The sequence below is a fragment of the Mustela erminea genome, chromosome 9, assembly GCF_009829155.1.
Source record: "Mustela erminea isolate mMusErm1 chromosome 9, mMusErm1.Pri, whole genome shotgun sequence".
Lineage (NCBI taxonomy): Eukaryota > Metazoa > Chordata > Mammalia > Carnivora > Mustelidae > Mustela > Mustela erminea.
Window position 1 is genome coordinate 75,637,230 of NC_045622.1, and position 72,089 is coordinate 75,709,318.

Sequence of the window (72,089 nt, forward strand, 5' to 3'; positions counted from 1 at the left end):
GATGTCCCTCTTCTACTTTAATATGTCAGTCGACAGGAAGAGTCATAATCCAGAAGTCAAATGCATGGCTCTGATCTATTTCCACTGGCCCAAACCTAATCACATGGCCATGCCTATCTGTAAAGGAGGCTGGGAAATGTAGTCTTTATCTGGGTGACCACATATGCAGCTAAAATTTCTCTTATTAAAAAAGGGGGAAGAATGGGTAGTAGTCGTTAAATAGCATTAAACAAAATATGGAAAATATACTGAGCAATTAGGGAAAAGAAAGAAACAGGAAGAATCAGGATCAGATCTAACAGTACTGGAAAAAGAAGAAATTTTAAAATTAAATCCAGACTGTGTATTATTTTTAGTTCATTGGATACAGTTATGTTAAAATTGCCTTTCTTGATTAAAAAAATTCATGATGTGGATTTGATGACTTTGAAAGTCCTGAGTGAGTGAAAGAACCCTTCAGAAGAGTGCTCTCCTTTGATAAGCGAAGTTGGTTGGACCAAATTCATTCTTGTTATGAATTTTAGACATGTTACTTTCTAGGCAAAAAGAGCTTTGCAGGAGCTGACTTGCCTATGGTCAAAGTGTCTGAGAGAAAAAGTCCCTAGCTATCAGATTCAGGGAAACAAAGAATGGTACAAATGGTAGACAGGAAAGGGAATGATCCCTATGCCAAGACTGCTGCTTGTCAGCTTTCTTACTCAAAGCCCCACATCCTGGTAAGACGCAGTCCCTCCCAGGCAAGACCTTGTCTGGCAAGGGACAGATAGGACTTAATTCAGACTCTTTTCAGGCAGAATCTTTTCTTAGATTCTAAGAGAGCCTTCTTTGGAGGGACTGTGCTTTGGACCTGCCCTTTTTATAGGGCATTTATAGGAATTAGATCACGTTCCTCCTTACATTCATCAACCCTGACTATCCCCCACTGATCCAAATGTCTTCCCGCAGGGTCTGCTCTTTCCCTTTGCTACAAATCCCCACTCCTCTCCCTTATCATTTCTCCCCTTTTCCACTTATAATTTATCTTAGTGTGACCTTTTGATAAGCTTAAAAACCACAGCAATATGTGCTCTTCAAATGCTAGAGAGGAGCATATATTTAAAAGAAAGCTTTGATTAAGACAGACAGTCTAAAGTTCAACCATTATTCAAACTCACTCGACGTGACTGGTATCACCTGTAAAATCATGATCAAGAGGTATTTCACAATTACTCTTATGGCTCTTTTTTGCAAAAACAACTGGAATAAAGAAGAGAAATCCAGGCTCCATTGGAAAAGAGAATATTTCTTGGCTAAGAGTTTCCGCATATTTTTCATTAGGATGAGCTGGTAATTGATATTAGAATGTATGTCTTAAACATGCATTCACTGGACACCTTCAAAGAACCACACACAATGCAGAACTTAAAGTGCATCATCTCTCATGTTAAGTAAACCTGTGCTCCTTTCCCAACTCAGCGACTTCAAAGCTATGTCTCCTGAGCAGAAACCCTCTTCAGTGTCTCAGAAACCTCATTCATCAAACAGGGATAATCAGGTAGCCACATGACAGGAAAACTGAATGTGACAGAATGCATGAAGGATATAGAGCAGGGCCTGGTATAAAGTAAGTACTCAATAAACAAAGTACTAGCCAACATAGAATTCTGTTGTCTATGTTTTATAAAAACATTCTTATCACTACAACACATTACATTATGAATTACTTATTTATTTTCTATCTCCCTTTACGGACCACAGCTGCATGTGGGCAAGCTATATTCTGTTTAGTTTACTGATGTATCTCTAGTGTTTAGAACAATACCTAAAACACAGTTGGTGTTCAATTAGCATTTAACGAATGATGGATCTGTCTCTCTTTACTAATATGACCACTTTTTGCTTATTTATGATCTCATCCAACCAACAATCAATCAGTTATCTAAGAGCTTAATTTGTACAGCATACCATGCTGTGTTCTGAATGATCATGCCCTTAGTTGACCATGTCTCTATTTTTCCATCTTCTGTGATCAATATTCATAGGACGCTCATCCAATTTGATCTCACAATGCAGTTTTGGTGTTGACTTAGTCATTAAAGATGCCATAATCATCTCCCAGTCAGCACTTCTTTTATTAGAATTTACCTCAACCACTGGACCTTTAGAAAGAGGGCAATTTAGTAGCCATATTTGGACCATACGACTTTACCCCACTGGACAGAATTAAATGGACGAGGGTAGATATTTTGTGTTGGGGAAATCCAAAGAGAGAATTCATTTTCTCCATTTTTTATTCTTTATTGCCTGGTCTCCCTTTTTTATCTCTCACTCCTGAATTTAGATAAAGAGATTTTGTCATTTATATGGTGATAGGCACTAACATAAAGAGGTCACTGAGACTTATGGCTACAGTTTTTGCCATTGCTAATCGAGCCCCAAAAGACACACAGAAAATGAGAGCCTGACAGAGGGAGCAGTTCCTTAAAGAAGATAAAGCAGCAGATGTGCAGAGAGAATCTGAGACCAAAAAGTATGGGGTCCAATAGGAGATGGAGAGTGTATTAAATGATCTGACTGCATTTTTAATGTGTGGTTGCTGGCAGCTTTCAAGCACCCTCCTTTCTCTTCTGCTCCATGTCTCAGCAAACTGCTAAGAAAGCCCAGGTACTCACCTCCATTGGCACTGGTGGCAAGTCCAAACCATCCTCACTCCGGCCCCTCCCCTTAACTATAATAAATCCCAAAGCCAATTGCTCATAATGTCACTGGGGCTGAAATGGTGCAGGCCTCCTGGGGAAACATGGTAGAGTCATTCCTTTTGGTTGTCAGAGTTGCTGTTAATTTTGTCTGCAATTGCCAGCAAAGTACAGGAAGATGTATGAGAATGAATTATTGATTTTCACTTGCATTCTGGTTGGAACAGGTTTGCAGCTTATTTCCAAGTAACTCTTTTCATCTTCATGGCAATAAATACAAACATCAATTTAATTTATCTCTTTGAGTTAGCACCTTTTGTGATAAATTGTATTTGTAAAACAACTAACCCTTTCCTTATTATAATCAGCAAGTGAAGAGGTACAGCTGAACAGATTGTTCCATCACACCAAAATTCAGAAATAGCAACTTTCAGTTAAAAAAAAAAAAAATCATGGACGGTAAACATAGTTCATAGAGGGTTTTAAATACAATGAAACTTACAGACTTGAGAACCAGAAAGCTTCCTATGGAAAACAGTTTCGACAGTGATTGAGGAATATAGTCCTTTACTCAAACTCAATTCCTCACATTATAAGAGCTTTGGTCTAATTGTGTTAACCCTCTGTGCTTCTGTGATTTCTTCTCTTCCCCCATCCCCCATCCTGCACGAAGAAAGTCAAAGTCTCCGTGTTCTGGAGCCAAGCTGCACTACCCTGAAAGCACTTACACTGCATATCTTTTTGTTTGCAGTGTCCCCTGCAGTGTCCCCTGCGGTGCTGAAGAGCTCTTGTCCCCTTCCTTCCATTTGCTTAGGAGACAATGCTTTTAAGGAACAACTTGGATGGCTATTGGCCACAAAGTAGACCCCTCACTGCTCAACAGCTGTTTGAAAGCTTCTGGTCCAAACACGCATGAGGATTTGATCTCTCAGAATTTTGTTTAATGAGGATGGTGACAGACTCACAGCTTCAGCACAGCTCACCTATCCAAAAGAGGCATAATTTCCCAGAAGTCCTAATAATTCAAAACCATTTCAGTATGGTCTCTACAAAAAGGCATGCTGTCTTCTCTATCAAGCTGAGAGATGAGGCTCACCAAGTGAAGTACCAAAAAAAAAAAAAAAAAAGAAAGAAAAATCTCATATTTGATAGCTCATTTTAGCTTCCATTCCAATTGGTCTTCCTTTACTTGAGATCATTTCTGGGGAGAAAAGTTTAATTAGGTGCAGGTGGTACTCATCAAAAATTTATCTCTGCAAATATTATTCTTTCTACTTTCTTCATTATGATTGATTCGACTTTGAAGAATCTTTGATAATATTGTAATTATTTTAGATTGAATTATTAGATTCAACATTAGATTAATGATTAGATTTAATTATTTCATTTAAAACTTACATTCTCTTTCTGTGTGTGTATGTGTATGCATGCATGTTATTTTTATGCACATACTTCCTTGGATGTCAAGAAAAAAAATACGAAAACCAGATACTGGTTGACAGTCTGAAGTAAAACTTAATGAAAACCCATAGCTTCTATTTCTGGAGATTACGAGGACAGCATTTAAAACCAGAAATGTTATGAACATTATCAGCCCAAGACACATTTTTCCATTCTGTATAACTGCCATATGATAGCTCAGAGTGTTTAAATTGCCTTTATTTTTTATTTCCACTCTCACCTCCCAATTAGAGCAGAGCTGCAAAGCTGCAGGGAAATGGATAGGGGGTTTTAGAAGAGGAGGCTGTTAAGCACAAAGATGATTTATATGATTTTATAAGATAGGAGAATGTAGCCCAGGAAGAGAAGGTTCTGACTGCTGGGCTAGGGGATCTTCCACATGAGAAAGTTGGCAATTTCCTCAGTTGTGTGATTTTGGAGATATAAGGATCTCCCTTTCTTTCTCCTGTAAATATATCCTTTACCCATTCAAATCCAAGTGCATGTATAGAGGATCTATTTTATGCCAGGGGCTATGACGGGCATGAAATTCAAAGGTGGAAAAGAGATCCCCTCCTCCATTTAGACAGTTTATAGTACAGTGGAGCATACAGAAAAGAAGAGAGGCATTCAGGATACAGGCTGATAAATACTACCATAAGGGGAAGCATAGACACTACGGAGTGTAGGATGAAAACCTTGACCTGGTCCTTAGAGTCAAGAAGAACTTCTTAAAGGAAAGGTAGGCTGGTACCTAAAGGACAAGAGAAGTTAGGTGAAGGGAGAGAAGACAACAGAAAGAAAAGGCAAGAACATGAGCGAGGGAAGGGACAAGCAGGAATAAAGACTTGGAGGCAGAAGGATATTGCAACTGGGTTCAACTTTTCATCAGTGGTTTGACCTTGGGCAACGACTCATTGAAAATTGATTTCCTTATCTGTAAAATGTGGATGATATATTTACCTTTCAGCATTACTGAAAAGTAAATGAGATTATGTATCTTTTTAAAAAAAGATTTTATTTATTTATTTGACAGACAGAGATCACAAGTAAGCAGAGAGGCAGGCAGAGGCAGGAGTGGGGGGGTGGGAAGCGGGCTCCCCGCTGAGCAGAGAGCCCGATGCAGGGCTCAATCCCAGGACCCTGGGATCATGACCTGAGCTGAAGGCAGAGGCTTTAACCCACTGAGCCTCCCAGGTGCCCCAAGATCATGTATTTTTAATTGCTGCTGTTGTTAGCAAGAAATAGAAATTCAGCTTTGACTAATTTAAGTATAAAGGAGATTTATTGAGATATGATTATATATGATGTAAGTATCAAGTATAATGGATAAACTATATATGTATTGGAAGTTTATTGAGACATGCTGTAGAACATGCAGACCTTACTGAATGCAGGGATTTGGCTGCATCTCAGGACCAACTGCAATTAGAGATTCAGATGCTGTTAAGACACTACTGCTTTTCATATCTATTTCCTTTACATGTGGATGTTATCCTTCCCTTCCACCAAAAACCAGCTTTTTATTCATAATAGATGATCATGGCTGCCTTAGAAGTCAACTTCTGAGTTTTATTTCTTTGGCAGAACCCACTCAAAGAGAGTCTGCTTCTCAGTTCTAGTTCCAAAATTATCGGGAAAGGACTCATCAGATGCCCACACCAAAACCATCACCTGTGGTCAGAGAGTAAGGTCATAATGTAAGCACTTGGTGGCTCCTGAAGTGACTTTGGGAGATATAGAGGTCCCAGTTCAGGTCCTGGTTTTTAAAAATATTAACCAGGTGCTTGGGCGGCTCAGTTGGTTAAGTGTCTGATTCTAGATTTTGACTTAGGTCATGATCTCAGGGTCATGATCTCAGTCCTGAGTCAGGTTCCATGTTGGGCATGGAGCCTGCTTAAGATACTCTCTCTCCTTCTCCTTCTGTCCCTCTCCCACTCTCTCTCAAAAAAAAAGAATATTAATTAAAGTAACATACCTTTGGAGCACATCAACTCTATGTTGTGCACAATACAACAAACTTAGATGAAATATCTAATTAAATGTTAACCTAGTGAAGGAGTTACTGTTATTATTTCCATATCATAGATGAAGAAACTAAGTTAGAGCAAAGGGATCATTTGTTCAGGCTTTATACAATGAGTAAAGTGAAAAGCCAGGATACTAAATCAAGCTTGTCTGGCTCAGAGTTTGAGTTACTGACTGTTTGGACATTCAATTTAATAAATGTCTCTTTTCAGCTATAGAGCAGACTTCTACTTCCCTTCAGTGAGAAGAAGAATTCTGAACCCTGGTGTGGTTGGGGAACGGCTCGTTCCTCTCAACCCAGTGGTGAAGGCCAGCCAGAGATTACAAGCCATGAACAAGAAAGCCAGAGAAGAACTCAAAGACAGGAATTCTTTAGATGTTATAGATCACACAACTTTGAAGTGATTCTCTTACCTATGTCTATATCATTTTTCTCTTTCCAACAGAGTATAAAATATCACACCTTTCATGCTAAAAGTGACTTTCACATATGGATGCTGATTTTTCATAAACTTTGGTGGCATTAGTCCTTGCCTAAAGCTATAGATCTCACTAGAAATTAAAGAAAAGTGATTCTATGATTCTAAAAATGGACAGAGGGAGATTCTGAAAGGAATTTTTAAAAGACAGATGTATCAAGTGCCTATATGTTGATTAAAGATTAAGGAATGGACTAATTCTTAGTTGTTTCAGGGTTTTCCATTCCAACTGAGTGTATTGCCCAATGACATTATTAACATTTTGGGTGGATCAGAACATCCATTTCCAGTCTCTTCACTCAAATCTATATGGTATTTGCTAGTGTTTATTGGAGTAGAGGTTGGAAGCACTTATGACTTTGCTGAGAAGGAAAGGAGAGAAAGTATTATTGCAACTGGATTTGTTCATTAGTTCAATTATTTATTTATTCTACCGGTAAACATTGAGGTAGAAAGAAATATGATTGAGGAGGGACTACAATGGTGGCTTAACTTTTATCTATAATATTTTGTTTTTAAAAATCTGGAGCAAGGGCGCCTGGGTGGCTCAGTGGGTTAAGCTGCTGCCTTCGGCTCAGGTCATGATCTCAGAGTCCTGGGATCGAGTCCCGCATCCGGCTCTCTGCTCGGCAGGGAGCCTGCTTCCTCCTCTCTCTCTCTCTGCCTGCCTCTCTGCCTACTTGTGATCTCTCTCTGTCAAATAAATAAAGTCTTAAAAAAAAAATCTGGAGCAAATATGGCAAAATATTAAAATTTGTTTAAAGCTTGTTCTAGGTCCCATGGGTGCCTGGATGGCTCAGTAAGTTAAGCACCTGATCCTTGATTTCAACTCAGGTCATGATCTCAGAATTGTGAGATCCAGCCCCAAGTCAGGTTCCATGTGGAGCCTGCTTAAGATTCTCTCCCAACCTCTTCCTCTGTCCCTCCTCTCTCTGTCTTTCTCTCTCTCATTAAAACAAACAAACAAACAAACAAAAAACAACAGCTCTTTGCAAGTCCAATAATATTTGTTTTATAAAGCCAAGTATCTTGAATATAATATATGACATTTGGTTGAGAATAAAGAATAAGAAAAAAGGAAATATATTTTAAAATACTTTAGTATTAAAATCACTCCATTTTGCTCCAGTTTTTTTTTAAAGCTTTATTTATTATATATTTTAGAGAGAGACTGTGTGTGCAGGGGCAAGGGGAAGAGGGAGAGGTAGAGAGAGTTTCAGACAGATTCTGCATGGAACCTAGACCCCGACACAGGCTTGATCCTACAACCCTGAGATCAGGACTTCAAGAGCCAGTCACCCAATCGACTGCACCATCCAGGCGCCCCCAGTTTCTTTTCTTTTTTTTTTAATGTGCTATTCCCACTTTGTGACCATAAATCCTAATATATCAGCACTGTGTGGGTTTCAAGACTTTGATTACATGGTGCATCGTTTCTCTGTGTTCTGTGTTTGGTCAGTGGTGGTGGTGGAACATTTTGGATCTAGAAATTAAAAAGGTACATCAAATTGGAAGGCACAGACCTCTCAGAATTGTCTTTCTTCAATCCAAAATAGAAACTTCCTGTTTGGAATATTACCTAATATACTTACATAAAGTGCCTTAAGCCTCAAGCATGAGATATAAATTATTCTAGAATTTTACATCATCCGATCCTGATCATGGGGCAAGTCAGTCTTTTATATCTCTATTCCCTCATATATCAGTTGGGAAAAATAAAAATAAGAATGTTATCTCACAGATTGTTATAAAGAGAAGTGACTTTACCATGACATCAATAAAGGATAAATTTCAAAGACTCATGAACACAAGTTCATTCCAAATTCAGTATCTAATTTTGTATTAGTAATTTTGTATTTTTATTGTTTTTCTTAAAAATAGCCTTCCAAATTGACTACTTTCAGGCCTGATAATATCTGGATCTGCCTCTGGTTACAGAGATGACATGAGATATTAAGTAAATATAAAGCTTTAGGGAAGTGTCTAATATAGAGAAGAAAGAGAGAGGAGGTGTCGGGGAGGAGAGAGAGAAATTTTAAGGGAATTCATTCTCATGATTGCGGAGGTTGGCAAATCAAAATCTAAGCAGGACAGCAGGCTGGAAACAGAAGTCAATATTGCAATCTTTGGGTTAACATCTGTAGGTCAGGCTGATAGGCTGTAATTCAGGAAGAACTTCTATGTTACAGTTTAGAGGCAGAATCCCTTTGTTTCTAGTTAACCTCAGTTTTGCTCTCCAGGCCTTCAGTCGATTAGAGGAGGCCCACTCACATTATCATGGGTGATCTTTTAAATATTAAATGATAGCTACAGAACACCTTCACAACAACATCCAGACTGGAGTCTGAGCAAACAACTGGGCACTACAGCCTAGCCAAGCTGACACATATAAATTAACTACCAACCAGAGTAAGTGCTCAACAAAACAAAGTACTCTGCAAAGTCCTGATTAATTTTTCTTCTCCTCCTCTTCCTCATCCTTCTTCATTGCCTTATTATAGCCTATATTTCTAGAACAGTACCTGGAATTTGAACATTTCTCAAAAAAAATCTTTTGGGAAAATGAATGTGTTAAGAAATGCAAGAATGAATGAATAAATAAATAGAAGTGTATTTGCCAGCAATTAGATGATACGGACTGTTCAAAAGAGCTAGCAGAGTTAAGTCCAATGAGTTTGGCTGGATGGCGTACCAGATAAAGAAAAATGGAGTCTGGTGTACATTCTGTTTTGCCCTGGTCCAGGGTGTCAGGTCTTAATACATGGTTATGAAGTAAAGTTTGAAATCTGAGGAACAAGTGATAAATCCTACAATTTCTATATTACTTACTCAAGGCAAAAGTAGCCTTTCCTTATCCAACATTTACTATTCCCTGATATTGCTAAAATGTAGCTGGATTTGACCTCAAGACCATTGCAAATATTTTTCCTCTGATCTAGACTATCTAAAATACAAGGCAACATTCAGTTTCTTGCCCTTATCTTTATCTTTCTTTCATTCCATGCTCAAAGAAGTCAGTCTAATTTTCACCTTTTTCTCACTCTTGCCTACCTCTCAATTTGAAGGGTGTTCATTCTTCACCAGGCAGTCACAGAATGGAAAGTGGCAGGCAGAAGAACTATGTCCTAAAATTCAATAAACACTTCTCTCTTATGCAGGGGAAATGTATAAGCTTGTCTTCAGAGGGTAAGGCAAAAAAGGATTCAAAGAAATCCACTTTCCTTTCTTTCCATGATTCTACTGCAGTGCCCGTGCTAACACCAGGAATCAAATCATTCTGTTTTCCTACACTCTTAATAAATCAGACTCCTCTGGAGGTCAAAGATGAAAGTGGTATCTATTTGCATCTCAGTTTCAATCTCTGCTCGGTAGCTTGCTTCAGAATGGTTCTTCCTGGGAACATGTGTATCCTGATCAAAATGCCAATTACATTTGTTCCTTCAGCATTATCAGACAAGACTTCTTGCCCCCATATTGTGAGTGCTTTGTGTATCTGACTTCTAATTTACACATATCAGACACCAACTTCACAGTGAGTGTGAAGTCTCACAAGTGACAGAAACAAGGCAAACTCTCCACATATATCTGGGCCAACTATCCCTTCTCAGTGTATTTTACACCATTTGAATGGGACATGGTTATGGAAAACCAGTTAAGATCTAAAGACCAAAGCAGTCATTGGAGATAGATTCTCCATTCCTCTGTAAATTGAACTTGTGGACCTTAAAAGGTAAATGTATTTTGAGGAATTTGTCCATTCCTTTATTTCTTCATTTTTTTATGAGAACTCTACCCTCCCCCCACCCCCACACACATGAACACCCAGAGGTGTGGACCTTCAAAGTCATCTGATAATATATATCCACAACTCCTGGATATATTTGTTTGAGTAGTGGTGAGTATTTGACCCAGTCTGGGCAAATTGGATTTTCTTTACAGGAATTTGGAAATGTAATTCTCAGACATTAGTTTACTTTCTTTTGTTCATTTGAACTATGAACTAATATAAAGCCAGGGTTGGGGTAGCCGTTGCTTGAAACACTAGTAAGACATGAACTGCAGAGCGAGAATGATCTAGACAAAAACATCATGCCATTTCCAAAGAAATAGCCATGGTATGTGATAATTTTCTAGTTCCTGGTCCCAAGCCTCAGAGAGGTCATGGCTGTATTTTCTGTGCATCTATAAGATGACACCTTTGCCTTTATTATGATTATTCCTTATATATAAGTTAATATAAGTGGATTTCTGTTTCTTATCACCAAAAATATCTTGATCAAAATATTCTATGGAATCCATAGTGACCAAAGTTAGTGCATTTATTATGGAATCATTGATTTGCTATAAAAAAAAATCATTACGTGCATATTGTGTCTAGAAACTGCTGGGTGCCAAGGGAAGAAGATGGAAAAAATATTCATTTTCAATTGTGAGGAAAGAGATGAACAACATTGACTGAGTGACTAGGATATACTAGTGTTTCAAATGCATTTAAAATAATTTCTCACAGAAATTGTGCAATGTGAAAGGCTTAGTTATTCTCTTTTTAAGGTGAGTATTTATTGAATACCTACAACTTTTCATAGTTTGTTCTTAAAGCTGGGAATAAGGTACTGAACAAAATAGCACATCCTCAGCAACTGAGGATTTTATATTCTAGTGGAATAGATATAAACAAAAAATCTCAAGTAATACATACACTGTGGGAAAAAAGCAGAATATTGTGATGGAGAATGAGCAGGATTGTATTTAGCTATGTGTGAGGACAAGTGGAGGAGAAGCAACATTAAAAAGGATGGCCAGGTGACATCTGAGGTGAGACCTGATTTACAATAAAGTTTCACCACAGCAACAACATCCCAGGCAGAGAAAATAATAAGTGCCAGAGCCACTGAGGCAGGAACAAGTCTAGTGTGTTCAGGCAGTAGAACTCAGGCCAGAGTGGCTGAGGCATAAGAAACAGAGAAGAGCAATGTGAGGTGAAGTTGGGGAGAGGGGAGGCAGCAACCATCCAGAGCCTTGCAGACAGCCGTAAAGAATTTGGACTTAATTCTATGTGTAGTGGAAAACCATTAGAGAATTTTAAGGAAAGGAGCAATATGATCATTTGTGTTCTTGTAAGATTTTGGTAGAGAGTAGCCTGAGGTGTTCAAGAGAAGGAGATGGAAGAGCGGTTAAGAAGGGACTTCGGGGGTGCCTGGGTGGCTCAGTGGGTTAAGCTTCTGCCTTTGGCTCAGGTCATGGTCTAAGGGTCCTGGGATCAAGCCCCACATTGGTCTCTCTGCTCAGCATGGAGCCTGCTCCCCGCTCTCTCTCCGCCTGCTTCCCCCTCTCCCCCTGCTGCTCTGCCTACTTGTGATCAATGTCTCTCCCTCTCTGTCAAATAAATAAATTAATTAAAAAAAAAAGAAGATGCTTCAGGTGATGAGGGGTGATGGTAGCCTGGCAAGGATAGTGGAAGCAGAAATATAAAGAGGCATGTGGATTAGATACATATTTTTGGAATCTGACTAGACTTACTAATGGATTCATGAGGGGCAAGCAAGAAAGAGGAAACAACAGTGACTCCCAGCTATTGACTTTTGCAACCTTGTTAAGTGCCCTTAAAAATGGAGGAAAACTGGGAGAGAGATGAGCTTTGCGTGTTAGAAGATGATGGTGAAGAAATAAACAGAATCGAGTGTTCTCTTTGGGCAGGTTATGTTTGAGCTGCCTAGTAAACATCTCAGTGAGATGCCAGGGAGGCAACTGGGCATACGAGCAAGGAGCACAAGAAACAGGTTAAGCCTGAAGAAATTGACTTGAGAGACAGATCTAGATGAAAGGCCAGGACTGTGTTAGTAAATGCAGAAGAGTTGTTACCAGCAAGAGAAGGAAACTCTCTCATGCTTCTCTGATTTTCTCTCTCCCTCAGCCTGTATATGTGAAGGATATTATGAAGTAAGATCATTTTTTAGGATGATAACAAAGTGAATTAGTCAGAAAAGTAAGTGGGACTGATAAGTAACACTCAGTGCCTAGACGGAATTAACGAATTACAAGTGACTACATCTAGCCTGCTTGGATGATTTTTTTCAGTAATATAAATTGCTCCAATGCAGGATAGAATAGGCAGATTGGGGGCGCCTGGGTGGCTCAGTGGGTTAAGCCTCTGCCTTTGGCTAGGGTCATGGTCTCAGGGTCCTGGGATTAAGCCTGCATCAGGCTCTCTGCTCAGCGGGGGGCCTGCTTCCCCCTTTCTCTCTCTGCCTGCCTCTCTGCCTACTTGTGATCTCTCTCTGTCAAACAAATAAATAAAATCTTAAAAAAAAAAAAAAAAGAATAGGTGGATTGTTAGGTTCACCAGAGTTTGAAGTTTTTTCCATTAGAGTATTTTGGAGGAAGAACTAGGAAGGGAGTTGATTATGTGTAGAAATGATTGACCCTGTGGTAGAACATGGAATCCAGTTGGTTAACAAATGTGTTATATATTTTTGTAGTAATGTTCCCTAATTTGTTGTGGTCTCCTCCACACTGAAAATGGCCGTTTGACTTCCTTTGGTTAACAAAAGGCTTGAAAAGCATTTGATCATTGGGTCTTGACCTATCCGTGCTCTTGGGATATTGCCATCACCTCGATATGAATAAGCTTTCATTATCCTATTGGGAGGATGAAAATTACAAGACTTAGTCACTCTTGTCATGCCTGCCAACAACCAGCCTACTGCTAGGTATATGAGTAAGGTCATCCAAGACCAGCCAAGTCTCAGTCAACTAACCAATTGACTGCAAACCCACAAACAAAATCAAGTAATATCAGTTGGGCCCAGACCAGACCAGAGGAACCCCCACGCAGAATTGTGAGCCCAATAAATCGTCTGTTGCACAGCAATAGATACTAGTACAAATGATGGATGGTGAGGAGAGGTAAATGGATTGGAGGTTTGAGAAAGAGGGAAGGATTGGTAAGATGAGAGTATAAAAATAAATGTGTTGGGAAGATGAAAAAATTTCCAGAGATAGACAGTGGTAATTGTTGTACAACAACGTGAATGTACCCCATGACACAGAACTCTGTACACTTAAAAATGGTTAAAATGGCAAATTTTGTGTTATCTATTTTTACCACAATTAAAAAACAAGATTAAAAAAACAAATGAGTCAGAAAATAGATTTTATTATTATTTTTTTCTATTAAAGAAATCGAGCTTCAATGTAGAGAATAATTTGCTTGAAGTTACACAAACAGGAAATGGAAAAACTATGAATAGCAACAAGACTTCCCTTCTCTGACATTTGTGGCAGAGCAGAAAGAACACCAGACCTCACTGAGCATTCATAGATTTTATGTTAGTTGGCATGAATTTTAAGGATCATCTAGACCATCCTCTTAGTTTATAAATGAAGTAACACATATATTTGTGTCATTGCATGCCACTTAATTTACTTGATTTACTGAATACTTCCTGGACACACCCTCTGCGCCTGGCATGTGCTCCTCAGTGAGTATCCAGCTCATAGAGGTTCATGGAGCTTTCCCTCATGATGACAAATTCTAAACCAAAAAGTCATAAAAAAAATCGCACAATTACAAGTTATGTTAAGCACTCTGAAGGAAAAATACAGAGGAATTCGTGAATATATATCAGTGAGACCTCATTTTTGGTGGTGGCGGGAATCAGGGAAATCTTCCCCCAAGGAGTGACTTAGGCTGAGACTGGAAGGATTTGTAGGGGTTTTGGAGGAGAAATCTTTCTGTGCCTCAATTTCCTCATCTGTAATATGAGGGGAATTGGACTAAATTCTCTTCCAGATCTAAAATGAATTATTCACTAAATTTAGAGATAGGGGATTTAAGTTTGACTGGAAAACAGATGTGACCATGATTCAGGAAGTTGCTGGTTTTTACATTCATGTGGATTGTTTATTACATAGTTCAGTAAGAAAAGATACTTAAAACTGGTATTTGGGCACCCAATCTTTTTTCAATATGTTCGAATCAAATCCCTTACCTTGGGCTGAGTTCTCATGGGATTTTCATGGTATCTTTTAATCAAAACTTAAGCATACACTATATAATGGCTCCAGACTTCTTTTTCAATATACACAGAGGGACTAGAGGAGTTATTTCCTTTGCCATATAAAATCATCTCTCCAATGGAAAATATGTTTCAAATTAGGCACCGAGTCCACGAATGAGTGCAGTGTGAATGTTCTATGTCAAAATGTAAAAGATTATTAGAAATGAGAAATGTACATTTTATGTATTTATGCTAAACTCTGGATTCATTCTCTTTGGAAATATTAGCATCTCAATCCCCAGCTGGGCAAAACCACCTTATTTTAGCTTACCGTTCTTTTCAAGGAAAAATGTGGGGGGAAAAGTTGCTTCAGAGGCTGCTATTGAGATGTGACCACAGTGGTTTTGAAGCTATGCTCTTTGGAGATTATGAGCTCCTCGAACCAAGCTGGAGCATTCTGCCTCCAAGTGAGCAAGAATTTTCTGAGACAAGTATTGGCTCAAATTTTAAGATTTCTTCCATATATATTTCTTGATAATTTGATACTTTCTACAGTATCTGTCTTTAAAAAAAGGAATGATTGAGGAACAAGCATGTAGGAAAACAGAAATGGAAATTCATGCTTGCTCTGATGGCCTGTCTGCCCCAACTCCCAACCCTAGGACACTACTGATTCTGACTTCTTGGCAGACATATAATAAAGTCATATTTTTTACTAAAAATTATGTCTAGTTCAAATGACATAATTTAATATATAAACATTCTATACACTATACACATACACACACAACACACTAAAATCTCATCAAGATTTCCTGGTATTCCAAGGGAAACGGGAGAAAACCATCAGCTTAATTGATAGGGGCCTTTTCAATTCTAGCGTAACTCTTCACAAACAAACATTGATCTGGGTATCTACTTTTTTAGGAGATAACTGTTCTTATAATCAGTTTTACAGAGAGTGACATGAAGACCCAGAAGAGAACTGTCTTGCCTGTGCGCACACACAATGTTTGATGTAAGGATCAGAAGTCAGGAAATGTTGAGAACAGCTTTTCCCCATGAAAATTTCCCTGTTAATTGCCTGTTGTTTGAATTTGGTCAAGCATCAGCCAGGTCCCTATCATAAGGCACGGACTGTACATTTGTGATAGCAAAGAGGAATAGCAAACTTGTCAAAATTTTGCCTAATTCCTCTACTCTCTTACTCTTCCTGGAGGAAACTGGGAGTCCCCCGGCGAAGAAATGTCCACTGGGAACTTGAAATCGAGTCTCCACCACAGGCCAATAGGGAGTGGTAGAGCTTTACAAGGGGCTATAGCCCAACCTGCCCGATTACTGAAGTCCTAAATGTCAGGGACAGACTCTGAAATGATATATAATGTGAAAAGGCAAGATAGGATATCAAGTCAGTATATCAAACCCAGAAAGGAGACGTGGTTGTTAAAAACAGAACATATAAATTGGGAACACACAAGCAAGAGGTCATTGGCTTAATCTCCAACCATGAGTTTTTGCCTAGGACAACTTTAACATTGGTCACATACTTGTCAAGGTCAGTGCATCAGTGTGAGAGTGTGAGAAGATTAAGATGTCCTGAAAATTAATGAATATTGTTTCTGTGGTTTCTTCCAAAATAAGCTTTTCCCTCTAGGTTTAGAAATACCGTTGGATCAATATTTGGAATAGAAAGAGTGACACCACTATGTAATAAGTTCCTTGGCATTTGACACACTAACCAGATCTCTTTATTAAACGATGTTGAAGCATGCTTATTGATGACGACAAGAGGCTATGATGTCCCTATTATAATATCCAAAATTATTTCATCAAGGAAAAATTAACTTATGCATAGTGGGGTTTTCATATACCTCGTGATATCATGGTTCTTGGATAATATTTATGCTACAGATAATCTTTCAAGCAAATTGCTTGTTTAACCAGAACATCCTATCATACACTAATCTGGGTTATTAGACTTTGAAAAAAAATGTTTTAGTTTTCCAAACTCCTGAATCATTCATTGTTTTATTCTTCAACAGGCACTTATTGGGTACTTAAGATATTCCAGGAACTGGGTAGGGACTGAAGTTTAAAGACAAATAGATACAGTTTCTAGACTCAAGTCATTTGCCCTTTAGTGGCAGAAAGAAGTGAGCCACCAATGTAATCCAGAATGAAATGTCCTGTGTTAGAGGTAGACACAAGATACTTCAGAAATGGGTAGGATAAGGAGTGTTGAGTTCATTCACTGCTGTGGTCTAATTAAGGAAAGACAGAACTGAGCCATTTTCCTCGAAATGATTAGGCAAAAATGGGGACACCTGAGGAATGGTATTTTGAGCAGAGAGAAAAGTATATGTAAACATCAGTAAACATGACAGGTAAATAATTCATAGTATATGGAGTGTATGGGAGTGCAGAGAAGAAGGGATAAGGCTAAGAAGTACCTTTGAAACAGATTAAATAGATCTTATATTCCTAGAAAATGTGGGGCTTTTGGGGGTGTGTGTACATATTCACATCCATGTGTGAAAATATAAGAATGCGCCTCACCATGTTGATTTAATGGAAAATTAATATTTTATTAGGAGGGCTATATATATATTTCTACTTGCCTTCAGTGGTGATGGAGAGTTTTCATCTCAGAATGCTGAAAAAGCAAGCATTGTATGTGGCATGAAGAGGAGGCATGCCCTTTGCAGTCAGATTGGCGTTTAAATTTCATTTCCTTTACTTCTTGGCTCTGTAACCTTGAGAAAACCACTAAATTGTTCGAAGTTGAAATACAAGGTTGTTATGAGTTGGAAGTTTAATAAAATAGAAAGATTTTATCCTAGGGTTTGCAATAGGTATGAATTGTTAATTATGTATTTTTCACATGAGTGTCCTTTTATCTCCAAATACTAAGTATGTTTTTTAATTTTGCAATTTTGTCTTTTTTTTTTTTACACATACAAAAGGAAAAGAACCTTGATTACTTATATAGAATGGCCTCTTATGCTTTTTATGCTTTCTTGCCAGATGCCTTCGGAGCAGGAGCTTTCTGGTCTGGAGATTTCTGACCTTCCTGAGGCTTTGGAGACACTGCATTCTGGCCTGCAGCTTTCAGGGCAGGAACCTTCTGGGCTGGAGACTTCTTGCCAGCAGTGGCCATTTTTTTTTTTTTCTTTTTTTTTTCTGGAAACTGCAGCAGCTGCCCCAGCAGTACCCTTAGCCGTGGATGCTTTTCTGAGAGAAACTCTCAGGAGAGCTGCTTTTGCAGCTTTCTGACATGGACCTTGATTATTCTGTTCCTCATTTTCTTTACTTTCATAACTTTATAATGATCAAAATTTGTCATCTTGGCTTTTCTTTCTCTGGCTTCATTCTATGTGGCCCATCTAGTAGCTTCCCATTTTGCACGGATACCTGCCTGCTGCCAGGCTTGTCAGACAAACGTCTGACTGACGCTGTGTGGAAATTTGAGGATGAAGTCAACTAGCTATATGGATTTGAAAGGTATAGCGGGTCTTCTTACCTGAGAGCAAGGTCCATCAGCCAAAACCCTATTCTGAGCAGTAACATTTACAATCCCGACCAACTTCCCTGTATGAGGCCCAGAGGAGATGTAGGTCAGCCAGCCAACCTCCATGAAGCACCTGAAAACCATGTTGGTGGGGAGGGAGGAAGAAGGCACTCCCTACTGTGCTCATGTCTATTTTGTAATTTTGTCAGTTTTCACTTTACTCTTTTTTTAAATTTAATTCCCAGTTAGTTAATATGCAGCGTAATATTAGTTTCAGTTGTACAATATAGGGATTCAACATTTCCATACAACACTTGGTGATCATCACAGTGAGTGCCCTCCTTAATCCCCATCACCTATTTCACCCATCCCCCCATCTACCTCCCTTTTGGTAACCACCAGTTTGTTCTCTATAGCTAAGAGTCTGTTTCTTGGTTTGCCTCTCGCTCTCTTTTTCTCTTTTATCCCCTTTGCTTATTTGTTTTGTTTCTTAAATTCCACATATGAGTGAAAGCATATGTCTTTATCTGATTTATTTTGCTTAGCATAATACTCTAGTTCCATCCATGTCAAACAAATCGCAAGATTTCATTCTTTTTGTGGCTGAGTAATATTCCAGTATGTGTGTGGGGTGTGTGTGTGTGTGTGTGTGTGTGTATGTCTCACTTCTTCTTTATCTGTTCATTAGTCAATGTACAGTTGGGCTCTTTCCATAACTTAGCTATTATAGATAATGCTGCTCTAAACATTGGGGGGCATATATCCCTTTGAATTAGTACTTTTGTATTCTTAGGTTAAATACCTAGTAGTGCAATTGCTTGTAGGGGAGCTCTGTTTTTAACTTTTGGAGGAAACTCCATACTATTTTCCAGAGTGGCTGCATCAGTTTGTGTTCCCATCAATAGTGTTTGAGGGTTCCTCTTTCTCCACATCCTCACCAACACCTGTTGTTTCTTGTGTCATTGATTTTAGTCTTTCTGACAGGCGTGAGGTGATATGTATTGTGGTTTTGGCTTGCATTTCCCAGATGATGAGCAATGTTGGGCATCTTTTCATGTGTCTGTTGGTCATCTGTATGTCTTCTTTAGAAAAACGTCTATTCATGTCTTCTGCCCATTTAAAAAATGATTTATTTATTTTTTCGAGAGAGAGAAGTGAGAGAGAGAGCGAGCACATGTGAGTGTGGGGGAGGAGCAAAGGGAGCGAATCTTTCAAGCAGCTTCCCTGCTGAGCACAGTCTGACATGAGTCTTGATCCACAACCTATGAGATTATGACCTGAGTTGAAACCAAGAGTTGGACGCTCAACCAACTGAGCCACCCAGGCACCCACTTCTGCCCATTTTTAATTGGATTATTCATTTTTGGGGTGTTGGGTTTTATAAGTTCCTTATGTGTTTTGTCATTTGCAAATATCTTCTCCCATTCAGGAGGTTGCCTTTTAGTCTTGTTGATTGTTTCCTTTGCTCTGCAGAAGCTTTTTATTTTGATGTAGTTCCAATAGTTTATTTTTGTTTTTGTTTACCTTTCTTCAAGGGACCTATCAAAAAGAAATTGCTATGGCCAATGTCAAAGAAGCTAATGCCTGTGTTCTCTTTTAGGATTTTTGTGATTTCAGGGTCTCACATTTAGGTCTTTTATCCATTTTTCTTGAAAGATTTTATTTATTTATTTGACAGAGAGAGATCACAAGTAGGCAGAGAGGCAGGCAGAGATTGGAGGAAGCAGGCTCCATGCTGAGCAGAGAGCCCGATCCCAGGACCCTGAGATCATGACCTGAGCCTAAGGCAGAAGCTTAACCCACTGAGCCACCCAGGTGCTCCTCTTTCATCTATTTTGAGCTAATTTTTGTGTATGGTGTAAGAAATTGGTCTGGTTTCATTTTTTTGCATGTGGTTGTCCAGTTTTCCCAACACCATTTGTTGAAGAGACTGTCTTTTTCCCATTGCATATTCCTTTCTGCTTTGTCAACGATTAATTGACCATATGATTGTGAGTTCATGTCTGGGTTTCCTGTTCAGTCCCATTGATTTTTGTGTCTATTTTTGTGCCTGTACCATACTGTTTTGATTACTACAACTTTGTAATATAATTTGAAGTCTAGAATTGTGATGCCCTCAGTTTTCATTTTTTTTCAAGGTTGCTTTGGCTATTTGGGATCTTTTGTGGTTCCATACACATTTTAGGATTGTTTGTTCAGTTTTGTGAAAAATGCTATTCGTATTTATATAGGGACTGCCTTTAATCTGTAGATTGCCTTAGTTAGTATAGATATTTTAACAATATTTTTTCTTTCAGTCCATGAGCATGGAATATCTTTCCATTTCTTTGTGTCATCTTCAATTTCTTTCATCAGTGTTTTACAGTTTTCAGAGTATAGGTCTCTCACCTCTTTAGCTAGGTCTATTCCTGGGTATCTTATTGCTTTTAGTGCAATTGTAAGTGGGATTGATTCTTTAATTTCTCTTTCTTCTGCTTCATTACTGATGTATAGAAATCAACAGATGTTTGTACATTGATTTTGGTGTCTCCAACTTTACTGAATTCACTTACCAGTTCTAGCAGGGTTTTTGTTTTGTTTTGTTTCTTTGTTTTTTGGAGTCTTTTTGAGTTTTCTATGTATAGTATCATGTCACCTGCAAATAGCGAGAGTTTTACTTCTTCCTTGCTGATTCAGATGCATTTTATTTCTTTTCATTGTCTGATTGTTGCAGCTAGGATTTTCAATACTATGCTGACTAAGAGTGGTGAGAGTGGACATCCTTGTCTTGTTCCTGAGTATAGAGGAAACGCTCTCAGTTTTTCCCCATTTAGGGTGATATTAGCTGTGGGTTTTTCACATATGACTTTTATGATATTGAGATATGTTCTCTCTAAACCTTTGTTGAGAGTTTTTTCTTTTTTAATCATGAAGAGATGTTGTACTTCGACAAATGCATTCCTGCATCTACTGAAATGATCATATGGTTTTTATCCTTTCTTTTATTAATGTGATGAATCATATGGGTTGATTTGCAAGTATGGAACCATTCTTCCAACCCAGGATTAAATCTCACTTGATCATGGTAAATTATTTTTTAATATATTGTTGGATTTGGTTTGCTAGTATTCTATTGAGAATTTTTGTATCCATGTTTATCAGCAATATTGACCTGTAATTCTCCTTTTTAGTGGGGTTTTTATCTGGTTTTGTTACCAGGTAATGCTGACCTTGTAGAATGAATTTAAGTTTTGCTGACTTTTCCTTTTTTTTTTTTTTTTGAATATTTGAGAAGAATAGATATTAACTCTTCTTTAAATATTTGATAGAATTCACCTGTGAAGCCATCTGGTCCTGGACTGACTTTTGTTTCTTTGGGAGGTTTTTTGTTGTTGTTGTTGTTGTTTTTAAGTTTTTATTTATTTGACAGACAGAGATCACAAGTGGGAGAGAGGCAGGCAGAGAGGGAGAGAGGAGGAAGCAGGCTCCCTGCTGAGCAGCGAGCCCGATGCAGGGCTTGATGCCAGGACCCTGGAATCATGACCTGAGCCCAAGGCAGAGGCTTTAACCCACTGAGCCACCCAGGAGCCCCTAATTTTTTTTTTTTATCCAAGGAAAATGAACTTCTCACATCCATCTCTGTCTAAAATCCCTCCCATTCAATGCCCCTGTGCCAGTCTGAATATCTAAAATCTTCCCTGTGTGCTGTTTTATTGATGCCTGCCTTCTTGAAATACACTGTATTTGCTAGACTTGTTCAACCCCTATCAAAACTAGTCCTCATTATTTTTTCTTGGTAAACTCAATGTTAAAAAGACTTGAAAATGTGTAATCTTTTACAGCTTAGATATTTGCATTTTGAGAGGAGGATTATATCAGTTCAATCTTGCTATATTTCAAGCAATGAAAACCCATTCACTAATTTTTGCTTTTGTTTGTTTGGTGGAAATAAGAGCTTTATTGGGATATAATTCATGTACCAAATAATTCAACCATTAAAGTACATGATTCCATGTTTTATAGTATATGCACCTAATTGTGCAACCATCACCACAATCAATTTTAGAATTTGGCTAACTTTTTAGAAAGGAGAATATGTTAGAAGGATATTAGGGATGCCAAGAAATGATGGCACCAGACTTGGAACAAGCCCAGATCCAAGAAAACACTATGTTGAAGAGATGGCTCACAACTGAGACATTCTGGTGGGGCACCACTGCTGTAATGGCAGTCTCAAATGGGCTCCTTGGGTTGTTGCTTACTTACCTCAGATTCCATGTCCTGGAAGAAAACTGTTTAGTAGGCTTTAATAACCACTTGATTATACCAAGCCTTCAAATGTAGGAAATAGGCAACTAGCTTTATCATCCCACATAGATTATACACAATGTAGGAGAAAGTTTTTCCACAAAAGACAAATAGAATAACTTAGGGCAAGAGACTATGTATTGAGACCCAAGTGACAAGTACCTACTATCAAGAATTGTTGGATATCAATATAAAACCAAGAATATAAAGTAATGGTGAAATTTCAGAATAAGAGGGATTCTTTTTTTAAGAGATACCTCATTGTACTTGGAACATTGATTACTTGGCCACCAAGTAAGACCAACTGGTTTGAGGAATTAGTTCCTCCAGACAATTCCAATGAATATGACAGACTTTGGCCAATGTGTAATTCCCTGCTTCCCCCCTCCTTTTTTTTTTTTTTTTTTTTTGCTTTCATTCTGAGCTCTATTGAAATGGTAAATTTCAAGAACCTGAAATTTACAGCTTAGATATTAGATATTAGCAGCCTGGTTCATAAGTCTCTTTCATCATTAGAGAGGAAATGAGTCAGGAATCCAAAAGATGCCTTCTTGTCACCAGCGATTTTCAACTCTTTTTCATGGTTATTGGTAAATAGCTTCCCACCTGGATGGGAGTTAGCGTTAAATGTTTCCACAGCCCCTTCAATTTTGATGTTCTGTGATTTCTTAACTTTTTAGTGAATTGTTACATGAAGAGCGAAAACTCCACAAGGAGTCACTAGATATCTATGGGAACTTTGCAAAACTTCAAAAAAGAACCCATAGTTAAAAATGCAATAGCACTAAACATGAACCAAGTTTTTCCAGGATGGTCAAATGAACCTCTACATAGCCAAATGTCAATATGTATAATTAGAATGTAGGAAATATTTTGGGGTAAAATTGCTTTTATTTTCCTTCAAATGAGTGGACAAGAGGCTCCTGGGATTTTTTTTTTTTTAAGATTTTTTTTATTTATTTATCAGAGAGAGAGAGAGGGGGAGAGAGCGAGCACAGGCAGACAGAATGGCAGAGGCTCCTGGGATTTTGATGTTTTCTTTCATAGTATTTGTTTTGGTATTTGTGAGGATATTGTACCTTCCCCAAGAAATGTGGTCACATATAAACTTAGAAGCCCAAAGCAAAGTTCAGACCATACCCTTAAAATGAACCAATGGTGTGTTTGTTTTCATCTTATGTGTTTATTTATTTTCAGGTTCATTCCAAAAGAGATTTGATATAGCTTAATAAAATACAGGCACAACAGTAAAATGGTACAAATAGTAAGAAGCATGGAAACAGAAACATGTCTTTATGTTACTCATTATGTATCAACTTTAGTCTATAAATACTAGTTTCCTTCCACTGCTTCAAGCAGTCCCAACAGTGGTCTAAGTGAAACCAGCAAGACTAATGCCTTTTTATTCAAGCACATTGACATGGATGACTGTGAGTTTTTTGCCTGTCATGGTGAAACTTCCAAGGTAAAAGTGGGAATTGCCCAAAGTAGACAGACCTGGGTATATTTTCAGGCTGCTGACTATGCAGCCTTATCAGAGGTACATACTGTATATACTGTACCCTAAGTCTTTCATCAGACTTAGCCACCCTCTGTCCCACCGCAAAAGGAGCCATCTTCCCTAACTAAATAGCTGGCAAATAGTCCAAATTAATATCTGGTAATACACTAAGAGATCTTTTTGGTATTTTCTCTTCCCTCCCCAAAGATAGGTCCAAATTTAACACTTAAAAGCCCAGCAGGGCAAAGATTGAACCTGTGGAGCACAGCTGGCATTTCTCTGGTCCTCTGGCTACCAGTCCAGTGTTTGCCTACATAGCGCCAACTCTCATGGAGAGATGGTGGCTGTCCTGGTAGGATGTTGAAGACCATAATTTTGAACAAGCAGAACTATATAGTACTCCTCATAATCATTCATACATACATTAATTATTAAGAACTTCTATGTGTCAGACACTGTGTGGGGCACTGAAGGTATAAAGACGGACAGAGATTTGAACCTTGGTTTTGAAGAGCTGGCAGATTGGTGGTAGAAGCAGGTAAATAAATATGCCTCACATCAGTGTACTACCATAATTATGGTAGTTGGGGGGGGGGAATAAAGAAAAATCCTTAAGCATGCCTGAGATGACTAAGGACGACTTTTCATCTGTGTTTTGAAAGGAACATGAATTTGGCTAAGTGGAAAACTTTCTGTGCAGGGAAGAGCTGGGCTAAGGCAGAGATTAATTGAAGCTAAAGACTTACTTGGCAAACTTTATAGCGGGTAGGATTATAACAGTTTCGAGCTGGAGCTAGGCTTCCTGGGTTCATAAACTAATGCCTGTTGATTGTGGACCATGGGAGCTTTGTTTAGTCTCTCTGTACCTTAGTTTCTTCATCTGTAAAATACTCTATAGGTTTGCTGGCAGAATTAGAACAATTTCCAGTACATAATAAGATTCCATTTGTGTTAGCTGTTGTAGTCTCACTATGGTTGGGCACAGGACATGGGGAAGGCATGGTGGGACTCGAGTCTCCAGCGGCAGGCAGGAAGCAGGCAGTAAAGACTTTTCAAACCTGAAAAGCTTGGCCATACACCCCAAGGAATTCGCCATTATGAATTGTCAATCAATCAGAAAGTCATATGGCCAATCATTTCTCCATTTATAAATGGTTTAATGGAAAATCAGACCAGAATCCAGAGCATGTATATACTATGAGAATGCATAGACTGTGCTTACTTGGGCCGTGGGCGATCTTTAGTTTGAGCGAATCTTTTCAGTGTTGTAAATAGATGTCCTCAGGTGAAAGGTGTGTTATCTGCTCTAACAATTAGGTTAGAGAGAAAGACAATCTCCAGAACTTTAGTTCAGATGAATGGGGTGAAGTCGGTCATGTGACCCAAGTGATGTATCATCCTTTAATTGCTGAGCTAATAAAATGTATGTATGCTTTGAAAGAGTTCCCATGTGCCTGCAAAATGCATACTTGAAAAGTGATCAGAACCTGTAGTACCTTGCTCTGGCCTCTAACATAACGTATGTTCTTCTATTAATACCTTATTAATAATTACTTAGCCACCAACAGCTTATTTTTAATGGACTTATTAGAGATGATAAAAGAAAAATAAACAAAACTGACAGTTCATAATTTTTGAGCTTAAATTTTAATAATGTATATAATACATTAAATATTATATATACTATAAAAGACTTTATAAAGGCAGGATCACACTGCATATTCTTTTTTTTCTTTTTTTAAAAGATTTATTTATTTATTTATTTGACAGAGAGAGAGAGATCACAAGTAGGCAGAGAGGCAGGCAGAGGGAGAGGGAGAAGCAGGCTCCCCGCTGAGCAGAGAGCCCGATGAGAGGCTCTATCCCAGGACCTTGAGATCATGACCTGAGCCGAAGGCAGAGGCTTAACCCACTGAGTCACCCAAGCTCCCCACACTGCATATTCTATATTTAACATGATTTTCTCTTTCTTAACACTGCAGTGTGAGCACTTTCCTGCATTTTCAAATATTCTATCTTCAATTTAACAGTTGCAGACAGTTTCATCATCCAGCTATAGTATAATTTCCCTAATTCCTGGATGTTTACTTAGATTCCAAATTTTTTCTTTTATAAAATAGTGTATAAAAACAAACATTCTTATAGCTCTATCTTTGCCCAGGTCTATGATTTTTTTTCTTCAGGATAATTCACAGGAAGCAGTTCTCAAGCTTTCACAAGGCCGGATTTCACTGCAACCCTTCACCCTGGGTTCTTCTAGAACTTTCCTCAGAAATGAGTGCCTTTAGTGTACTGATGCAAGGCTTGCCACAAACGCCTTGACAGTGGGTGGGAGGAGAGCAGTTTCACTGAAAGATCGTTTTGTCCTGTGTGAATGAGATGACAGGCCATTCCCTGCTATCTCAGGGCCTAGGGACTGCAGAGAAGGTGGTTTCAAAGGACTCCATTAGGAGCACGGTCTTGCGCAGAAGCCTGTCCTCTCAGCATTACTCAAGAATTTCCACTTTAAAACAACAACTGCTTTTCAGTTTGCAATTCTACAGCCAGAGAATGAGAACAAAATGAAAGTCTTAATCCTTAATGAGGGTTTATGACACTAAAATGTTTTTGAGTGTATTCCTTAATATCATTATGTTTTAAATGGAAACCCGTTTTTGTTTCCTTTGACAGACATAAAGAATTATAGAAAGATTTCCTTTTCAAACCAAATGGAAGAACTTGGGTAACTGAAGGGAAAAACCAAATGATCAGAGTGATTGACCCAGAGCTCTTTTCTCTATAAAAATTTTCACATTTTCCTTTGAGAAAAATACAGTTGTATGGAAATAGATGATAACTTTATTATTATAAATATGTATATTTATTTATAAAACACGTTGGACCTGTTGACAGAATTAAAAACAACACATTTTTTTTGTTATAGAAAATAATGCTTGTCACTGTCAGGAAAGATTAAGGAACAAGATAGAGTCAATTCTACCATCCAGAGATAACCATTGTTAACGTTTTCCTTGTTAAGTACATTAAGATAAAATAAAAATAGGATAAATTAATCACTGTTTAATATCTAATTTTCGCTTAGCAACAAATTAAAAGTGTCTTTTAAGAAATTAAGTGTTCGCTCATTTTATTTCATTGTATTGATTTATCCAATCCTCTAGATTACATTAAGCTGGATTTAAAAAAAACCACTATTATATACACTGCTGCTCTGACCATTTTGTAGCTGTATTTTGTTCAAACCTCTAATTGTTTCTTGAGAAAATTGTGTCCAAGAAGATTGTACCAATTCACTCACCAGCCATATGAGTGTTTTTGCCACACTCTTGTCAGCATTGTCTATTATTAAAAACAAACAAAATCCTTACAAAATAGCAAACCTTTGCTATTTTAATTTACATTTCTTTTATTGTAAATGAGCACACAAATTTGTCCTTTGGGGTCATTATTTGCAATCACTCACCACTGAAAGGAATAATTGTTTTATCAATTTACTCTTCTGAATGTCATTTCATTGGATATACTGTTAAATCACAGCTAGAGAGAATATTTCATCTTCAAACATTAATTATAGGTGGGGGAGGAGAGAGAGAGAGAGAGAGAAGTTATATAACTATCATTATGTAATGATTATACTGTATATAATTACTAATGGTCTATATCTCCTAAAACTGAAGCCGCCAGGCGTTAAAATGGTTCCAAGGTTAGTGCCAGTAAATTAGGGTGGGAATTGGTTCCTTGCGGCGCATTCGGAGATGCTGAGGCGCTGCCCGGGAGGAGAATGATCAGATCCGCTGACATCCTTGGCTGGGGAGGGACGGGGAGAACGTTGGAGACACACGGGTAGGTTTTTCCAGCTTCAGGCAGCAGTCAGTGGCGCAAAGAACAATAGTTCGGAAACTAAGCCCTCGGAGGACCGCATTAACTCGTGCAGTAACAAGTTCAGGGACGCTCGGTGGCTCAGCTGTTCAATAACGAGAGAGGGGGAGGTGGGGCGGTTGCCATGGCGATGCCGTGCCGCACGTGCCGCGCCGAGGAGGGCGGTGCGGGGGTGACCCTCGGCCGACTTGAAAGGCCGCGTGGCGGGCGCCTGGCCTTGGCCTTGGGAAGAAGCGTCGTCTGTGCGGGACTTCTGGGTCGCGCCTCCGCCGGGGCTGGAGGCGGACGCTCCCTGGCGGCGCGAGCGGGGGCGCACAGGGCGGCTAGGGGAGGGCAGGCGGCCGTGGGCCCGGAGCCGTGCCCCTCCCAGCGGCGGGACGCTGGCAGCCATTTTAGCGCAGCCCGGATTCCGCAGCCGCCTCCCCGCCAGGCCCCCGCGGGGCGCGCATCAGCCCGCGGCCCGCCTTGGGGGTGCTGGGGCGCACTGGCCCTGCCGGCCCCCGCGCGGCCTCACGCCGGGTGGCCTGTTTTTTTTTTGTTGTTTTTTGTTTTTTTTCCCTGGTCGTTTGCTGTTGAAAAGGATCTGGAAGTTAATTCCCAGCAGACTGGGAAGCGATTTCACATCTCGCTCCGCCTGGCGGGTGCGCGAAGGGACCGGAGACGCAGATGCGATAGGAAAGCGAAGGCTGCAGTCTTGGCGCGTTGGCAAGGGCCTTTTATTTCCTACACCCTTTGCATTTTGCCGCAGTGATTTCGGAGGCAAAGCCGTCCCGGACTTGCCTGGAACTGACTGATCATTCACACGTTAAGCAGATCCTAATTTGTGCTGTTTGCAGGGAACATTCCCAGGCAGTGCTCTTTGCATTTTACTCTGCCGCTGTGGGGAGATGCAACGCAGGGCACGCACCATAGTTTCCTTTATTAAATTCGGCCTCTGCCTGCTTTAGGCATTTCATTTTCCACCCAATGGATAGGGTGCAACGAAGCCGTGGCACTTTGTCTGTTCGGGGTTTTTGGGTCTGCTATATGGCACCTACTTTCGTCCTAGACTGGTACGATTTTTTTTTGACCACTGGGACGTAGTGACTTCTGTAATTAGAGTGATGTAATCGAATGTTAAATCCTTTGGGGGGCAGGAGCTGAGGTGGAAAAGATTCTTAAAGACAGTGATGATGTGAGTCGGAGGTATAAAAAAGATGACAAAGCACAAACATTTCTCCCTCTTCCAACTAGGAAGGAGCAAACAAAGCTCATTTCTAATTCTCATACTTACAGAATCTAAGAGCTAAATAAAACGCGGTCCTTTGAGATCTTAACACTTTTTTTTTTTTTTTTGCAAATGGAAAAACAAAGATTTGAGGAGATGGAGAATTAATTTCCCAGGTTCACAAAGGCACAGGAATACAAATCTGCTTTTCTAGTTTGACCACATTGTCAAAAATGCACTATATGGGGTTTACCACCCCATTAAATCAGTGGTTCTCAAACTTTTCATCTCACACCCCTTTATAGTTAAAAGGACACTAAAGAGCTTTTGCTTTTGTGCGTCAAATCTATCAGGATTTATCATATTAAAATATAAAACTATTTAAAACTAGATATAAAAAGAGTGCCTGTGAACAGTACACTTTGTGAAAAACATTAGTGAGAAGGGCATTGTTTTACATTTTTTGAAAATTATGATCTGGATTGCAGTTGCACTCCTATCTGCTTTTGCATTCAATCTGTTTTAATACGATGTTTTAGTTGGAGAAAATCTGGCCTCTCACATTAAATGGAAGACTTGGTAGGCCACCTGAAAAAATTTGGGTACCTTTCAGCAGTGTTGTGCCTGAAAATATTTTGACAACCAACTCACCAGGGAGGAAAGAAGAACCCAATGTGCCTCATTTGCCAATTTTCCTAGTGTAAATATTCTTCACGTGGCTGATAACACAGAGTTGGGAAGAAATGCACAGGAGCATAATATTTTGTGATATCTCTGCCGTATAAATACAATAGATAGAAATATCCTCCAGAGCCTAGAAAGAGTTAAATGTAAGAAAATATTTAGGAAGTGATGGGTTTTGAGTATTTATTAACTTTATTTTAATATAATGTGTTAAATTGTATGTTTTTACAATTTAATTTTTAGTGACAGTTATATTTCACAGAGACAAATCAGAAAGTTCTCAAAGTCTTGGTGTCTGTGAGGGGAGAGAAGCTACTCCAGCATACCTACCTCTGGGAGTCCTCAGACTAGATTTTGGGAATCACTGTATAGCATTAGTTCAATCAAAATTCATTAATCACTTATTTTGTGCTAGTGTCTGAATATAGCATAGATTGAAATTCAGAAATAAAATGCATATGATCAAGGTTAGGGAAAAATAGCAAATGCGTTATTTTGGATAACTTTAAGCCTTCCGTTAATAACTCAGTTGGAGTTAAGTATCTGACTTCTTTAATATCTTCCTCACCTCACTAAATGATACTGTGTTTACACCTTCTCTGGAAGAGGTAGATATTATATTTGGTATCTTGTAGTCGGGGTGTCGGTTAAGACACTATTTCATCTGACAGCTATGATCTGAATATGAGATCTCTCTAAAGGTAAAATGTCATCTTTACCAACAGATGTGTATAAAACCACCATGACTTAACAAATTTAAACTTCTGGGCTGCAGACGGCAGGATTTGTTTGTTCTTCCGTATAACCTTCATGTTTCCAGATTAGAGAAACCATTCTCATGGTAAAGGCATGAAATGTGTACCAGCATTGTGGAAAATTAGTCATTGGATGATTATGTATTGATCATCTGCTCTGTGCTAGAAGCTTGTGAGCTTACCACTCTAAGTAGCCACTCAGCACTTAAGAACATTGGTCAAGGGAATTTCCCTGAGCACTGGGTTTGGTGTGAGAGAAGTATTGCCCTCAGCCCTCTTAGTGCAAAGTGTAGGAGGCACAGCTCCTTTTTCTGTTATTGGTCAACTCCACAGCTATGTTACCTGCGAACTCACACATGAACATATTCTTGAGTGACACTAAGTCCCACTTGCTTGGCAATGTACGATTTACTAATGAAGTGGTTTTTTTGTTGGCTTAAGTGTCATCTGTAAAGGAAAGGTAATTAAATTACAAAAGAGACCTGGCAAGGGCCTTTCCAGCGGGCCTTGTTCTCTGAAGACATGCAGTGTGTGCCTCCGTCCACTGCTAGAATTACCAGAATGTGCTCTCACTTCAGATGCTGCAGTCTTTGATAGCGTGAGGCCTCCCTCCTGTAGCTGGGTGGCATTCATCGAGGCACACCTCTGAAAGTTGTGTGACCTAGTTGTCAACTCTAGAAAAATTTCTGTTGTGGTCAGAAAATTAAAACCCCCAACTTCAACTTTGCATGCTAGGCCTTCCTCACCAAACTTTCACCTCCTCACTATTTTGGTTTGCTTGTTCTATTTTGTTTTGTACCTTTCCTAACCATCTAGGATTTTAGAAAAGAAAGAGCTAGGGACGAGGCAGATGAAATGAAAACAGCTTCCTGTGATGTCCACAGGCTTGTTTCCACATCTGTTGCCTTCATGGGTACGAATGGAAACTCCAGGGCTGTTTCTCAGCTGCATGAATAACTAACTCTGTGACCTGGCTCAGTCTCTGAGACGTTGGACTAAATACTCTGGGAGATGCCCTATGGTTCTAAAATGATTTCACATCAGGGTGTCTGGCTGGTTCAGTCGATGGAGCATGTGACTCTTGATCTTGGGTTTGTGAGTTCAAGCCCCTGTTGGGTATAGAGCTTACACACACACACACACACACACAAATTTTTTTAAATAAAATAAATGTTAAAATTTAAAAAAAAATGATTTGGGGAGGGTATGTGATTTGGTGAGTGCTGTGAAGTGTGTAAACCTGGTGATTCACAGACCTGTACCCCTGGGGATAAAAATATATGTTTATAAAAAATAAAAAATTAAAAAAAAATGATTTCACATCAAACCTAAGATGCTATAAAAGTTCACAAAGGCTAGAAGTCCTTTGATATTAAAACTATATATAAATGTCACAAGACCACTTCTATATTTTCACTGCAGAGGCAATTTGGTGCAGTGATTCAATTGAAAGCATCAGCTTTGAAATTCGAGCTGTATTTGAATCCCTTTTAGCTACTTACTAGGTCTGCGGCCTTGGATATATAACTTTAAGACTTTGAGACTAAGTTTCTTCATCTTTCAAATAGGGATTTTTTTCATGCAACCAAATATTTAGTGAACGCCTAGTATGTGCCACTCTTTTAGGCATAGAAGTCATCAATAAACAAGACAGAGATAGGTCTGCCTCTCATGGCTAATAATCTGATAGATGGGTATGGACAATAAACAATAATGAAAAAAATATATACACTAGAATATAAGCTAGTGATAAGACCTAGAAGTGGTAGTTTCTTCAATGTTCATGATGACATAGAATCTAAAATCCTACCAATGAATTTTTCATACTCTATTATGATGGAAGCCATCAGTCTAGCACTGATGGATCATTCATCTGTTCATGACCTTATCATATTATGCACTGCATTGATTGTTTGGAAAATACTGGTTCACAGATTTGTGTGCATCTCCCCAGTATTGGCAGATTTCATAATATAATATTAAAAATTCATATTCATTGATATTTCCACAGCTTTCATCAGAACAGTCTTTAGTATTTGGAAGCCTTTAAGCTCCTGATGTCATAAACAAATTTCCTGAAATTCTAATTTTCCTGGAAAACTCAAATTTTATTATTGGCAACGAATATTGTCAGTTGTTTTCCTTGAAGTGACAGACTGACTTTTAGAAAATATCTACCAAATACCCAAATTTCTCAATTGATCTTTTGAACAGAAATACTGTTTCATGAAAAATAAAATAGCTTATTGTGTTCTCAATTCGATCACACTAGTGTATTTCTTTGCAATACTCATCATACTTTGGTACTTTAAGAGTACTTTAAGAGTACTTCCCATTTCATCATGTAGACTATTCAAAAAGTGTAATTTGGGGCACCTGGGTGGCTCAGTGGGTTAAGCTGCTGCCTTTGGGTCGGGTCATGGGATCGAGCCCCGCATTGGGCTCTCTGCTCGGCAGGGAGCCTGCTTCCTCCTCTCTCTCTGCCTGCCTCTCTGTCTGCTTGTGATCTCTCTCTGTCAAATAAACAAATAAAACCTTTAAAAAAGAAAAAACAAAACAAAATAAAACCAAAAAGTGTAATTTAAGAGTAGAGATTTAATAAAATTAATACATTTTATTGCTTTATTAATGATGTTCATAAGTGACTTTTTTGTTTGTTTTCATTTTTTTTGTTGTTTTGTTTTCATAACTTGTGACTGCATGGTGTGGAAGGGTACAATGACCAATAGTACCATTTGGTGTCATTGCCTTGATTCATACTGACACCAAGGATCTTATCTACCATTGGTTTTGTACCATTGGTGCAAGTGTCAATGCAGCAGAGAAGGTATAGGAAATCCTTGTATTATTATGAAAATATTGTTCTCCTCAAGGAGTTCCTAAAAGGGTCTCAGAAATCCACACGGGACTGCAGAGTACATTCGGAGAGCTGCTGCTATAAGGAAAATAAGTCAAGAGGAGGAGGTAGAGAGTGACCTGGTCAGAGTAGACAGCGACTTTAACTTAGATCATCAAGAAAAGCCTCTCTGAGAAGGTGAGATTTAAGCTGACAACTGAAGGATGTGACGGAACCGGTCAAGCAGAGACTTGCAGGGAAAAGAATTCAGAAGGAGGAAACAGCTAATTTCAAGAAGCTCTGAGATGGGAAATTTGAGGATACAAAGAAGGTCATGTGGCTGGGACAAAAAGACAAAGGGAGATTTCAACAAGATGAGCTTGGCCAGGGAGAATACTTGCAGTATCTCAAGTTCAGGATTGGTATTTGAATAAAATAATGCTTGCAGAGTGGTTAGCTTTGTATGTTTTCCCTCATTAGCCCCCAAGAAATGGTAGCTGTGTTCCTCAGGCATGTGGTGAATTGGATGTACTCTATAAAACCTGAAGCCTATTTTTCCCGTGCATGTACAGACCTTGAGGCATAAAAGCAAGGTTCTTGTCTTCTCTTTTAGCAAAACACTGTCAAGGCTGACATGAAACTCACAATACTCTAACATTCAGCTCACCAAATTTATAGCTTTAACAGTTAAGGAATATGGTTATTCCTTATCTAAAAGAAAAAAAAATAGCATCTTTATGTTTCTCAAGCTAAATGTTTAGTTGAGTGAATGTGGAGATATTTGAGATCCCCAAATGCTTGAAACTAGGAGAGGACATAAAATGAGATATATTCCAGAAGGAAGAGGGATAATCTCTTCTCACTTGCTCAGTATAGATTTGTATGTTACATCTGTCAGATAACCTGTTCTGCACCATTGTCTCAGATACTTTAGACATTAAATAAACAGTAAGTAGCCATGCTTTACTTAGCATCATGTTATAGCAAGAGATAGACCTGATATCTTTGTTCATCTGATTATTAATTTATTTAACTGTCATTAATTGATGTCCATTAAGGACAAGGGTTGTTCTAGAAGCTGGAGATACAGAGATGCAAGACATATTTACATATTAAGGAACTCCCATTCTGGAAGATGAGACTGATAAACAAAAGGAAACATGTTTTATTTGAGTTGTGTGCCTGCCAAATGTTGCGGAAGTTTAAAAGAAAGACAACCAAATATTTGTGTAAGAAGGTAGCATGGAGGTCATTAGGACCTCCTAAAAAACAGTAACATTTAAGTTGACTCTTGAAAGAATGTATAACAATTACCCAATGTCAATGCAAAAATCAGACCAGGCAAAGTTAAACAGGCAAAGATGACTCTTCAAGGCTGTAACAATGAAGGAGAAAGGCCAGAACTCAGTCTGAACTCAACCCCACTGAAACAAAGCGTGGTAGAGGTTTTCAGTGGTGGGGGTAAGCTAGTGGAAAAGTACATGACATGAAGGGCAAGTCTTAGACCAGCTATGTTTGCTAATTGCTTTTTTATCCAAAGGAAAAATGAACTTCTCACATCTTTATGACAGGATGTAGTTTTGCAACTTGTAGCAGTGTGCTCACCAAAGTTGGGCACCTACCATCCCACAGAGATGAGGAAAAACCATCAGAACTTTTCTCCAAAGTGATACTATCATTTTGTATTCCCACAACCTGTGAGAGTCATAGTTGTTCCACATCCTCACCAACACCTAGTGTAGTCAGTCCTTTAGATTTTGCCTTATTTTGTGGGTGCATAATGGTTTCTCATTGTTGGTTACTTTGCATTTCCGTAGTGAACAACTCCTTTCTGTGCCTATTGACCTATTTTGTTAGGTACTTGCCGGAAGTCCTGTCTATTCCTCCACTGTTTTTTCTATCATCCTTAATATCAGTCCCTTGCCAGGTATGTATCTTGGGAAAACCCTCTCCTAGACAAGATTAGCTTTCATTAATACATCATTTGATAAAGTCACTATATATATATTTTAAAGATTTTATTTATTTATTTAAGATATATAGAGAGAGAGATCACAAGAGGGAGTTGTGGGAGGGGCAGAGGGAGAGAAAGAAGCAGCCTCTCCACTGAGCAGGAATCCCAGTGCAGGGCTTGATCCCAGGACTCGGGATCATGACCAGAGCTATGGTTAAGCAGAGCTTAACCAACTGAGCCACCCAGGTGCCCCTAAAGTCACTATATAAAGATATATCACAGGTTTGAAGATAGACTTAAAAACATTTTTTTTTTTTTAAAGCATTAACTTCTTTCCCTCTGAAGTCTAGAATGGTTTTATGGTGCAGGGTGAGTTGAATTACTTTGTGTAGCCCTGAATATACCTTACTGGACCCATATTTCAGACACATAATTTCCCAGTTGTTAACTGAAATTGACATCTATTTTCTCAGTCAGGTCAAAACTTTCTTCTGTTATTTGTCACCACTTTTTATAAGTTGTATTTTCTTACATAAAGTACTCCAATCACTTGTTTATTTCTTCTATTTCCTATTTCTGCAGCAACATAGAAACTTCCAGCCAACACCTCTGGGAAAATTATTTGTGTCAAAAGAAATGTCAGAGATCCCAATATGTATACACTACAAAAAATAAAAATATTCTCTTTCAATCTCACCTTGATCATTGTCGTCTTACTCTAGTCATGAAAACACATTCTGGAAAAATGATTCCATTTCTCTGTGTTAGAAATATAAAGAGTTCTTTCTTTATCCTATCAGTTTTATAGGTATAATTTTCCCTTCAATTCTCTTTCCTAGCTACAGGAAAATGCTCTATTTGAGAAAACTATCTTTGCTCACCTCACATACTTAGACCCTTTGTGAAATGAGTGGGTTCAGTTGGAGATCTTATTAGTAATACAGACACTGCTCATTTTTGTTTGTGTTGAGACCTGAAGACTATCTCTTCCATTTCATCTATTTCTATCAGCAGAACTTGTCATTTCTCAATAGTTATTTTTCTTCTTCAGGATATATCAAAAGAGAAAATTGTATAGGAAGAAAAAAAAATATATAGCTTCTCATTCTTACATATTTTTAAGAATTGGGAACTTAGCAGTTCCTTGATTACACCTAAAAAGACACAAAACTCTTTGGTCTCTTCACTTACCTTTCTTGGCACTTTAGTGAAGTGATTCACACTTTGGCCCTCCTACCAATTGGAAATCAATACATGGGCTAATGGAGCCCCAATTTAAGCAACTGACTTAGAGAATTGTACTTAGAAAATTGTTGAAATATGGGGCACAAATCCTACCTCACTGGAGTTATTGGTCTGAAGCTTTTGCTTGAAGTATTCAAAAACTTTGAATTTCATAAAAAGTATTATTAAAGGTAGAAGACTATCACTAAATATGAGACTGTCTGAAGCTATGGACTAGACAGGCTTGGAGAGATTGTTAAGACTTCATTTACTTGGGCTCAGTTGAACACATCAGTACAAAGTCTCTGGAGCCTCTTGGGGTTCCTCATTATTTAGAGTTCATGTGCTTCTTTGATCTCTGAGACTCTCTAATTGTTTCATAGCTAGTGCTATGAAAGACAACTGTAGGAACAAAATATAGAAAGTCCATAACTCTTTCAAAGAAAAAAAAAGGACATGGTAGATTAGAGACCTCATTTATTCATTGATTAAATATTTATTGTGTCCCTATAATGTTCCGTATGTTCCTGCTCATTGCTGGAGCACACATCTCATGACTAGTGGAAAGTCATAATGTACAAGGCTAGTTGCAATCTTCTGGATATTAGCTATAGAAATGTGCATAGAGAACTATGGGCACTCATGGAAGACATACTAATATGCATGAGTGTCTTAGGGTGTGTGTGTATATTTGTGTTATATGGGGTATCAGTGGTAGCTGGGGAAATTTCCTGGAAAACTTGATATTATCAGCTAAATTTTGAAAGGATGGGTAAAAGTTAGCCAAGTCAATAGTGTAGAAAGTGTCTTTATGGTAGAAGGGACAGCATTTGCAATGACAGACGTGTGTGAACATAGAACATTTGAAGATCAATATCTTAGTCTGAGTGGAATTTCAGGTTCAGTGGGGAAGAATGGAGAGAGATGAAGCCAGAGATGTTTGTCAGATCATGAAAGTTGCAAGATGCTGTGATAAGAATCAATGGGTGGACTGTTGAAGAGCAGGGAAATGTCATGATGTTTAGATCTGAGGTTTAGAAATACTGCTTTGGCAAGAGAATGGATGGATCTAAAAGTGGGACAATAGGGGTAATGATAGAAAACATTTGATTATTCAGTATGAGCCAGGATTACAACAATTTGGTGTGTTGATTTGTAGTAGTATCCCTATATTCCTGTTGAAGAAATGAAGAAACAGAGCAGGAAAGTAACTTGCCCAGGTTCACTAAGATAATAAATGGCAGAATAAGAATTTAAACTCATCAGGCTAGCTGTCCATGGCCTTACCACTCTGCTAGACTGCTTTTCAATAATAACTAACACTTACCGAGAGCTGTCTCTATGCCAGGCAGTATTCTAAGCATGTTATATGAGTCTGTGAATGTATTTAGAACTACCCTATGAGGCATGTATTCTTATTATCTTTGTTTTATAGATGACATAACCATAAGGGGAGAGAGTAAATGATTTGTCCAATATAACCCAGCGAGTAAGTACTCAGAGGTGGAATTCAAATGATCTGAGAATTAAATATGAAATATGAATATGAAATATTATGAAATATTAAATATGAAATACCAACCTGAGCTCTCCGTGTCTATGAGTATTGAATACACTACATTGAATACAATACAATGAGTGTTGAAATAATCCGAGCAGAAACCATGCTGGCTTGAAGATAAGACAGTGGCAATGGAGGTATAGGATACAGATCAAAGGCATAGCAAGGAAGTAGATTTTATGGGATTTTCAGTTTTTATTGAAAGAACAGTGGGGAGTGAGAGGAAGAAATTAAGGATGATCTGAGTGATGGTAGCACCATTTATTAAAGTGGAAAGTAACAATTTAAAAAGTTGAAAATAATAGGAGAAAAACGTTAATTTTGTAAGAAAGTTTATAAGTTCAATTTTGGACATTTTCACTTTCATGTGCCTGTGGGATATTCAAGTAGAGATGATCAATGATCAGTTAAGTTTAGAGGTAAGACTAGGAATGTCTCTTGGGAACTATAAGAGTAGAGAGAGGTAGTTATGGATATAGACAGAAGCATGATTTCTAAGGGAGTGTGGGAAAAGTGAAAAGATAAATATGCCAAGGATGGAACCCTGAGAAACACCAACATTAGAACACTGCCTTTCAAACCAATTTTTAGGTGGGGAAATAGTTGTGCAATAAAATACAATGAAATTATATAAAGTAAATCAATTTGTAGGAGAGACCAAAACAGAACTACTATGGCTGAATGGTTTGGGGAATGATGGAGAAAGGGGCTATGCGTGGGCGCTGGAGGCTGCAATAGGGGACTGCAGTGGTAGGAGCTGGGAGCAGTGGGTAAGCAGTGAAGCCTAACAGTCAGGGCTCCGATATTAGTTATCTATTGCTGCATAACAAATCACCTCCCAATTTCACAGCATAAAACAACACACATCTGTTAGCTCACTTTCTCTGGGTCAGGAATCTGGGGGAGCTTGGCAGGGTGCCTCTGGCTTGGGGTCTCAGGTTGCAGTCTAGTTGTTGGTCATGCTTGGGGTCTTACCTGAAGGTTTGACTGGGAGAGTATTTTTCTCTGGAGCTCACCCATATGGGTTTGGGCACACCTCTGTCTCTCATCTCATGGGCCTCTCTTATGGTTCACTCATGACCTGGCAGCTGGCTTTTCCAGGTTGAGCAATCCAAGAGGGGGCAAGCAAAGGTGGCATCTCTTTTAAGATGGAAGCCACAGTCTTTTTATAGCCTAATCTCAAAGAGACACCATTTATCTCATCTGCAGTATTCTGTTCATTAGAAATGAGTCAGTAAATCCAGTCCACCAGTCTACACGCAAGAGGAGGAGATTATACAAGAATAAATACCATGAGGAACAAGTCATTGGGGGTCATCTTGAGGCTACCTATCAAAATCTTCATCTCCATCACATCCCCTTACAAGATATTCATTATGCCTTATTTGAAAACCACTGATTTAAATTCTAGGCAGAAACATAAAAACAAAACAAAACAAAACAAAACTGGGACATGAGAATCTATAGAAGTAAGAAAGAAACCAGGAGTGGGGAGATGTCCTCCAAACCACCCAAACAGTAAGTTTCAAGAAGGAAAGAGAGGTCATGATTATCAAATACTGTAGGAGTATCAGAAGCCATCCTCAGATGTACCACTGATAATCTAGGCAGGGACAATTGCCATGCATTGTTGTAAAGATTATTGTGAATAAAAAAGCAAAGCCAAGGAATAAAAAGAGTGAGAAGAAGTGACTTTGGAAAATAAAAAAAAAGAAATTGTAAAAGAAGGAAAATGGGTGCTGAACGAAGAAATTTTTTTAATGAAGGTGCAACTTATGAAACACTTTCTGATGATTAGCTGGCTCCATAGTATCAGTAACAAAGAAGAAAATAAGGCAATGGGAAATGTTACCCTAGTGCTTCATCCCAGTGACAAAAGGTTCTACAATTCCCTGTCCGCGTTACAGAGGAGCAGAGCATGGAGACCCTGACAGAGACTGACTTGGAGATAAAAGATTGGACTAACAAGTCCAAAGAGAAATGCAGAAGAGTGTTTTCTAAAATTTCATCTTCCCCTCTGAAAAGTTATTACAATGTTCTGAGGTATTACATTGTTGTTCTGTAGCACAGTGTTTATTCTGTCTCTTTGGATCTTTTATGTAAGTCACATTTGTTAGAGAAGTAATGCTCATCCTAATGCACCAAGTAAAATTCAGATTATGAAATAAATGCCAAGAAGAACATTTCTTTAACTATGCTTCCAACCAAGTTTGGAACCAGGTTTGTCCCTCCTTCCTCATTCTTTATCTTCTACAGTAATGAGACTTTTCCTGGATTCTCTTAGTCTAAGCTAATACCATCCTAGAGAGGCACCTCTACTGAAGTGGTTAAAGTCACAGGCTCTGAAGTTAGACCACCTGCTTCATTTTCTAGCTCTCACATTGATTGCTGTGTGCCCAAGTCCTTGGGCAAAGTACTTAACCTCTTAACCTCTCTGTGCCTCAATTTATCACTTGCAAAACGGTGAACATTTTACCATTGGCAATATGGTAAAATCTTTCTCACTAGGGTTGTTATGAGCATTAATGAAGTACCGGCAGCTTGAAAGATGCCTAGCCCACAGGAAAATACTCAACAAATATTTGATGCTATTATTGTTGGAATCAGTATCGTTACCTTATCACCTCTACTGGAAACCTGAAAGCGATATCATTGGTGTTCACTCTTCCTTCATCCTTCCACACCTGCCTGGCTATTCAGTCTATGTTACTTTTGAAGTAGCTATTGAACTTGTCTTTATTAAGATTTGGATTAGAAGGATTAGACACAAAGCTCGCCTGCTTAGAGCGATGACAGCAGCTCCTGTACCCTTTTCGTCAACCATGGTAAATGACGTTGGTGACTGTACCAGGTTGAATAGTGTTCCCTTAAAATTCATGTCCATTGGGAACCTCAAAATGTGATCTTACTTGAAAATAGGTTTGTTTGTTTGTTTGTTTTTCTGATGTAATTAGTTAGGATGAAGTCATATTGGATTAGGGGGGCCTTAGTCCAATGACTGGTGTCCTTATAAGAAGAAGCAGAGAAACAGACAGACACTCAGAGGGAAGACAGCCATTAAGGCTAAATCGTCAATGGTAGCAATCCAGCTACAAGTCAAGGAATGCCAAGAACTGCTAGCTAGGAAGAAGGAAGGAAGGAGTCTTTCCTAGAGCCCTCAGAGAGCTCATGGTCCTGCTAACACCTTAATTTTGGATTTCTGGCCCCTGGAACTGTGAGAGAATAAATTCTTATTGTTACAGTTAACTACCTGGTGCTGAATAGTTTCAAAAGCCCTAGGAAATGAATATAGTTATGAACAAACTTTTCTAAACTCTTTAACATAGCACACTTTGATCTGATTCTTTCATGTTCTGGCCAGATTCTGCTTCCATGGCCAACCTTTCTGCCCATCACCCATGCTATTTGGTCAGCTCAGTAGGTCTGCACTCCATTGCCCACTGGATGAATGAAACCAGCACCCTTACTTTGAGGCTTGACTCAACTGTGCTCTCTATATTCTGTAGTAGGCTGTTGTTACCTCTATTATACAGGCTTCCAGTTTTTTTTAAATGAAGTTTCACATTTTAATTCCAGTATAGTTAACATACAGTGAAATATTAGTTTCAGGGGTACTGTTCTATACATCAGTCAGCACTCCCCACGATAAGTGTACTCTTTAGTCCCCATCCCCTATTTCACCCATTCCCCCATCCACCTCTGCTCTTCTAGCCTATATTTTATGTCTTTGTGTTTTATGCTAAAGATATTTGCTGCTAGGCCTTTTTTCTTTTTCTTTTTCTTTTTTTTTTTTTTTTTAAAGATTTTATTTATTTACTTGACAGAGAGAAATCACAAGTAGATGGAGAGGCAGGCAGAGAGAGAGGGAAGCAGGCTCCCTGCTGAGCAGAGAGCCCGATGCGGGCCTCGATCCCAGGACCTTGAGATCATGACCTGAGCCGAAGGCAGCGGCTTAACCCACTGAGCCACCCAGGCGCCCACTTTTTTTTTTTTTTTACCAGACTGGAAGTTTCTGTAAATCAGAGTGGGTGTCTTTTTCTCTGTGTCTGAGTCAATAATGAGTACAATGTTCTGCTTATCAATGTTTATAACGTGTTTGTTAAGTGAATGTGTGAGTGAGACAGTGGCTGATTCGCAGGCAGACCTCCTTTTTCCTTGGTCAGTCAGTGAGAGTAAATCTAGAAAGCCCACCATCAGATGCATTATTTTTTTTTTTTTCCAGATTCATGAGATTTTTCATGGTTCTTATGATCTCGTTAGAAGCACCAACTCTGGAAAGAAGGAGCTGTTAAATCCAGAAAATTTTCCTGAGAATGTATTTATCAAGTCAGAGATGAAGAGAAAAATGAAAGAACTGGGCCACAAGGAAGAAAAGAAGGTGGGATAAGAATTCAATTTTGTTTTCCCCCGAAGTGAACCTCTCTGTGAGGTTTAGACAACGGAGGAGCCAGGAAAGAGGCTCCAATTAGATTTTTTGGAATCTCATTTTTATGCGGGAGACAAACAAGGAACAATGCTTAGTCATGTTGCTCCATGACAAGTAGCCCCTTTCATGATTGAGTAAGGACGTCCTACGTCTGGAGGGGTAGGGTTATGCAAATGAAGAATGGGTGAAGGAGGATCCTCTGGCGACCAGATGTGGTCTCCTTACCCCTGCAGATTAGTTGGTACCTCCCTCTGTCCTCTAAGGAAGCTGTTACAGTAGCTCTAAATTCCTATTTTCCCAAGTCCTGTTTATTCTTTCTTTCTTTCTTTCTGTCTTTCTTTCTTTCTTTCTTTCTTTCTTTCTTTCTTTCTTTATATTTTTATTTTTTTTTTTAGTCCTGTTTATTCTAATTGCATTTCCTGTTTGCAGGGAAGGAGCACACAGGCTCAGTCCTACAGTGATTTGGATGTTTGCTGAGGCAGAGAGAGGATTCATGAGTTGAGCTGAGCCGAACTGCTTCTGTTTCTGCAGCTGGCTGGGAGGGCTGTGGGGGTCTCTTTTCTCCATGGGAGTGAGCAGTGCAGCAGAAGGCTTTCTATAGAGGCTCTTTGAGTCAAAAAGCAGAGGTTCGTCTGCCCTCGCCATTATGTCTGGAACCCTCAAGGCAGTATTTGGAATTCATGCTCCCCACCTGTGTCTACCAATACACTCCCTGGGGCATGACTCAAAATTATTCACATGCCAGTATTCTGGCCTAGACCAAAATATTTTAAAATTATTTATGTTCCAATTACACTTCATTACTTTTTAACTAAAGATCTCATTTCACTCTAGTGACGAATCCAATACAATCTGGGTCATTTCAAAGCAACCACAGAGAACCTGCATTTGGGGGACATATTTCAAGAAAGACACAGGATACCATTTGGAGCCTTCCTAAATTTATGAGATAAAGTGCTTCGGTAAAGCTCAGAGATTCAGTTTGGAGTTTTATAAAAGGTAATTAAAAAAAAATCTTAAAGGTTTTCTTAATCAAGTTCTGGCAATATCCATATTCATGAAGCAGTTTTTTTTTTTTGTATTTTTGTTTTTGCTTTTTGGGTTTTTGTTTTCGTTTATTTGTTTTTCATTTTTGAAACAGGTTTTATTCTTTCCTTTAATACTGTGATTAGGTCCGAATAATGTTTCAGTAAATCTTTGCTCCCACAATGTCAAAGCTATCATTCTGATTTCTGTGATTTTGTTAGAGAGAAAGAAATTCTTCTAGGGCCTCTCTCACAGTCAAAACAAACTGTTTCAAGGGATAGAGGTGTGTTTGGTGGCTTAAAAACAACCTCAGTGAATTAGTTTCCCCCCCATTTCAGACTGAAATCTCATTTTTTGGCTAAAGCTTTCCCCAAGGAAAAGGAGTACAACATGTCCTTGAGGTTCTCATTGCAAGAGATATAGCAAGAGAACTGATTTTTTTTTTTCCCCTCCCCTGCAGAGGTCTACAGAATCCTGGTTCAGAAGATTCAGCTGAGAAATTCTTTCCCTCACATTTCTTAAAAATGTTATCTTTGGTTTTTGTGTTGGGTGGGAAATTTTTGAGCTTTTCTTAGGGATTTTTTAAAATTTTGATTTAGTTCTCTATGGGCAAATGGTAACTTTGTGTTGATTTTAATTTGCATGGTAAGATGGTATGGGGGCTTCCACTCTATTAGATTTGTAAAGACCATGTGAAAAGCTAGAACATTAGCAAACATTTGATTCCCTTACGAAGTGACCCCAGTTTGCCAGGTCCAGGATGGACCTTGGGCATCTGCTCCCATGTCTCCTACCACATATGACTAAATATGACCTTGGAGAAGACCTTAATCTCATAGGGGTTTATCTCACTATTTTGTCAACTGCAGAGATTGGATCAAAAGTTCTTTCCCTAATTGTTCCCTAATTGTTTCCCTAATTGTAAAAGTGTTGGGGAACACTGTGATCTTTGACATGGCAATAAGTGCCCTGTACAATACATAAAGATTGAAATAAAATAAAATAAAAACTACGGTTAAATAGGGTGAGAAATATTTCCAATATATATCTGTCTTGAAGGTTCATATTTTCTATTAGCAATTTAAAGCTTTTCACTTTTCTGTAGTACAGAAACATTATAGAAACCTGTATAATTCTGTTCTTCAAACTTTACTGACCATTGTGTCAGTCAGTATAGACTCGGTTATGCTGAGAGAAAAAACTACATCCAAATTTCATAGGCTTAACATTAGAAAGTCTTTCTCTTTCTCTCACTTCTCACCCTCTTATTACATTTGTAATGTGGTTTAACGGAGAGGGTTTTCTTGTTCATAGTCACTCAGGGATACCAGTTGATGGAGTAGACATCATCATGAAAATTGCAGATCAGTTGGCCAGAAAGAAATGAGGACGTTTAGGTGGGTCTCAAATCAACTGTTAAATGTTAAAGCCCAAATACAACACATATAATTCCCACTCAAAATTCATTGGCCAGAACTAGTCACATGACCTTAGTCAACTACAGGGAAGGTAGAAACTGCACAGAGAAAAGGAAAGCTGGATGGTGGTAAGCAGAACTAATGGCTACTCTGACTTTGGAACCCTGTCTTATTGCAAAAGCTATAACTAACTTTGAATTACATTCTGAAAAATTCTGTAGTGGGGGCACCTGGGTGGCTCAGTGGGTTAAAGCCTCTGCCTTCGGCTCAGGTCATGATCCCAGCATCCTGGGATCCAGCCCTGCACTGGGCTCTCTGCTCAGCGGGGAGCCTACTTCCTCCTCTTTCTCTCTCTGCCAGCCTCTCTGCCCACTTGTGATCTCTGTCAAATAAATAAAGAAAATCTTAAAAAAAAGAAAATTCTGTATTGGATGCATTTTCTAAGAGCCCTTCCATTTCTGTAAGTCTATAATTCTGTAATGTATTTGCAGAAAACCTTTCCCTTTTCTAGTTAGTATGTGTGCTTCTCTGGGAGAAAATACCTTATTTCTTTTTCCTCGTTTATTGAGATAAAATACATATAACATAAAAGAAAAACCATTATTTTATAAGCTAAAGCTTTAAAAGATGAAACTTTTAGTTGACTGTAAGATCTTTAGGAGAGCTGGTCATGGTGTATCTTCACACGAATCACTGAACATTTATATTTTGAGGACAATTGCATACCCTTAGATTAAAAGGGAAAATGAGGTCTGCCTGTGACTAAATCCTGTTAAAAACAGAATCTAGACAGTCGCCGTTTGGAGGAGGGTTCAACACAAATTGTGAGCCCTTTGGTTGGACCTCTTTTCTATACACTTTCTGCTGCTGTTAAAATCCCAAAGATGCGAAGGGAAAGAATTCACCTTACAGAAACAGAATATGTATATATAAGAGTATATCTCCTCTCTCCCTCTTGTTACATATACATCCTCCTCTGTAACAAGAGATATATCCATATATATATATATGATCTAGAAGAGGATATAATTATATATTTTTTTCAGATTAATATCCACACATACACACATATATATGTGTGTGTGCATGTGTGTATGTGTGTATATATACGTATATGTATATACACGTATATGTATACACACACACACATATATATGTGTATATATACATATATATATATATATATAAATATATATATGTATATATAAAAATCTGAATACTCCCTAATAGGTGCTGGTGCTAAAATTAGATAATGTTTCCACCATTCTTCATTCACCTATGTTTCCTGCTCTCAACCTATGCCCTGTGACGTTTTTTTTTCCTTAAATTCTCTTTGTCTTCTAAGGAAATTGTAAGACTACAGTCTTGCAGAAATAAGAGGCTTGCATGGCGTAATTTTCTTTAGGGGTTGGGGGATACAATTTATAATGTTTGGGTGAGCTGCTGACTTGTCACCAATAAGAGAGGTTCAATCTACCTGCACTTCATTCTGACCAACTGTCTAGTGGGACCTCAGTGACCAGGGTGATATTTAATTTGTCACAGAGCAGCTGGAGGCTATGATAAATTCATAACCTTCTACGTCCCTTCTCTCAATATACATGCGATTTGTTGATGTGTTTATATACTATCCTGAGAATAGAGGCAGATTTATAAACATTTTGAAATGCAAAATGGAGCAGAGCACAGAACTGTGCACAGTCATGGTGTGTGAATTGCTAATAGGCTACGGGTCGGGCTTAAATATACATCACGTCCTGCGACATTAATCAATTCCTAGAGCTGCGTGAATACAAGGCTTGTCCTTCGGGGACACAAAATGCCTATTTTGAAGAAAGGAATTATAATAAGGAGCACATAGGCATTCTAGACCTTGAAGCTCTTAGCAGCAGCACATCTTTTGTTTCATTTTTGAATGAAAAGCATTTACAAGGAGACACTTGTGTTAGATGCAGCCTGACTTTTTTTGAAAAGGATAAATACAGTGACTTTGCATCTATATGAAATATCCAATTGTTTGGCAACTTACCGGTTCTCAAATCTTTGGCCCTTGGACAACATAATAAAAAACTCCTCTTGTATGTGAAATTTCTTCAAGGCTAAGCCCATCATGAAAAATTAATGGATTTATGAGAGGAAAAATGGAATCTTTTTCTTTTTTTCCTCTCCTCTTTGCTGTCATATACTGTTAAAACACAGACAGTTTCTTTTCCTTTGCCTGTACTTCCAAGAGATAACATCTTTTTATTCATCTGTTTAATTTAAATGCTTGTGAAGCAGTTGGGGATGGCATGCAGCCATGCACAGCACCTTCACAGTGCTTTTACATCTATCCTTTAGTGATGTGACCAGCATCATGTGAAACATTTTAGGCAACCCGCCATCTTCTGCATTTTAAAGAAGTGATAACTGAGATATAATTTAAATGACTGGTCAAGGATATTTAGCTAGAAAATGGTTGAGTTGGGACTGAAAATCAGATCTTCAGGTTATAAGTCAAGGGCTTTCCCTAACTGTGGTAGTTGTTCATACAATTAGTCCCCTGGTTATGTGCTTTAGGTGTTATTTGTTTATAAATTCCTTGGGCTTTAGGAAGGTAACAAACCCCCACTGAAAGCATGTTTCAAAAGGTGAGAAGACATCAGTAAAACAAAAAATTTGTTATAGACATATACCAACACCTAGAGGTGTTAACAACTTTTATAGTGACCTTTTGTGTCTCTGTTCCCAGACCCAGCATGCTGGACAGATGGGGGCAGACCTAGGGTTAGAACGATCAGAATTTCTCTATGAAATCACTCTTATAAGAAAACACTTGTCCCCATCTCTAGCTGTTTCCTTTCATGTGGGAGGAACTCGGTGTGTCTATGTCCTCACCTGACCTGCCCCTTGCTTACTCTGATCTGGAGGAGGAAGGGTGACTGATCTGATTATTACACTTGTGACGAATGAATGAGGAATAAGCGGAGTCAGCTCAGCCACTCTGTTCTGTGTTCTAATGTAGTCTTTCTGCTCTGCTCTGCTCCTCTGGGGGCTGGTTTTGTCCTTGTGTGGCACAGGTGGGAAGCTTGCCTTTATTCAGTGCGGCTGTACCTGGGTGAAGAGCCACACATCAGCTGGCCCAGCTCAACTTTTGGCTGTCAAAATATCATGCTTGGACATTCGTTTGTCACTCCTTGGCTATATTTATTTTTTTATTTGTTCAGACCCTGAGGTTATTACAGAGGTAACATTTATTGAGTATGCTTAAAGATTTCAATAGCCGTGATGCCTGTATTTTTTTAATCTTTTTTTTTTATAAAGTTGCAATCTACAATTTTTTTTTAAGATTTTATTTATTTATTTATTTGTCAGACAGAGAAAGAGAGAGAGAGAGTGCACACACAAGCAGGCACAGTGGCAGTCAGAGGCCAAGAGAGAAGCGGGCTCCCTGCAGAGCAAGGAGCCCAATGTGGGACTCAATCCCAGGATCCTGAGATCATGGCGTGAGCCGAAGGCAGTGGCTCAACCGACTGAACCACCCAGGCATCCCATTTTTTTTATCTTTTAAACTACATATTTATTTTGAACTTTGGAGCATTTGCTGGAATAATGAGTTCCTAAAGCCTGACATATAGTTAATAGCAATAATAATATAATAATAATAATAATAATAATAATAATAGTTGCAGCTGATACTACCTGAAACTATGCTAAATGCTTTACTTGCTCTATCTCATTGCAATCTTATTGCAATCCTCATTGCAATATTTTTGATGAACATAGAAATTATCTTTGGCTTTGAGATAAATGATTGACATTTCGGTTCAGTATCTTTGAATAAGAGTATCTCCCTTTATGGGCACAGCAGCATAAAAACTGTACTTATCTAAAGCAGCAAAAGATGCCTCGAGAGGGGAAAGGATTTCATGCAGTGCCTCTAAGATCTTTTTCTAGGACTGAAGAACTGTCCTACCAAGCTTCTGGGAGGCTCAGGCTCTCAGCCGCTCGCCTCCTTGCCCTACTGGGGAGCAGCAGCTGGAGCTAGGCAGTTTGGACAGAAGTCTGTCCATCCTTGCTCTGGACCAGGGAGCGCTATGGAAAGTTCCTGCACCAAACTGTGAGACTGTTATTCTCCATGCATGGCAGATTCTGCCTAGCCCATTGTTTTTCCTCTTCTAGGTTCAGACCCACATTTCTTTATTCATTCTTTTGCTCGTTCATTTACCTGTTCATTCCCTCTCCTTCCTTCCTCCCTCCCCTCCTGCCCCCTCCACCCCTCATCTATTATTTATTTGATTAATATCTCGCTGACATTTGTTCTTTGCCTGTTAGTGAAGCTGTCATCCGGATCATTGAGTCTTTCCCCCTTCTGCTTTGATTTGATCAACAACTGCAGTTTTATCCCCTGGTAAATTAAACCCAAGCCATTGTTGGCAGAAAAGCAGCTCTTAAATGACAGTGTAGGTTATTTCTTCGTGGGGCCCCCTATCAGCCCCCACATTTATGAGATAATTGGAAATAAATCTGAGACCATAAAAGATAGAGGGGGTGAAAAAGACACTAGGATAATTTTACAGCAGACTCTGTGGGAATCTCAGAACTTTTAAACATTCTGGGTGAATAAACTGGACAAATGGCTAAATTTCCTAAATACTTCTTCTATTTTAAAAAGTGGGGTTTTTTTGGGGTCAATGGTGTTTTAGAATGAAGTACAATCCATCTTGCAAAATTCTGTAGAGTTATATTTACCTGTCACAATTGGTCTTAATACATAAGCAGTAAATTCTTAATTATTGACATTGTCAGAGATTGACACATTCTGTATAATCCAAAATTCTATTTCCTAAAGTGTTGTCAAATAGTCTAGATTAAACATTATCATTTAAAATAGATTATCCATTTAAAAGAAGAAAGCTTTATTAAGATTTTTACTGGGGGTGCAGGGGTGGCTCAGTTCGTTAGGTGTCTAACTCCCGATTTTGGTTCAGGTCATGATCTCAGGGTCATGACATTGAGTTTTTTTTGTCTGGCTTCATGTTGGACTCCATCCTGCTTGGTATTCTCTCTCTCCCTCTTCCTCTACCCCTCCTCCCTGCCCCACTCACATGCACTCGTGCATGAATTCTCTCTCTCTCTCTCTCTCAAAAAAAGTTTTTTGCTGAAGAAAAAAACCATTTTTTGATGATTCAGAATAATTCAGCTGGTTTGGAATCCCAGTGCTGCCATATCCTTGTAAGTATCTTAAAACTGCTAAGCCTCAATGATCTCACCTATAAAATGGGAACTAGAGTAACCCCTAAATCATAGAGTTAGGGGGCAAACTAAGTAGGAATAATTTACTTTGTGCACCTAGGATACTCTGCAGCATATTAAGTGTGGTAGGTTTGAAATATGTTTACAGAGTTTCTGATACTTCTCCCTTCAAGAGTTGGAGCTCAACTCCCATCCCCTTGACAGCAGGCTGGACTTAGTGACTTAATTCCAGTGAGTAGAACACAGAGAAAATGATGATGTATCATTTCTCTGATGCTTGGCATTATGTCTTAGTTGCTCACTTGGATCCCTGGCTCTGGAGGAAGCCAAGTGCTATGTCACCAGGGCATGCAATCCACTGAAGGCACAGGTATGTGTGGTAAGGAGTTGTGACCTTCTGTGTACAGACGCAAGGAGCTAGATCTTTCTTCCCATCACCCTGTGAAGGAGCTTGGAAGCAGATCCTTAGCCTTTGTGTATCTGAACTGGTCATCATTTTGACTGTAACTGTATAAAAAACTCTGAGCCAGAGTTACCCAGCTGCTGCTTCTGGACTCCTGACTCTCAGAAAATGGTTGAGAGAATATTTGTTGCATTAAGTTTTGTGGTAATTTGTTATGCAGCTGTTGATTAATACAATAAGCACTCAAGAAATGTCAGCTGTTGTTATCTATTTGCTCTCAGCAGTTCTGAGTCTTTTTTGAGGCCCATGAGCACACACATCTTTTTTTTTTTTTTTAAGATTTTATTTATTTATTTGAGAGAGAGAGAGATCACAGGTAGGCAGAGAGACAGGCAGAGAGAGGGGAAACAGTCTCCCCGCTGAGCAGAGAGCCTGATGCGGGGCTCGATCCCAGGACCCTGAGATCATGACCTGAACCGAAGGCAGAGGCTCAACCCACTGAGCCACCCAGGTGCCCCAAGTACACCCATCTTTTAACACCCATAAGCCTCCCTAGTTAGCAAAAGCTGGATGGAACACTTCATGCTACTTCTTTAACCTGGATAAATTCAGAGCCCGCTACAAGTTAAATTCTCTCACTTTATAAAGAGCAGCTTGATCACTTTATTTTCTATAGCAGAATGATACTTTTTTTTTTTTTTTTTAATAATGGCTGAAAGGACTTCTGCTTGGACTTCACTGTTGTCCAAAATAAAAGGGGGGGCTGTGCGTGTTCTTTCTATGTGTAAGTACATTTCACTTGTTATAGATCTATTTATTTCTTCTGATCACATGAGAACACCAAAGCTCAGTATAAATTATTTTTCCTAAGGTGGCTTAGGAATGAGAATGTAACTTGTGAATTTGAAACAGGTCGCAAATTTGAAAACACATCAGAACCCAGGTTTAAATTGCATTCAATGTTGCTAATGAAAGGGGGAACTTAGACTTTTTCCCTGTGGGGGCTAGGGGTCATGCTTGCACATGTGTAAAAGCATGCCCACGTACAGACACACTCATGCACACACACAAACACACATAGTAAATCACAGTAGAGACCACATGCCTGATCCCACTGTGACGACTTCCAAAGGCATGTGGAATGTCCTGGGTAAGAAACTGGGGAGTCCAGATGAGACTATGGATGACTCTGTATAGTCCATCCTGATGGCTGGGGAACCCAGTTCCAAGGCACACCTGCCTTGCTGAGAGTGAGCCTGTGGGTCCTGGTCTTCCCTAACACTGCACAGATCTACCGGAAGTGATCAAGGTTGTCAGAAGGAAAGGAAAGCATATAGAATAATGTGAATAGTTCAAGAAAAACATCTTCTGGGGTCCATCAAATACAGATTCAGTGTTATTTAGCCATATTCTCCATGAAATAAGACTTTCCAAGAATTGTTTTTCCTCACTGAACACAGGCAAAGTTATAGCCTAAATTTACGTGTGTCTTTTTTTAGGGAGAGGAGAGGAGCTCTAAACCAGTTGTTTTTCAATAGCATAGACAATTTTTTTTTTGAAGTTCTTTCTGTCTACTAAGGAATTTGAATGATTCCTTTCTCTAACAAATGACTTGACATTTCAAATTTGTGGATTTATTATTTTTTTAAAGCAGCCATTTTAGCCACCAGTCACATAAACAAAAGAGAATTATATTTTTTTCTTACCAGATCAATACTTGTTATAACCAAGATGCTAGTAAATTTCTAACTACTGCTTAGTCATTGAGGTCTGGTATCTTTGAAGTATGACCAAAAGATGATTCTGGAAGCTAGTTATCTTGTGGTCATGTTTCCAGAAATTCCAGTAATAATTTGAGTCAGTTTTATAATCTTGAAGTAATGGAAGGCTACCACTTAAATGGTCCTTAACTACTCATTGGTCAGTCTGACCATGAGATACTTTGTTTTAGCAATAACTAACCATCAAAGGGGGTAAGAAATTCAGATATTGCCTGCATTTCAAGCATCAGGAAAATTCTGGGGCTAGTTCCAGACAGCTTAACCTCTTTGGGAATTATAAAAAGGAGCATTTGGTAACAGAGAATTCACAGCACACATATTATCCACAGACCAGGGCATTTAGGAGAACTGAACATTCCCATTCTTATTTCTTGGCTGACAGCCCCAGAAGCAGACTTTGGTTTTGAAAACAGGATCTGCCATTACTTGCTATTTGACCTTAGATAAACCATTCCATGACTTTAAGGTTTAATGTCCTCATCTTAGGGCAGGGTGATATTAATATCAATCACATAGGTCGTTAGGAGGAATTAACAAAATTATATACATAAAGTAATTAATATATATCTAGTACTTGTATTCACTCTATAAATTTAAGCAGTTAATAATAATAACAATAATATCAACAACTAGAGCCAATTTTTTTAATACAACACCCATGTATCTTTCAAGAGAAGAGAAGGGTTAATACACCATTCTTTGCACCTTTGCATTTAGAATGACAAATACTGTGTGTGTGTGTGTGTGTGTGTGTGTGTGTGTGTGTGGTGCAGGGGAGGGGAAGTCCTGTGTGTACTTGAGACAGACCCTCAGACTATTACCCAGGCACCTGATAATGCTGATTTAAGAGGCTTTGCAGAAAGGCTCTGCTGGTCCTTCATAGTTGGCTCAGGCAGCCACGTGTATGTTTTCAGGTTTTGCACACTCAGGGCTTGTGATTTCATACAAACCATGATAAGAATATGGGGTCCTTGCTTGGCACAGGGTCTAGAATGATCATAATTAAAAACCAGACTCCAAGTAATACAATGGGTCTTGAGAGCTGACTCAAGTTCTACCACATTTTACCGCTTAGCAACATTTGACATCTGTCATCCCCTGCTTCTTAAAACACTCTTAATTTAGCTCCTGGACATGCTGTCTCTTGGTCCTATTCTTTCTTCACTGATCACTCCTTCTCAAACCTTTTGGCTGTTTGCCTTCATCACCTCAATCACTTATTCCTAGAGTTCCCCAGGACTCTATCTTGGACCACTTTTTCTCTATGTACATTCATTCCTTGGGTGATCTCACCCTATTCCCCTATCTTCAAAAGCATCTCTATCTTCTTCATTCTAAACTGGATATCTCTAACCCAGAACCCATTCTTTAATTCCAGGATCTGCTTGAACTGCCTACGTGACATAACCACTTGATGTTTAAGAGGCATCAAAAACTAACCATGTTCCAGGTGAACACCTGAACGCTCTTGCCAACCTACCCCTGCCTCTCCTGTTTTTTCTGCAGTCTTCCCCGAGTGCCAACTCTATCCCTCCACTTGCGGAGGTCACAAACACTGTAGTCTATAACACCTCTTTATCCCACTTTGCACATGACTAATCTATAGGAAATTCTATCCGCTCTACCTTCCAATAAAAATGGAATCCAACAGCTTCTCATCATTACCATTGCTTCTGCCCAAGACCAAGTCACCTGCAGTTTTATAGGTGGATTATTTGTAATAGCTTCTCTCTATGTGCTTCACTGACCGTCTCCTGTCTGTTCTCAAGCCAACTGTCTCAGGGATCATTCCAAGATGTTGACTGAAATCTTGTCACTCTTTTCCTTTGATTCCTCCAGCAGTTTCTAATCACATTCAAAGCCAAGAACTTAATGGCCAACAAGGCCCTCATGATGTGTTTCCTTTGCTCCAACCTCTTCAACTTCATTTCTTACCCTCTTTCTAATTCTGTAGCATTATTCAACTGTAACATTATTCAACAATATTCAATTATTCTTTTTCAAACAGTCAATCATATTCACACCCCAGGTCCTTTGCACTTGCTGTCCCCTTTAATTGGACATCCCTCTCTCTCAACTCCGTTGTCACTTTATATGTGAGGCCATCTCTCTGGATGTACTGGATATAATATATAAAATCATAAACCTAGACATGCTGTATAAACATCTATCCTTCCACCTTCACCCCAACAGTAGTCTTTCTCTCTCTCTATTAATCTGTTTTTGAAATTTTTCCTTCCACAGCACTTATCACTACCTAATTTGTTAGATAGATAGGAAGAAATAGTTATAGGCACACATATACATAGATGAGTTGTTTATCATCTATTTTCCATTCCCCACCAGGAAGTAATCTACAGACATGGCTTCTTCTTTTTTTTTTTTTTTTTTTTAGGTTTTTCTTACTGATGCATCCCCAGATATTAGAACAAATGGGAAAACAATCATATATAATAATTAGTAAGTATGTATTAGATGAAACAAGTCTCTATTAAACTAAAATTACTCCTATGGGGGCATGACTCTTAAAACATTGTCAATCATGTCTTTTTTTTTTTTTTGTTAGGCTGGGAAGGATCTAAAACATTCTGTGTATCTTCCCAATTTTACATCAGAATATAGAAAGACTGGAAAGGGATAGAAATTTGATCAGGCTTTGCAGTAAATTAGTAGAATACTTAGGACCAGACTGTCAGTCTCCTGACTCTTACTCAGCCTGGTTCTCGATTTATTAGTCTTAAAACATGTCAGAAGTTCCCAAGGAAAATATTGTGGGCTTGTCTATAAGAAAAATATAGATATCAGGATATAGATATAGATATAGATAGATATAGATATAGATATAGATATCAGGACAAGTCCAGGGCTTGATAAGAGTTTTGGATCCACCAATGAACAGCAGGATTCACTGGAAAATTAAGGCAAGGGCAATTTAAACAGAGGAGGTCGTAGAAGCTGGAGAGAGTTTTCAGGTTTGTTCACGGGGAATTGATGGGTTGGTATCTTCATTCATTCACTGCTTATGCCAGGCCCTCTACCAGGGGTTAAGGGAGTCAGATAAACTATGCCAGCTATGCCAGGCACTGACATTCTTTTGTCCTGGGTGAGGAGGGGACAGTCAACAAAGTGTGCATTAGGAGTGTTTCCCTGGAGAGGTGAGAGCTGAGTTGAGTCTAGGAGAATAAATAACTCTTAACAGGTAGAGAAAAATGGGAAGGTGGGAAGATGGAGGGAACAACATGGGCAATGTCAAGGTGATGTGAGGGAACATATATTCAGGGAATTGAGCCTAGCCAAAGAAGTCTAGTGTGGTAGGTTAGTGGGTGGGAGGGGGCAGATAAGAAGGGAAGGGAAACCCGAGAAGATGGACGAAGGCCAGATGGCGAATAGTCTTATAGGCTAAGCCTATAAACACCTCGTTGAGTGTGAGACTTTTATTTTTTTTTTCTAAATCTGAGGGATCTTAATGCTATTCTGATAGTCCGTGTGTTTTCTTAGATAGTAACTTTTTTATTGTTTTCACCCACAGATTCCATGCCATTTCTTATGTGCTTTTGTTCTGAGGAAAAAATTAATATGATTTTTTTCACTAACATATGTCACATTCACAGACGCATTTTAGTAGAGCCAAAACGTGGTCCTAATGTATGGGCATATTGTGAGTGAAGATTGAAATAATAAAAATATTTCAGCATCGTGTCTTCCAAGCTATAATTCTTCTCAGAGGAGAGAAAAAATATATACTTAAGTCCAAACTCAGAGAGAATTCTATTTATGTAATAAAAATCCCAGATGAGGAGCCTACAGCGTAATTTTAGAGCATTGGAAGGAAGCTGTGAAGTTTACATGGTGTAAATTACATCCAAGGAAAAGAGAAGTGTTAGATTTATGTAACACTGCTTTCCTTTACGTTACCATAAAAATGGAGGAAACAATAAAACTCCCCGAAAATTCTGGAAAGCTGACAATTCTTTTTAATAAAAGATGAATGTTCTGTGATATTGCTGCGATTAATCAAATAGATAATATTTTATTTGCATTTGTCGGGTTAGGTGCCGGAATTTTTTTATAGTTGATGTTTGTAAAGATAGGAACACAAAATGGCTAGAAGCACTGTCTCCTTCCATTTAGTCGACAAATAACCACAGCAGAACAGTCAGAAATTGGAAGAGATCAGAGAAAGTAGATGAGCTCTTCCCAGATGAAGCACGGAGTCTGCTTTAATGGGATTCCGGTCACGTAGCCCAGAGCTCAGACCTGCTTTGGTTTAATCAGCTCCCAAACATTAGAATCTAGTATGACCATGTTGATCCAGGCTCCCAAATGCATAACTTATTTCCCTTAAATTAGGTCTTTTTCCTTCCCTTTGTTTGGTACGTTATACTGAAAGCTGCAATCATGAGACTGCAGCATCCCATCAGGTTTATGTGTTGTGTGTCTCCGTGTGTACTACAGCGTTTGCACACACAGTTCCAGGGCAAAATGCATGTCCCCTCCTCCCGGGCACACAATGAGTGCAGAACAGTATTAGATTACAAGCAGGATTTCAAGTTCCTCTCTTTGGATAAATTATCTGGGCACCGCTTTGCAGAAAATCGGGTCCATCCTTGCGGAATTGGATCGTTCAGGAAGATCCCACACTTCATGCCTTCCTAGGGCGTGAGCAAGATCCGTCCTCACTCATTCAGCCCTGCAGGGAGGTGTTCTGCGAGAGCTGTTCATGCCCAGCCTAGCCGAGTCAACGATGGAAAGCGAGGGCTTCTGGACACATTCCTTTCAGTGCTTTTAAGAAAATTCTGGCAACCACAGAATGGAGAGGCTCCAGCTTTCTGGCTTCAGTTGAAAGAATGACATTTGAAAGAGTGTAAGAGAGTATAGGAGGAAGCATCGCACTGAAGCTGAAGCGCGGTACCATTTTTTAGGGCATGGGATGCTTACGCATCAGCAATCCCATAACCAGACTCAGAGTAGAACCAGATAGAATGCGTTTCATTTTATCGCCTGGTGAGTAGAGCAGAGAAACTGATTTTGTTTGACTTCTATCCATGATTTTCAGTATGATGAAAATACTATTAAAATAACAGTTTAAGAAAAACACGCCTCCTCAAAAATTGTTTCTCAAGTTCTTTCTCAGTTGGCAGTGTTCTTGACGCAGAGCCTCATGCCTATAACAAACACACTGGGCCTCACTGTCTTCTTTGCTCATTCCTGACGTTGTGAAAGAGAACCTGGTTTTCTGAGGTGATGATATTTATAGTTTGGCATCATCAAAAAGCAATTCCTTGCTTATTTGGGATTCGAAGCTGCGCCGGGTCTCCCTTGTGACTCATTCTGTATTCACTCAGGGCTCTATGCCCCCCTGCCTGTGCAGCGCTCTCATGAATCCTTAATTCCATTTGAACTCAGCAATGCCACAGTCACTTTCCATCAACCCGCCCACTCAGCTGAATTGCACCAGCCTCTTCTGTGCAAAGCATCACACTCCCGTTCTAAGATTGATTGGGTGTCGGGCCACCACCACAAAGACAAAGGAGGTCAAACTCAGCACCTGCCGTTTGCTTTAAGGCCTGATCCCATCATCAGTCCTTCTGATTTCTAGAGCTGACACTGATGACATTTTCCAGGACTTACCTACGTAACTCCATGTCTCCGCTGAACTGGCCAAATCAGCACTGCATTGCTGATAATAATCACTGAATTATTAATGATGTGTTACTCTCACTCTCCGTCTGCAGAGCACACAGTTGAAACCAAAATGACACAGTGAGGCTGGAGCAGACTGATGTGTCACCAACTCTGTATCCTGGCATCTTTCTCATTCTTCTGCGTTGCTCCTCTCTGGGGAGATAGAACAGGTATGGCTAGAGTGCTGGCCAGATGTCCAGCAGAGGTTGCAGCCCTAGGGTCTCAGGATGGCAAGTAAGGCAGACAGGGTAGATTCTCCCAGGGATCCAAAGCAAGGAGAATCAGAGAGCAAGCTCAAACCCCGTCCTTATGTCGACAAGGCGAGTACAGAATGCAAACCTGTGACCAAACCGGAGGATCTTGTATAACAGAGGGATATAGACTCAACATAAGGGCAAAGGCAAGGGCAGGGACACTGGATCTGAGACAATTACCATTGACCTGAGCCGGTGCGATGGTGTCTTTTAACAACCGGTTGCCCACAGAGTTGTGTATATTATTAGCGTTGGCCTAGTTCAGAGGCACAAAGAAGAGGGCTGGCAATATGCAAAGTATTGGAAAGGTTGAAAACTTATTTAGAGAGTACTGGATTATTTGAGCTGTCCCCAGTGGCCCTTTGGTAGCTGTAGTTAGAGATAATTCAGATGTGGTCCCCAGCTTGAGGAGTTCACCACCTGTAACAGGAGACAGGGATATAAATAAAAAATTGCAACACTCACAGGATTGCTAGGAAGAAGTGGTCTCATTCTACCAGGAGGATAGCAGCTGTAATCAGCATTTATTCCAAGTTCACCATACACCATACACCATATGTACTACATAAAATACTCTGATTTTATCAGTCTGTATCATAAAACAAACAAATGGAAGCTAACAAAGGTTAACCAGTAATCACCCAGGGTTGCAAAGCTGATTAGTATTAAAGGCTGATTCTATGATTACAGCTTGACCACTAAGCTAGTCCGTTCTGGGAGACATATTTTGAGATAGACATTGAGGAATATGGAGCTTGTCAGGAGAGCGCCAAGGACAGTGCGGAGGCTGGAATTCATGATCTATGAGTAAGACTCCCCTGGATCCCTTCCAATGAGTCTGATGAGATTCAACACCAAGTCCTGGAAGAGGAGGCACACAGTGTGGCTTCAGGTGTGGGTGAAAAGTGGGCTGTGGTGGACTGTTTCCCTTGCAGTGGAAGGAAGAAAGGTTTATCTGTAGATTCTGGAACCACTTTTTCTCTCCTCTTGGTATCAGGTTCTTCTGGCAACACAGACTGAGAATACTGGAGTCGCAGAGAGACACCAGTGGTTCTACCAGTGAACAGCAACAACAAATTAAAACATCTAAAAATTGTTCAGAAGTGGTATAGGTCTCTTCATACATTTGAAGGGCTGTCATGTGGAAGAGGAAAAATAAACTTTGTTCCCTATGACTTTAATGAATGCAACTGTGACCAATAACCAGAAATTTTAGGGGGCAGATTGCAGCCTAAGAAGTACTTTTTCCCAACCATGAAAGCTAACAAACATAGCAGCTGGCCTGTGGTAGCGTTAGACCTTCATCACGAGAGGTGTTCACGTGAGGTAGGTCACCTTCTGTTGAGAGTGGTAGATTTCGAATTGTAGGGTTCAAGAGGTGTACTTGCACTGCTTACTGAAAAATGTGTATTTCTGGGGTTGGCGTTCAGAGATTCTGATTCAGTAGGTCAGTCATGGGTATCAGGAATCTCTTGTTTTTAATAAGTGAACTAGAAGATTCTGATGCAAATGAGAAAGGTTCATCTGAAGACCATAAGCAGAATTTTCACTTTGAGTGAGGTTAGATTATCCAGCTCTGTGTCCTCATTATGTTGATCTATCTCTACCCAGAATTCCAATTTTTCATATAATCTGTATCAGCAATTTAATACTTAGTGAAGGGGCACCTGGGTGGCTCAGTCAGTTGAGCGGCTGACTCTTGATTTCGGTTCAGGTTATGATCTTGGGGTCATGAGATTGAGCCCTGCATCAGGCTCCATGCTGAGCTAGTTTAAGATTTTCTCTCTCCATCTCCCTCTGCCCACCCTTGCTTATGTGCTCACACATGCACTCTCCCTCTCTCAAAACAAAAACAAGAATAAAAACTTAGTTAAATTTTGATATTTATCTTCCTTTCCCAATTAGTTCATCCAGTCAATACTTTCTGAGCCTCTGCTATGTGCCAGGCACTGTTCTAGGCAGGGGGGAGACAGAGTAAGACAATGCAGATAAAGCACTTTGCCTTTGTGGAGCCAGTAATCTAAGGAAGGGAAATAAAGAAGTAAAATAAATGAGTTATTGTGTGAATATTCTCTCTATAACCAGACATGAACTCTTTTGGGGAAAGACTATTGTACTTAGAATTTTGTATAATGTCTGGAACAATACTATGCAAGAACAGGTCCTCTAAAGTTTATTTCAAAGCAGAGTAAAACATTAAAACAAAACTTATCTTTTTCTACCACAAACCAAGCATATGTCACTAGTGTAGCTGGGGACAACTTTGTGCTTAAATTTTTGTAAGTCAGTGGATTTTTGTCTGCATGGGAAGAAAGAGTATCCAGAAGAAGGGGCACAAGCTTCTCAAGTTTGGGTTGGGGAGGTCGCAGTCTTGGATAGTGAAAAACTGAAAGGCATCTCAGAAAGGATAAAGATGATGAGGGCACTTGACATGTCCTGGTGTAGGACAGAGGTTGGTAAACTTTTCGTACATGTGTAAAAAGGACAAGATAATTAAATATTTTTGGCTTTGTGGGTTCATCACTACTACTCAGTTCTGTTATTCCTGGGAAAGAAACATGGGAGAAGCTACAGATAAGCTGTAAGCCAATGGACATGTTCTAATAAAATTTTATTTACATACATAAGGGGCAGTCTAGAGGTGACCCTCAGACCACAGTTTGCAGACCCCCATTATAAGAGAAACACTTGAAAAATGCATACATTTAGTTTAAAGAACAGAAGACTACCATATCCATTTTCAAATATTCTAATGAATCCCTACAGAAAAGAGATTTAACCTATACTATATGACTAGAGGATCTATAACCAATACACAGAAGCTTATGTCAACATATTTTTTCCAAGTAAAACAGCATTTTTAATAGAATTCTCTAGGATGATAGTTTATCATCACTGGAGGTGGCCAAGCAAGTGTCAGATTAATATTTAGGACTTTTCCAGAGCTGGCAAAGGATACCAATGAACAATTTGACTAAATGTCCTCTAAGATTCTTGTCATCCAAGAGATTCCCTAATGAACATGGATTTAATGCACATGGCAGGGCACTAAATAGGCTCACAGGTAAATGCACAGGTTAAATTTTATCTATGATAAATCAATTATTGGGTGAAAAGCCAACTCTGCTAAATATTAGGTACATATGGTAATAAGCAGGTTTGAAATAATCAAAAATCAAGAACAAGCTAAATATAAATTCTATTCTAATGAGTTTGATTTATAGAAGAGTTTAAGATCATATCTGGAAAGTTGGTAGGTAATTTGAAAACAAAATGGATGTATGTCTCCCAGTTATATAGATTTTAAAAAAAATCCAGGGAATTTCCTTGAATCTTAAAATTCAAGGGATTTTCAATTTCTGAATCTCATTTTGGACTTTTTATAGAATTCTTTTTTGTACCTTCTGATATTTCGCCTTTATAAAGCTGTAAATGCTGAAAACAGCAGTCCTCCCAGATGGAGGCGTGGCTCCATAAAATTAATAAACACAGTGATTTATTCAGACCCTATTGTCCACTGATGAAAATGAGAACCACACATTGTCTGACGGATGAACATGACAAGGAGCTAAACGGCTTAAAATTTGTGGCTGTCCTTAACACGCTACCCGTGTGTGCCAACGAAGCAAATCCTCAATCAGCCCGGGCTCGGTTTCCACCTCCCAGTGGAGGGTCGGAAGGGGTGAGTGATTCCAATCAATATCCAGTTGTTAGGATAACAGCCATGTCGGTTCTGGATGGCCGACTGGGCGAAAACATGTTTGTTCTACTTAATGTGACAGTGTCCTGTCAAATTAACAGCCACGGTGGCAGGAGCAAGCTTGCTTAATGGGCTGCAGTCAGTTCCACCGAGAATTTATCATCAACATGCATCCGAGAGGAACCCCAAACCTCATTACCAGGGTTTATTTGTAGATAATAACTGAAGGTATGCCATGTACATACAACAGGCTCTGTTTGCTTTTCGGCAACTCTGTTTCACGTTCTTTATCAAAAGCTGCCCTTTTAACTCCCACAAATTCCATAGACTCATGCTTGGTCGGGGTTTACAGCAGCGAAGAGGAATATTTAAGCACCTGGAATGAGATAATTTAGCAAGAATAAATGATGACTTAAAATAACCAAGTATTTGGTGTCGAGGGCAGCAGAGGAGAGAAATAACCCAGAGAGTCGCTTCACCCCACATGTCACTGTCAGTATTTCAATGGGTGTTTCCTCTCTAGGGGAGCTGCTGGTCCAAAGCCATCATGACAGACTGTTGCTGTTCTCACAGTTCGATTGTGTTTGACCCATATGGTATTTAAAAAAAAAAAATACCCCCTATCATTTAAAAACAAGAAAATTTCATACTCAATCCTGGAGGTCGTCTTTGAATTAAAAACCACAGAGAAGTGAGCAGCGTAAGCCAGGAGCCGCCAGTCCTCTTTAGATGGGCTGAGCATTCTTCATGGTGTCCACCCGGCCTTCTTTATTCATGGATGTGACCGAGTAGCTCCTTAAAGCACTGAAGTTTTCCATCCCTGATGTAAAGGTTGAGTCTTGATTTGCTTCACCATCAGTCTCAAGGGGGAGAGGGGAGATACCATATCATGGCCTTACTGCCCATGGATAATGGTAACATGGTCTTTGCTTCTCCATTTCTCCAGCCCTGCAATCCTCCACCAGTGCCTCTCGACGGTCTGAACTGGTGGAAACCCGCTGACTACAGAGGCTGGGAGAAGCCAGCCCTTCGCAGGGCAGTCCAAGAATGGGCAGAAGAGCTGAGAGGATTAGTTTAGAAGCAACACATCTGGGAGCCAGAACATATGGTTCTAACCCACCAATTGACTCTGTGATCTTGGAAAAGTGCTTGAACCAGCTTGACGCTCTGAGTTTTCTATATGTAAAATGAAAAAAAATTGAGCGAGACAATTTCTGAAGGCTGTTGAGGTCCATGCTTCTCTGGTGGAGGGGTTAGTACAACCTTCATTTCACTGTCTGTGTATACCTGTTAGCTTCTCAGGTGACCTGAGGCACTGGGAGGCACCTAGGTAGCTGATATTCATGAGACCCTGAGCTGTTTTAGGAAAGGCAGGGCATGCAGCTTGCCTGGTAACATAATAACATCTCTGGGTAGCTTTACTTAAAAAAAAAAAAAAAAATTGAAGGTAATCTACAATTGTCCGCTTTAGCTGGGTTGCTGTTTGGAATGAGAAGACAACAATGCAGGTCCTGCTACCTGCCCCCCACCCCTGGGAATGGCCTGAGAGCTAAGGATGTCGTCCTGAGGGACTGTGAGTTTAACTGCTTTCATAGTCCTCTGGAACCAGAGGGCACCTTTCAAAGGAGAAAACTAAAGTAACGACAGCATACTATTTTCATCATTTAGATCACAAATGATTTTCCCAAAATAATTGGCTCCAGTTTTAGAAGGAATCTGGAAATGGATCCAATGTGTAGTCCAGACCTGAAAGTTCCTATGAATCATGAACTCGTTTCTACTCGCTAGGGAACTGCCTGCTGACACTGAAGTATGGACATCTGATGGCAAGGTCATTTTTCTTTGTAGAGCAGCAACTACATAACGAATCAGGAAATATGGCAGTGGCTATTAGATCTTCATTGGCTCAAAAACAGATAAAAATCTTTTCATTCCACCTTGTGAAATGTCAAATCATCCACTAGGGACAAAAATTGAAACCTGCATCTTCCCAGGATTTTTTTTTTTAATTGTATTACCTTTGTTAAGGTACAGCAATATTTTAAATAAAAGTGTGCACACACTTCAAAATATATCCATTGTGGGACCAACTGAGACTTCAATAATTAGTAATTTTTCTCTCTGAAAGTGGGAGAATTTCAGAAATAGAAAATAGATCAGAAATAGATCCAGACTCTTCTGTGTTTACCTCATGTGGAACTGACGAGGGGGACAGGAGATTTCCTGGCAGGTAATGATACCCTGAATACTGACATTCTTCCAGACATTAAATCACTTGCAGTTTCTCTTTGACAGGTGTAAAGAGTCAAAAATTAATGGTGGGACCTCCTCCTGATTCACCCAAGATCACCCAGCAGCTGCAACAACATTTTTTGTCAAAAGCTTAAAGATGAATCAAGTTTGCTTATTGAAATGTCCAGCAAATAGAAGAATAAATATGGTCGTATAACCCATTTTGAATTAAAAAGTACAGCTGAAGTTAGAGCTATTAATGAAGAAACAAAAGAGAAACTAAAAATGTTACAGTCTGCAAGAGAATCTGATTTTAATGAATGGTAAAAAATCCCCTCGTAAAATACTGATTAAGTGGGAGAATTGAGGAAAAGAGATACCTGAGCAAGCAAAATTTTGATTTGGCTGGAAAACAAGTAATTTCTTACGTTAGTAGCCTTACTGTTGAAGATCATCCTAGAGAGATGATCCTTCTGGCTTAAATTCAGTTGGCCTTCTATTGGGCCTATAGCATGTGCTGACCGTGATGGTAAGAGACTAGAGAGACCACTGAACAAATGCTCCCCCTGCTCTCAGGGAAGTCGTAGACTCAGTGAGTAGAGTGTATTGCACATAAATGAGTAGTTTTGAAAAGTATTTGTTCCAGGGGTCTTCCAGATTCATCATTTTGCTTTTCCACTGCCATTGCTTCGTGATGGAGATGGAAATGGAGAAGAATTGCTGGACTCGGATGGAAAAATCTTGAGGATAAAATGAAATGAAGTGGTATGTGTGCATGCTCTCACACAACGTATGCCACTTTATGAACGTCAGCAACATAGGGGCACCTGGGTGGCTCAGTGGATTAAGCCTCTGCCTTCAGCTTAGGTCATGATCTCAGGGTCCTGGGATCAAGCCCCTCATCGGGCTCTCTGCTCGGCAGGGAGCCTGCTTCCCCTCTCTCTCTGCCTGCCTCTCTGCCTACTTGTGATCTCTGTCTGTCAAATAAATAAATAAAATCTTTAAAAAAAATCTTTAAAAAAAGTCAACAACATGCATGTATATTTCTTTATCATATAAAAACATATGGTAGCCATTATTTTGATTAACTCTTTGGTAAGAGTTTGGAGGTGGGAAGGTAGTTGGATGTCACTAATTTTTCTTATTCGGCCAGCCAGACATGTATGATGTACCCACCAGAATATAACAAAGCCATATAAATGGAGCCATATAAACCAACTTGCTCCAGGAACACATAAGAAGGACACTGAAACCAACTTTGGGATGCCAGGAACTGAATCTTTAAGGAAACTGGTATTTGAAGAATACCGTGAAAGGAGGTACATTTTTAGGTAATTTTTGTAATTTCCTGCAGTTGTTTCTATGAAATAAATGAACTGTTGGTTCAGAAACTTTGATAGCTGTCGGATTTCTAAGATAGGTAGCAAAGTGCAATTGTTCCAAAATCAAAAGACAATCTTTTCTTTATATAAAATTTTGCATGAACTGCTGGTATGAGCATAGGCAGTGTGCATTTTGTATGACATAATTGTTGAGACCAACATCTCTGTCAGTGTTAAGTGACAATTAATGAGCCATTAATTTATCAGAAAAATATACTGAGCTTCTGTTACATTGCGAGAACTCTCAGGTGAAGAGGGAGTACAAAAGAGATTTTGAAGTTGTCTTTTTCCTTCAGGAATTTACAGTCTATTGGGGAAGACAGACTTGTACAGACATGACTAGAATACTCGGTCTGAAGTAGAATAAGTACAAATAATTGCTATTCTGGTGAAATAAAGTAAGGAACAATTATTTTTACTATATGTTAAGGATTTAGAGACTATTTCAGAGTTATAAAACAAACTGTGAAGATAAGCAGTGACATTTAACACTTATTCTCAATTCGGCTCTGAGTATTTGAAAATTACCTTAAGGCAGAATTGTTTCTATGCTCAGAAATGTGGATATTGGCTTTTCTTTCTCCCTTTCCATTCGTCTAAACAAATTCTTTACAATCAAAGCTTTTCTGTCCACATCCCTGCCTATGGGCATTTGTAATCCTAAAAAGGAAGCATATTTCTCATTGTTCTGTCAGAAGTGGAGAGTTTAGGATCTTCAACCCTGAGACGTGGGTCTTAACTCCAGAATGGCTGAGGAAGGCTGGAGTATGTTGGAGGTGCTCTTTGCCATGGATGTCATAAAAAATCTATTACTTCAGGGGGACCTGGGTTGCTCAGTGGGTAAAGTGTCAGCCTTCAGCTCAGGTCATGAACCCAGGGTCCTGTGATGGGTCCCACGTTGGGTTCTCTGCTCAGTGGGAGGCTACTTTTTCCTCTCTCTCTGCCACTCCCCCTGCTTAAGCCCTCTGTCAAATAAATAAATAAAATCTTTAAAAAAAAAAAAACTATGACTTCAGAAAGAATATTTTCAAAAAAATTCTTTTCCTGCTATATCTTTCAGAGAATAGACATTGTGATTCTGTGTAAATGTTGGTTTAAACCTCTACTGTGTACAAAACTCTAGATGCTCTGACTCTCGCCTGCCTTTCAATGCCTTCGCATCCCCACTCCCCTTCATTTACTCTTCTTTGATCACACTGGCTTCCCTCTATTTCTCAAAAAGCTGGAGGTTATTTCTTCCCTCCTAGGATCTTTGTACCGGCTGTTTCCAAATCCTCTAGAGGGCCAGTTGGCTCCTTCTCCTCACCTAGGCTTCAGTTGTAATGCCACATTTTCAGAGTGTTCTTACCTGACCACCCAGCCTTTTGTGTCATTTGCTTTTAGGTACAAACAAAAGAAAATGTGGTTCAAATCCATTTAAACAATAGGTTAGCTCTCACAAAAAGAAATCCTGAGGCGGGGTGAGTTTCTTGTACTTGGTCTAGCAGGTTCTTTCCTTTTCTTCACTCCGGTTTCCACAGCATCATCTTTCTTTTCTTTATGTTTTTAAAGATTATTTGAGTGAGAGAGAGAGAGAGAGAGAGAAAGAGAGAGATTGTGCAAGCCAGTGGGGGTTGCAGGAGGAAGAGGGAGACTAAGAATCTCAAGCAGACTCTGTGGTGAGTGCAGAGTCCCATGTAGGGCTTATCTCATGACCCTGAGGTCATAACTGGAGCCCAAACCAAGAGCTGGCCACTTAACCGACTGTGCCACGCAGGCACCCTACCACCATCTTCTTTCTAAAACTGGTTTCCTTCATGACTGTAAAATGGATCCAGGGAGAATCTGGGCGGTAAGTGTCTTATTATTACCAAAAGACTACTGACTGCTCACTACTTTTTCTAAAAGAGAGGGAAAAAAAAACTTTCTCAAATGTCTGCAGCAAAATTGTCTTATTTTATTGGTTAGAGCTATGTCACATGATTATGCTTGAGCAAATGATTAATAAAGTGGATGGGATGTATTCATAAGAACAAGAGTCTGAGGTCCCTTTCTCAAATCACATTGTTGCTATTTGTCAAGTGAAGTTGCGTTAAGTGCTAGGGAGTCCACCAAAATGTCCACCCTCGTCTCAGGCACAATCCCTTTATCTTTTCAACACTTCACAGTCACAATTTTAAGTTATATATTTATGTTATTATATATAGTTATTGTCTGTCTTCCTCACCATAATTAAATTTTCACATAATTAAAATTTCACAAGAGGATGGTCCTTGCATTCAGTGATGTATCTTTCCTCAGAAAAATAAAATTGCCAGTGAACAATAAAATAAAATTTGCTGAATCAGTGGGCTATTGCATCACTTTTTCTTATTGGGTCTTTTGATTTCACAAAAAAATTTCCCAATTTATAATAAATTGACTTTTTCTTTTTATTACCCAGAGACACTTATTTCTCAGAAGGCCCCAGTTATTAGATTAAGATTCTTAAGAACGTGATGATTTTATCTGTCTTGGGAATTTTTTTTTCTTTTTTCTTTTCTTTCTTTTTTTGTCTTGGGAATTCTTGAACTAGACTTTGAAGAATGAATAAAATAAAAAGTAGATCAATTATGTTAAAAAAAATAATGGGGAAAGTGTATGGGGGACAGGAACAGTAGCAAGACAGGATGAAATAGCATGGGGGATGCTAAGAAGTGAAAGCAGTCTGGCATGGCTGGGACTAGGATGTGCCAAGTGACAGGGACCAAGGGGCAGGGAGGGAAGCAGTGACATTGACTTTCTCCAGGTGGTATTTCTCAGTTATTTCCACCATTGTGAGCCCCTGGTAACTACCTTATTCACTTCAGCACATTTGTAATTTATTTTATGTTAAATTATCTTACAAATATTCCCATTTCTCTATACTTAATCCCTTAGGTATATTTTGTTTCTTTACCAAGTTTATAAATTCACTGACAGCAATGAATAGGTTTACTATGTGTTAAAATGGAACTGGACTGACTTAGGCATACGAGAAGTTTCATAAAAGCAAGGACCTTGAGTGACTTTTTCACCACAGTATCCTCAGTGCACATGGAAAGCACACATTAATATTGGTAAAATAACTGAATGAAAGAGGGAGTGATAGACAATCTGTTTTTTAAATAAGGTTTCCCCTTCACTCATATGATCTTGAAAGAGAGTCCCTGAATCCTTTTTAAGTCTTGATTTCCTTATCTTCCAGGTGGGGATGATGATCTGATGGTAAAGCCTTGCTGGGAGAGTGAGGTGAGATGGCAAAGGCTTTTCAGGAGAAGAAAAGTTACACAAATGTGTATGTACATCACCGTGCTGAGCATTATTCTGAAATCAGTAGCTGTGCTCCAGGAACAGAGATGGGAACAGGAACAAGATAGATTGTCAATTTGGCCTCCACATGAGAAAATGTAATACTTATGTTGTTTGGCTTATCTCAAAGATTTTAAGCTGCACACCTGCTATTTTTTTTAAAAAGTTGTATATTTCACAATAAGAAATAGAGATAGACAATTCGCTGAGAAAACAGCTAAGGAGATCTAAGCTCAAAGACTTCTAGAATTTCAAGATGTTGTGTGAAGTAGATGTTTTTGAGTTGGAACAGGCTCTTCATAAGCAGATATCTCTGGGGTTCATGGCCTATGACAGATGGCTCTTTGATTCCTCCTCTCGCCCTCACCTGAGAAGGAATGATGAAGTTTTCTTGCTTTGATGTAGAAAAATGATCACCGCCCCAGGGGTCTCCACTAATTGCTTATGTAACCTTGTATTAACTGTGTATCAGTTTTTCCTCCATAAAATGAAGGAGCTGTTGTGAGATAAACTCTGAGGTTCTTCTATTCTCTAAAATTTCATAATCCCTAAGCATTTGGAGGAAATAACGAATCTGAATCTGAGGCAACTTTTCACCATCACTCGGCTTCCTGAGTCCCTTATTCTACCAATATCTGTCCCCTTCTGCACATACTTCTACAGAATACTTTCATTCTGGCTTTGAAAGGCTTACTTTGGGGAGTCATTTTGTTGGCTAATTTAACTCATGTCCTATTATCCATCTGGATGATAATAATAACTAGCATTTTTACAACACTACCTGAGTGGCAACATTCCAAGACCTTTCCTATATTAACTCATGTATTCCTCATAATAGCTTTATGAGGTAGATGTTATTGTGATCCTTATTTTATATATAAGTAAACTGAGGCAAAAGTAGGCTATGTAATTTGTCCAAAGTCATACTACTCTTAAGCACCAAAGTCGCAATTCAGATCCAGACTGTTTTATATTCCCACATATGTGTGTTAAAGTAATAAACTATACTTAATATAGAGGGTAGAAGGAAAGCTGGCAAGAGAAGGTCTACAGCTAGGAAGCACAGAACCAGGCTTCCAGATGAATGTGTCACGTACGCAGGACAGGTAAACAATCCAAACCGAGGAAGGAGAGCAACCAAAAGTCTGAGTTCTATCCCATAGACAAGTTTGCTCCTCAAATGTTGTCTTTGAGATTGCCTGCCAAAAATGAGACTTTAAATATAAAACTAACAAAATGAAATCATTTCTTGGAGAACATTTCTGTGGTTCACTACAGAATGCCAAGTTAAGAATATCTGTCTTACATTTTCAAGCACATGTGTTGTAGTAATTTTATGGGGTAATGAGTTGGCTTCCATTAAAGATATTTTATTTTTACAGGGGCTGGGGCTGGAGAAACGTTATGTGGCAAGAGGCGAAATACCTTACTTTTTTTCAGATTGCTTTAGCTAATCACCTACAGGTGAATTTTCTAGGAACTCTGGTTTTAACCATTTGACTGCTATAGATTTCAGTGGGTTGTGAATGAAGACTTTGGATATAATGACATGGGACTCCGTGGTGAGCAAGGGAAGAGTTCGGGATATGAGGAAAGTGATCAGAGTTTCATGAGGGAAACACAGGATTTTTGCCTCAACTTTAAAACTTAAGTGAGACTTAAGGGCCATTCATTGGGTTCAATAGAAAATAATTCAAAATGTGACAATAACTAAAAATGGAGACAGATGTAATTTATAAAACCTAGCATAGTCTCCACTTCCCAGGTTATCACATGGAAGATGTTGCTGTTATGTGCCCAATATCCATTCTCTCCTTCTTCCTTGTTAACAGAAGCCAAATTTTGCAGCAAAACATTTTATTTCACAGATTATCTCACAAGTGGAGGTGGCCATGCAACACCAATACACGATAGAGATAAGAGGGAATGGTGGCTGGGACATCTGCGTGGCACAGTCGGTTAAGTGTCCGACTCTGGATTTCAGGACAGGTCATGATCTCAGGGTTGTGGGACGTGGCCCCGTTCTGGGGAGTCTGCTTGAAATTCTCTCTCTTCCTCTCCCTCTGCCCCTCTTCCCTCCCTCCCTCTCTCTCAAGTAAATAAATAAATCTTAAAGAAAGAGAGGGGATGATGGGCAAGAGAATTAGCAGCTATCTTGTAACTATGAGGTAGGAGAAATGAGTGGTACAGAAATTATGGTGGGATGGAAAGACTTAGATTCTTCATTCTGTGTGAAACTGACGTAGCTACCCTGGACTGCTTAGCCATAGCATTCTCATTTTCTGAAAGAAAATTACATCTTTTTAATGAGTCAGCAGTTGCTAATTCTGAGGCTAAGGGAAATACTCCTGTGCTTTTTCCTCTTACCTACTCTCTTCCAGTGCCCCAGTTTTTAGGACAGACATGTGTTTGCATCTAGTCATGTCTATGGGCAGGGGGGCTGTCAAGATAGGGTCACATGTCATTCCTTCCATTGTGACTATTACTCTTGAATAGGATAAACTACTGTTGGTGTTTTCTGAGAAACAAATGGGTTTACCCAAGATGATTTCAGTTGTAAATCATTACATAATTTCACTAAATTTCAACAAAATTTCACTAAATTTCAACAAAACGAACATATTAGTCAGTGGAGTAAAATAATCTAATGATCATTCTACCAGGAACAGGAAAGAGTTTGGTGCCTGGTCTTTGCCCTCAGAGTGGGGGACGGAAATGTCACCCAAGAGTTGCTGTGCCCTCCTGATAAAGAAGAAGTGGCAAAAGGCTGGTGGCAACTTTCATTGTTCGTTGCCTGAAATGCAGCCTCACTGGGTAGAATTCCTCCGAGGCTCAAAATCCACAGGACATGAGATATTGGGCCAGTAAATGCTGTTAAGGAAATTTTAAAGAACTTTGAGGGGAAGAGTTCAAGAGTTACCAGAGAGTTAAATGGGTGCTGTTGGTGTAATTCATCTGGTGTTCCCAAGGAAACACAAGCTTGAGGCTAAAAGTCTGCAAGTTAAGAATGGCAGATTAGAAAGGGCTTTGATGTCATCATCACACTTAAGCGAACTGGCCTCGGGCTTCTTTTTGTATGAGCCCAATAAATCCTTTACTTTTTTAAACTGTTTGTTGCATTTTCTCTTACTTGCAGCTGAACTTACTTCCCACTGACACATCCCTTCTTCTCTCTTCATCTGTAAGGTGATCCACAGATATTAAATAGGCTGAGAAAGGT

The 72,089-nt window shown here is 39.2% G+C and overlaps 1 long non-coding RNA gene and 1 pseudogene across 1 annotated transcript; one reads left to right on the top strand and one right to left on the bottom strand.

Moving 5' to 3' along the window:
• Positions 1 to 17,629: 17,629 nt before the first annotated feature.
• LOC116599137 lies at positions 17,630 to 18,274 on the bottom strand (annotated as a pseudogene).
• Positions 18,275 to 27,649: 9,375 nt separating this feature from the next.
• LOC116600163 lies at positions 27,650 to 43,081 on the top strand. Its single transcript, XR_004289526.1, has 3 exons — positions 27,650 to 27,761; positions 42,241 to 42,396; positions 42,874 to 43,081. It is a non-coding gene; the product is annotated as an uncharacterized LOC116600163 (long non-coding RNA).
• Positions 43,082 to 72,089: the final 29,008 nt, after the last annotated feature.